Source organism: Oncorhynchus gorbuscha, linkage group LG20 (genome assembly GCF_021184085.1).
Source record: "Oncorhynchus gorbuscha isolate QuinsamMale2020 ecotype Even-year linkage group LG20, OgorEven_v1.0, whole genome shotgun sequence".
In the NCBI taxonomy this organism is placed as follows: domain Eukaryota; kingdom Metazoa; phylum Chordata; class Actinopteri; order Salmoniformes; family Salmonidae; genus Oncorhynchus; species Oncorhynchus gorbuscha.
Window position 1 is genome coordinate 23,262,968 of NC_060192.1, and position 72,089 is coordinate 23,335,056.

Below are 72,089 nucleotides of genomic sequence, written 5' to 3' on the forward strand. Positions count from 1 at the left end.
GTGACCGTAGCGTACGTCTAGGTATGTACGGCAGGATCAAATCAGAGAGATAGGTAGGAGCAAGCCCATGTAATGCCAATGTAGGGAGGCTAGCACTGGAGTAATATGATCACATTTTTTGGTTCTAGTCAGGATTCTAGCAGCCGTATTTAACACTAACTGAAGCTTATTTAGTGCTTTATCTGGGTGCCGGAAAGTAGAGCATTGCAGTAGTCCAACCTAGAAGTAACTAAAGGATGGATACATTTTTCTGCATCATTTTTGGACAGAAAGTTACTGATTTTTGCAATGTTACGTAGATGGAAAAAAGCTGTCATTGAAACAGTCTTGATATGTTCGTACAAAGAGAGATCAGGGTCCAGAGTAACGCAGAGGTCCTTCACAGTTTTATTTGAGACGACTGTACAACCATTAAGAGTAATTGTCAGATTCAACAGAAGATCTCTTTGTTTCTTGGGACCTAAAACAAGCATCTCTGTTTTGTCCGAGTTTAAAAGTAGAACGTTTGCAGCCATCCACTTCCTTATGTCTGAAACACAGGCTTCTAGCGAGGGCAATTTTGGGGCTTCACCATGTTTCATTGAAATGTACAGCTGTGTGTCATCCGCATAGCAGTGAAAGTTAACATTATGTTTTCGAATGACATCCCCAAGAGGTAAAATATATAGTGAAAACAATAGTGGTCCTAAAACAGAACCTTGAGGAACACCAACATTTACTGTTGATTTGTCAGAGAATAACCCATTCACAGAGACAAACTGATATCTTTTCGACAGATAAGATCTAAACCAGGCCAGAACTTGTCCGTGTAGACCAATTTGGGTTTCCAATCTCTCCAAAAGAATGTGGTGATCGATGGTATCAAAAGCAGCACTAAGGGCTAGGAGCACGAGGACAGATGCAGAGCCTCTGTCTGATGCCATTAAAAGGTAATTTACCACCTTCACAAGTGCAGTCGCAGTGCTATGATGGGGTCTAAAACCAGACTGAAGCATTTCGTATACATTGTTTGTCTTCAGGAAGGCAGTGAGTTGCTGCGCAACAGCATTTTCTAACATTTTTGAGAGGAATGGAAGATTCGATATAGGCTGATAGTTTTTTATATTTTCTGGGTCAAGGTTTGGCTTTTTGAAGAGAGGCTTTATTACTGCCACTTTTAGTGAGTTTGGTACACATCCGGTGGATAGAGAGCCGTTTATTATGTTCAGCATAGGAGGACCAAGCACAGGAAGCAGCTCTTTCAGTAGTTTAGTTGGAATATGGTCCAGTATGCAGCTTGAAGGTTTAGAGGCCATGATTATTTTCATCATTGTGTCAAGAGATATAGTACTATAACACTTGAGTGTCTCTCTTGATCCTAGGTCCTGGCAGAGTTGTGTAGATGCAGATTTAAAGAGGAGTCCGTAATTTGCTTTCTAATAATCATGATCTTTTCCACTGAGAAGTTCATCAATTTATTTCTGCTGAAGTGAAAGCCATCCTCACTTGGGGAATGTTGTTTTTTAGTTCGCTTTCGAACATTATCAAAAATACATTTAGGATTGTTCTTATTTTCCTCAATTATGTTGGAAAAATAGGATGATCGAGCAGCAGTAAGGGCTCTTCGATACTGCACAATATTGTCTTTCCAAGCTAGTCAGAAGTCTTCCAGTTTGGTGTGGTGCCATTTCCGTTCCAATTTTCTGGAAGCTTGCTTCAGAGCTCGGGTATTTTCTGTGTACCAGGGAGCTAGTATCTTATGAGAAATGTTTTTAGTTTTTACGGGTGCAACTACATCTAGTGTATTGCGCACGGTTAAATTGAGTTCCTCAGTTAGGTGGTTAACTGATTTTTGTCCTCTGACGTCCTTGGGTAGGCAGAGGGAGTCTGGAAGGGCATCAAGGAATCTTTGTGTTGTCTGTGAATTTATAGCACGTCTTTTGATGCTCCTTGGTTGCGGTCTGAGCAGTTTATTTGTTGCAATTGCAAACGTAATAAAATGGTAGTCCGATAGTCCAGGATAATGAGGAAAAACATTAAGATCCACAACATTTATTCCATGGGACAAAACTAGGTCCAGAGTATGACTGTGACAGTGAGTAGGTCCAGAGACATGCTGGACAAACCCCACTGAGTTGATGATTGCTCCGAAAGCCTTTTGGAGTGGGTCTGTGGACTTTTCCATGTGAATATTAAAGTCAACAAAAATTAGAATATTTTCTGCTATGACTACAAGGTCTGATTCAGGGAACTCAATGTGGAACGCTGTATATGGCCCAGGAGGCCTGTAAAACAGTAGCTATAAAAAGTGATTGAGTAGGCTGCATAGATTTCATGACTAGAAGCTCAAAAGACGAAAACACCATTTTTTTTGTAATTTGACATTTGCTCTCGTAAATGTTAGCAACACCTCCGCCTTTGCGGGATGCACGGGGGATATGGTCACTAGTGTAACCAGGAGGTGAGGCCTCATTTAACACAGTAAATTCATCAGGCTTAAGCCATGTTTCAGTCAGGCCAATCTCATCAAGATTATGATCAGTGATTAGTTCATTGACTATAATTGCCTTTGAAGTAAGGGATCTAACATTAAGTAGCCCTATTTTGAGATGTGAGGTATCACGATCTCGTTCAATAATGACAGGAATGGAGGAGGTCTTTATCCTAGTGAGATTGCTAAGTGGGTTGTCCCTCTGTTTGTATCTGACAGGAATGCTGTCAGGCCAGTCTGGCTAAGTCATTCTGCATATGTCAATGTTGGTCATGGTGTTTGTAACTTAAAGGTCCTATGGAGCCTTTTCTATCCGAATATCAAATCATTTCTGGGTAACACTTAAGTACCTTAGTGTGATTGTTTTCCATTAAATTTGTAAAACATTTTGTGAAAAAACGTGTTCTTAGCAAAGAGCAATTTCTCGCACAATAATTTAGCTAGGACTCTCTGGGAGTTTAGTTTTTAGGATCCCCATTCACTACTGCACATGCAGCAGCTACTCTTTCTGGACTGAAAACTGAAAACAAACTGTTATTGGCTGAAAAGTTACTGAAAACTACCTGTTATTGGCAGAGAGGGTTGGAACGTTCTTTTTTATTGGTCTATAAACTAAATTACTGCCTGGTCACCAGGCAGGCCAAAACTCCAAAACAGGCAGCAATTTCAGGCAGTCTTTTCAAACAGCTCTTACATTAAAAGGGCATTACCATAATCTTCACAATTTTACAGTATTATTTCAAACTCATAGTGTGAAAATATATACAAGTCATGCTTTTGACTGTACTGGGCATTTAAATGGTTCAAGAGCAGTGGTGAATGTAAAATGTACCATTATTGCCTATGGAACATTTATGCAAATGCAAAATGGTTATAATTCTAAAAGTAATAATGAACTAGTAAAGAGCAACAAGAATCCAAATGTTTATTTGTGACTAAGACTTGAAGCAACATTGAAAACCACCAAAGTATTTTTTATTAAAATTGAATTTTCACATTTCAAAAAAGTATGCTTTTCTGTGTCTTTGCTACTTGCTAGTTAGGTCTGCTTTACTGTTCTAAAATGCAACAAAACAATATTCCAATGCACATATAATGCACCAATGCACCATATAATGCAGCAGAGCATTACTTTTTTTGTTGCGGCATTTGAGAACAAAAACGCTGACTCAACTTGTTAGTAGAAAACAGCCTTGACTTTATATATGAGCCAAAGCACAGGTCATCTTCAACTGTACCAATTACATTGTAATTCATAAACATTTTAGGCCACAGGAAAACTATTTTTAGGAAAGTGATATACAATTACATATCAAATATCATGCGATGTGCAGGTTCCTTTTTTATTTAGAGTGATATTCAACAACATTTTGAAATACATTCTCTCTCCGGGTATGCAGTTAGTTTATGACATAGGCTGTAGAGGGGTGGTTTGGAGTATGGCGGTATGATAGACGATTGCATGTACTGTATGTAATGGTGCGAGTAGCTATATGATATGGCAACGTCAATAAATCCCACCTTCCTATCATAATGCTGATGCGCTATAGGTACACTATACATGAGGGTACAGAAATGTAAAAAACTTGAACATTTCTAAGCTGTTGTGTGCACAGGAGACTGCTGACGGGAGGATGGCTCATAATGATGGCTGGAATGGAATGGTAGCAAAACACGTGTTTGATGTGATTCATTTCCATCTATTCCATTCCACCCATTACTATGAGCCCCCACAACACACACACAAACAAATACAATAATATTTGTTTCAGGCTACTCAATAACAAAATTCATACTTACATTCAACTGTGTTAAACATTAACTTACACTACTCTCAGGCAAACATGCAAAGGATCATAAATCGGTTCAGGCATGAGCAGTAGACATGCTACTGCACAGAGTACTAACATTTCACTTCTTATGTTGCCATTCGCATTTGTATTTGAATTTATTATGGATCCCCATTAGATGCTGCCTAAGCAGCAGCTACTCTTCCTGGGGTACAGCAAAATTAAGGCGGTTTATACAATTTTAAAAACATTACAATACATTCACAGATTTCACAACACACTGTGTGCCCTCAGGCCCCTACTCCACCACTACCACATATCTACAGTACTAAATCCATGTGTATGTACGTAGAGTGCGCATGTTATCGTGTGTGTGTGTGTATGTATGTGTGTGTTGGTATATGTCTGTGCCAATGTTTGTGTTGCTTCACAGTCCCCGCTGTTCCATAAGGTGTTTTTGAATCTGTTTTTTAAAATCATATTTTACTTCTTGTGTCAGTTACTTGATGTGGAATAGAGTCCAATGTAGTCATGGCTCTATGTAGTACTGTGTGCCTCCCCATAGTCTGTTATGGACTTGGAGACTGTGAAGAGACCTCTTGTGGCATGTCTTGTGGGGGTGCATGGGTGTCCGAGCTGTGTGCCAGTAGTGTAGACAGACAGTTCGGTGCGTTCAACATGTCAAAACTTCTCATAAATCAAAGTATGTAAGTGATATGTAAGTGATGAAGTCAATCTCTCCTTCGCTTTCCGTCAGGAGAGATTGACATGCATATTATTAATATTAGCTCTCTGTGTACATCCAAGGGCCAGCCGTGCTGCCCTGTTCTGAGCCAATTGCAATTTTTCTAAGTCCTATTTTGTGGCACTTGACCACACGACTGAACAGTAGTCAAGGTGCGACAAAACTAGGGCCTGTAGGACCTGCCTTGTTGATAGTGTTGTTAAGAAGGCGGAACATCGCTTTATTAAAGACAGACTTCTCCCCATCTTAGCTACTACTGTATCAATATGTTTTGACCATGACAGGTTACAATCTAGGGTTACTCCAAGCAGTTTAGTCATCTCAACTAGCTCAATTTCCACATTATTTATTACAAGATTTAGTTGCGGTTTAGGGTCAAGTGAGTGTTTTGCTCCAAATACAATGCTTTTATTTTTAGAAATATTTAGGGCTAACTTATTCCTTGCCACCCATTCTGAAACTAACTGCAGCTCTTTGTTAAGTGTCGCAATCATTTCAGTCGCTGTGGTAGCTGACGTGTATAGTGTTGAGTCGTCCGCATACATAAACACTCTGGCTTTACTCAAAGTCAGAGGCATGTCGTCAGTAAAAATGTTTATGTTTACTGTCCTCATTTTGACGTGTCATTAATCTTCTATTATCCAACGGCGAGGGGCAAGGTACGGAGGGGCTTGTAGGGTCTGCTATTGGAATCAAAGGTCATCTTGACATATATACTGTGTTCTCTGTCCAGTCCTAGACCTAGATTACATTCTCAAAGAGCTTTATGGAGGCCATTATATCTTCATCCTGGTGAGAGAAATGAAGAGTTAAGGAATTTGTTGTTTTGGACACAATGTCAATTGAACACTACTTATGGCAGTACTGTTCTTAGCTTTTCACATGTTGTGTGCTCTTCTGACATGTTGTGCAGGTTCTGTAAGACAAAACTGACAGAACTTGCTATCTACCAACTACAGGAATACCTGGAATGTTAGCCAGGCAGGTTAAAACCATGCAATAGCCAGCGGCTTGTCCTGGCATTTTTAATATCAGATACACATGTGTTTACCTTCTGACAGGTCTCTATGAACTCATCGATGGTCACCACTCCGTCTCTGTTCCGATCCATTTTCTGAAAAAGGTGGCCATTAAAGATCCTGTATGATTACATACCGTATACTACTAGCCTCCACAGTGACACAATGTGAAGCTTTAAGGTTGTGGAAATTCAAACCGACCAGAGTTCTCATCAAACAAAAACCAACAATAAAGCCTTAAGGACAGAAACAATGCAAAACAGAAGGACAGAAGGTGTTAAACAACATGTAAACTGTCAGACATGGGAGGGGGTTACATGCTGGGGGGTTTATGTACCTGAAAGAACTTGTCCACATGCTCAGATGGGTCATCATCTCGTACACTGGGAGAGGTATACCTGCCCATCATGTCATAGATGGATGTCATTATGGCCAACATCTCCTGTACACAGGTGCACACAATACACACATGACACACACATACACACACAAAAACACACACAGTTGCACGTACACACACACAGTCATGAGTCAGTGCTATGTCTTGCAGTGTTACGTCTAGCAGTAGAACTCTCTCTATGCAACAGACAGGAACGTTTGAAGGCAAGGCCTTCCACTGTACCTCCTTGGTGATGCAGCCATCCTTGTTAATATCATACAGATTGAAGGCCCACTGGAGCTTCTCTGTTTCTGAACCTCTGAGCAGTACAGATAGGCCAATCACAAAGTCCTGGAGGGGAGAGGAGGTTGAGCAGGTTATTGGGATGGCTAAGATTGATTGTTCAGGAAGGTTTTATGCGAGAGAAGAAATGACCTTACTTTCAAGGAGCTCTGCTTACCTCAAAACGGATAGAGCCATTTCTGTCCATGTCAAAAGCGTTGAACAGGAAATGTGCATATGTGGTGGCATCTGAGTAGTGATACCAATAATGTAGTTAACGTCAGGCAGGCGTACAGTAGATGACAGTTGGTTATTTATTCTCTTTTCACTTTCATCCATTTTGACGGTTGCTCAGGATGGAATGGGTAAGTCTTTAGGAGCATCTACAGGGCATTCGGAAAGAATTCAGAACCCTTGACTTTTTTCACATTTTGTTACGTTACAGCCTAATTCTAAAATTGATAAAATATTTTTTAACACCCCATAATGACAAAGCAAAAACACATTTTTAGATTTTTTCCCTAATTTATTCAAAATAAAAAACAGAAATGCCTTGTTTACATAAGCATTCAGATCCTTTGCTATGAGACTCGAAATTGACCTCAGATGCATCCTGTTTCCATTGATCATCCTTGACATGTTTCTACAACTTGACCACAGTCCACCTGTGGTAAATTCAATTGATTGGACATGATTTGGAAAGGCACACCTGTCTATATAAGGTCCCACAGTTGGTAGTGTATGTCAAAGTAAGAAACCAAGCCATGAGGTCGAAGGAATTGTCCGTAGACCACAGAGACAGGAATGTGTCGAGACACAGATCTGGGGAAGGGGACCAAAACATTTCTGCAGCATTGAAGGTCCTCAATACCACGGTGGCCTCCATCATTCTTAAATGGAAGACGTTTGGAACCATCAAGACACTTCCTAGACCTGGCCACCCGGCCAGACTGAGCAATCGGTGGACAAGGGCCTTGGTCAGGGAGGTGTCCAAGAACCCGAACTCTATCACTCTAACAGAGCTCCAGAGTTCCTTTGTGGAGATGGAAGAACCTTCCAGAAGGACAGCCATCTCTGCAGCACTCCACCAGGCCTTTATGGTAGAGTGGCCAAATGGAAAACACTCCTCAGTAAAAGGCACATGACAGCCTGCTTGGAGTTTGCCAAAAGGCACCTAAAGGACTCTCAGACCATGAGAAACAAGATTCACTGGTCTGATGAAACCAAGATTGAACTCTTTAGCCTGAATGCCAAGCGTCACACCTGGAGGAATCCTGGGACCATCCTTACAGTGAAGCATAGTGGTGGCAGCATCATGCTGTGGGGATGTTTTTCAGCGGCACCGACTGGGAGACTAGTCAGGATTGAGGGGAAGATGAATGGAGCTAAGTATATAGAGATCCTTGAACAAAACCTGCTCCAGAGCGCTCAGGACCTGAGACTGGGGCGAATGTTTACCTTCCAGCAGGACAACGACCCTAAGCACATAGCCAAAACAACACAGCCCGGACTTGAACCCGATCTAACATCTCTGGAGAGACCTGAAAATAGCTGTGTAGCAACACTCCCCATCCAACCTGAAAAAGCTTGAGAGGATCTGCAGAGAAGAGTGGGAAAAATTCCCCAAATACAGGTGTAACAAGCTTGTAGCATCATAGCCAAGACGACTCGAGGCTGCAATCGCTGTCAAAGGTGCTTCAACAAAGTACTGGGTCAATGGTCTTTATACTTATGTAAATGTGATATGTTTTTTTAATTTTGATACATTTCCCAAAATTTCTACAAACCTGCTTTTACTTCATCATTATGGGTTATTGTTTGTAGATTGATGACGGGAAAACATATCTAATACATTATAGAATAAGGCCATAAAGTAATCAAATGTGGAAAAAGTCAAGGGGTCTGAATACTTTCCAAATGCACTGTATATATCAATAGATGAGGTTCTGAGTTTTCAGAATCTTGCATCTACTGATCAAATTTTCATTCAAAAACAGTAAGACAATGCTCCATCAAATAACAGTCCATTGAAATAGCCAGCCTGTCCTCAAGGACATAATATAGTAAATGTAAATCTGTGACACTCAAATTAGTATGATATGTTACATTGGGTATTGTTACTTAAGCCAAAAATGAGGTTGGTCGGGGAGGATGGGTGGGCATATAATACAACACTCTAGCAACCCAAAGGCGTCACTGGCAACTTTAGCATTTTAGCTAAAAAGCAACTTTGCAACTACTTAGCATGTTAGCTAACATAACTATTAACCTTAACCTCTAACCCTAACACCTAGCCTAGCTAACTTTCTAGCCACCTTGCTAACATTAGCCACAACATGTCATACGTATTGCATATTGCATAACATATTGCACAAATTGCAGTTCATAACATATCATATGAATTGTAATTCGTAACATTTCATGTGAAATGGATAATGGACATCCACAAATGAATAGCATACAAAACATATCATACTCATTTGAGTGTCACAGATATACATTTGCTATGTGAGGTCTACCCCTGAGTCCAGGTTGAAATTGCTGATAACAGTAAGGGCAGTTAAAAGGGAGTCTCCCACCCATCGGTTATCAACCATGGTGCCTCCCTTGCATCTCTTGAGGGGAGAGAATCCTACCTCCCTGGGGGAAGAACTGTGAATAGATGGTCTTGAACGTCTCCTCATCCACCAGCCCGCTAGGACACTCCTGTTCAGAGAGACATGAACATATCTTGAATAAGTTTGTCTTCCTTAACTTGTGTGTATTGTACGCATTCATGTAGTTAAATATCTGTGCAAAGAGGTGTGTCTAACGGCTTGCAAATGGCTAATATGCAGGTAACTGCCAAAATAAAGGAAACACCAACATAAAGTGTCTTAATAGGGCGCTGGTCCACCATGAGCCAGAACAGCTTCAATGCCCCTTGACATAGATTCTTATTAGTGTCTGGAACGCTATTGGATGGATGTGACACCATTCTTCTGTGAGAAATGCCATCATTTGGTGTTTTGTTGATGGTGGTAGAAAACGCTGTCTCAGGCACCGCTCCAGAATCTCCAATAAGTGTTCAATGGGGTTTAAAACTGGCGACTGAGATGGCCATGGCATATGGTTTACATCATTTTCATGCTCATCAAATCATGCAGTAACCACTCGTGCACTATGGATGGGGGCATTGTTATCCTATGGAGGCATAGCCATGACTGCCAGAATAATGGCCAAAATAATGGCCTGCCCATCATTTTTATACAGGACCCTAAGCGTGATTGGATGTTAACTGCTCAATTAACTCAGGAACCACACCTGTGTGGAAGCACCTGCTTTCAATATATGTTGCATCCCTCCTTTACTCAAGTGTTTCCATTATTTTGGCAGTTACCTGTATGTCTAAAAGGCTTGAAGTGTGTGTACATATCTGTGTAAATGTATGTAGCTATGTAAGTATGTAAAACATATTGTGAGATGATATCTTTGCAGTCCTTCAAGTCCCTGACAATGTTGATTTAAGCACCCCACTCCCACTCGGCGCTCTAAGCCCAGCCAAGTCCCAGTCGCACATTTTTGAAGCCTCTGTAGAACGACTGCAGCTCTTTCCTGGTAAACTGGGTCTGGGCCTGGAGCTGTTCTAAGCCTTCGGGCTGGTGACGAACAGTAGAAAGCTCCAATTCACAGTCACTACTCTCTGTTTGAGAGAGGAGAGGGAGAGAGGGAGAGGAGGACAACCCAGGGAAAGGAAGGAAAGTCGGGAGAAGGGGTGAGGTGAAAGGGAGAGGAGAATGCGGATTCAGGGAGAGGCAAAAATAGGACAGAAATGGATGAGAAAGGTTGAAATTGGGAGAGGAAGATGTGAGGATAATCAAAAGAAGTTGGGAGAGACATTTGTGTGGTGGGTAACAGAAATGGGATTGGATGACAATGGAGCACAATAACATTTTTAAAAGCAAACAGATGGTGGATAATAAAGTAAGGATGATGAGGATGATGAGTGGAAGACACGCAACCCTCAGAGAGACAAAATATATATACATATACATATATAATGAGAGAGTGGGGCAGATTAAAACATACATAATCAAGACAAAGGAAATGAAGAATACATGGAGTTACTACTGTGTGTGTGCTCACCATCTATGATATACAAACAAACAAGGGAGAGGAAGAGATTGAAGTATAGGGAAGTGAGGAGGTGAGAAAGGGAGAAACACACAATCAGGTTAAGTCAGGTGGCCACAGTGTTGTCTTTTCTATTTCTATCTATCAGTAATAAGACATGAGACCTTCGTGTTTTGAGGCATTGTGCCTTGATATGCAGTGGAAGCCAGCTGTCTCTCATAAGTTGACAACAGTGAAATCATGTAGCGTCAACTATCAACAACACAGTACGAGTAGCTTATGTCTATTTGTGAGGAATATGATGGCCTTGATCAGAAAAGAGACTGGGGAGTCTGTTCCTGTTACTTACCATCTAATGACAAGGGCTCCCAGACACCAAACTGCTTGAACATGACAAAAAAAAGGCCAATGACTACAGTAATTGCAATCAATTCCATGCCATCCAGCACCATGGCTGACTGATTTGAGTAAGAACCTTTATATGGTTTCTATTGGCCAGCCCTGGACATATAGGATGTGTATTCCATAACTTTACAAATGTTTGCTGCTGTAAGTGTGTATTTAAAAAACATCCTATCAAAGAATTGAAGAAGATGCCTGAAAAATAGCTGCAAACACTGAAATCTATTGGTCACTCTTTTACTCCCCCCATCCTCCCACCCACAGACATTGTTAAAGCAGGTGAAATCTGCAAGTGACGATGCTCTTCATGGGTGAACAAGGTAAAGATCCCGTAACAGTCACTCTGTTTCAGCTGCCATTCATTTAACCCCTTGATCTCCAGCGAAGGCAAAAAGGTGAGTTTGTTGATAATATTTTGTCTTCCAAAAGTCCCTCTAAATCCAGGTCCAGTGCATGGTTTTGAGTAAAAAAAACAACAAAGGTATACTACTTAATTCCTCATCTCCCAAATCTCCTTTGTGAAGTATCCTCTGTAGTAAACATTCTGTCCCAGTTAAGGGCTGAACCCCCTGTGTCTCCCTTTTTGGGTAAGTCCGTCCCACAGGTCCATCAAGACAGGAATTCTCCCTCTAGTGCAGTCTCCGATTTGAGTGAGCGAGAAAGATGAGTGAGAGAGGGGGGAGGAGGGCAGCGAGTCCGGAGGGATGATGTGTGTTTTTTACTAATAGTTTCTGATTGACCGTCTGAGCATTTCCTTGTTTGCCCAGGCATTTTAAGGATGATGTAAAGCTGTAAACCAGGCATTGATCCACATCCGCTGATGGCTGGAATATGACCAGCAGCACTTAGAGTGAAGGAGTCTGCACTAGCCTGTGTGGCGCTGCCTGTGTCTACCTCCCATTGACACGTATAGCACAAAAAGGCAGACTCACATCAAACATAACACTGAAACCTCACATTGTGTTTCTAATTCAACAAACGAATATCAAGGGACTTTAAATTGGGGGAAGAGGGGCGGTAGACAGAGTGCCCTAAGGTTTTTCCCATCCTATTCCTCTTTAAGTCTCTGTCAAGTTTTAGCATCAATGCTCTCCATTAGTTTACACTCCACCAACACTTTCATGATATCAGCTGTGGTAGAGTGCATGACTGTGAGGGCGTAAGCAAGACAAAGAGAAGAGACGAAGATGGGTAGAGTTCATAACTGATGAGTGTGCACATCTTAATGGAGTGAGTTTAAGCAGGAGCTGAGAGAGAGGGCGGGGGGGGGGATAAATCAATCATTGAGATGCAAAATGCTGGTCTCAGGACTGGAATGGGAACAGGCCAGAAATGCATTTTACCAAAGAGAGAGAGAGATTTAGATGGAGTTAGTCACTTGACTCCCTCTTCTAAGTGCCCAGAGATGCTGCACATAAAGGTGCTGCACCTTGTGGATACTATAGGGAAAACACTTAAGCAGCACTGACCACTGCACTGGGAAGACAGTCTGAGGCCCCTCCCACAACTGAGCCTGTGTTCATCATTTCAAATCAAATCTAATTTTATTAGTCACATCCCCCGAATACAACAGTGAAATGCTTACATACGAGCCCCTAACCGACAGTGCAGTTTAAAAAGATACAGATAAGAGATAAAAGTAACAAGTAATTAAAGAGGAGCAGTAAAAAATAACATTATATACAGGGGGGCGCCGGTACAGAGTCAATGTGTGGGGGCACCGGTTAGTTGAGGTAGTATGTATATGGAGGTAGAGTTAATTAAAGTGACTATGCATAGATGACAACAGAGAGTGGCAGTGGTGTGGGGGGGGGGCAATGTGAATAGTCTGGGTAGTCATTTGACTAGATGTTCAGGAGTCCTATGGCTTGGGGGTAGAAGCTGATTAGAAGCCTTTTGGACTTAGACTTGGCGCTCCAGTACCGCTTACCGTTTGGTATTAGAGAGAACAGTCTTTGACAATTGTCAGGACCTTCCTCTGACACCGCCTGATATAGAGGTCCTGGATGGCAGGAAGCTTTGCCCCAGTGATGTACTGAGCCGTTCACACATACCAGGCAGTGATGCTCTCGATGGTGCATCTGTAAAACCTTTTGAGGATCTGAGGACCCATGCCAAATCTTTTCAGTCTCCTGAGGGGGAATAGATTTTGTCATGCCCGCTTCACGACTGTCATGTTGTGCTTGGACCATGTTAGTTTGTTGGTGATGTGGACACCAAGGAACTTGAAGCTCTCAACCTGCTCCACTGCAGCCCCTGTCGATGAGAATAGGGGCGTGCTATGTCCTCTTTTTCCTGTAGTCCATAATCATCTCCTTTGTCTTGATCATATTGAGGGAGAGGTTCTAGTCCTCTCACCACATGGCCAGGTCCCCTCCATATAGGCTGTCTCATTGTTGTCAGTGATCAGGCCTACTACGGTTGTGTCATCTGCAAATTTAATGATGGTGTTGGAGTCGTGCCTGGGCGTGCAGTCATGAGTGAACAGGGAGTTCAGGAGGGGACCGAGCACGCACCCCTAAGGGGCCCCTGTGTTGAGTATCAGCGTGGCAGATGTGTTGTTACCTACCCTTACCACCTGGGGGCAGCCCGTCAGGAAGTCCAGGATCCTGTTGCAGAGGGAGGTGTTTAGTCCCAGGGTCCTTAGCTTATTGATGAGCTTTGAGGGCACTATGGTGTTGAACGATGAGCTGTAGTCAATGAATAGCATTCTCACATAGGTGTTCATTCTGTCCAGGTGGGAAAGGGCAGTGTGGATTGCAATAGAGACTGCATCATCTGTGGATCTGTTGGGGCGGTATGCAAATTGGAGTGGGTCTAGGGTTTCTGGGATGATGGTATTGATGTGAGCCATGATCAGCCTTTCAAAGCACTTCATGGCTATAGACTTTGAGTGCTATGGGTCAGTAGTCATTATGGCAGGTTTCCTTAGTGTTCTTGTGCACAGGCACTATGGTGGTCTGCTTAAAACATGTTGGTATTACAGACTCGGACAGAGAGAGGTTGAAAATGTCAGTGAAAACACTTGGTCAGCGCATGCTCGCAGTACACGTCCTGGTAATCCGTCTGGCCCTGCGGCTTTGTGAACGTTGACCTGTATTAAGGTCTTACTCACATCGGCTGCGGAGAGCGTGATCACAGTCTTCCGGTACAGCTGGTGCTCTCATACATGTTTCAGTGTTATTTGCCTCAAAGCAAGCATAGAAGTAGTTTAGCTTGTCCGGTAAGCTCGTGTCACTGGGCAGCTCTCGGCTGTGCTTCCCTTTGTAGTCTGTAATGGTGTCCAGGCGCTGCCACATCCGACGAGCGTCAGAGCCGGTGTAGTATGACTCAATCTTAGTCCTGTATTGACGCTTTGTTTGATGGTTCGTCGGAGGGCATAGTGGGATTTCTTATAAGCTTCCGGGTTAGAATCCTGCTTCTTGAAGGCGGCAGCTCTAGCCTTTAGCTCAGTGAGGATGTTGCCTGTAATCCATGACTTCTGGTTGGGGTATCTACGTACGGTCACTGTGGGGACGACGTCATCGATGCAATTATTGATGAAGACAATGACAGATGTGATGTACTCCTCAATGCCATTGGAGGAATCCCGGAACATATTCCAGTCTGTGCTCGCAAAATAGTCCTGTAGCTTAGCATCTGCTTCATCTGACCACTTTTTTATTGATCTTGTCACTGGTGCTTCCTGCGTTCATTTTTGCTTGTAAGCAGAAATTAGGAGGATAGAATTATGGTCAGATTTGCCAAATGGAGGGCGAGTGCTTCTTTGCAAACACATACAAGTTGAAATACTAAGAGTAAAAAATGCCTTTTAGGAGAAGTTTCCTCACTGTCAACTCTATTTTCACAGGGAGCAAACCACTACTATCAGAATGATCACAGAACATATTTAGTCCACTGATTAAATTTGTATTTTTTTTAACCTTTATTTAAGAACAAATTCTTATTTTCAATGACGGCCTAGGAACAGTGGGTTAACTGCCTGTTCAGGGGCAGAACGACAGATTTGTACCTTGTCAGCTTGGGATTTGAACTCGCAACCTTTTGGTTACTTGTCCAACGCTCTAACCACTAGGGTACCCTGCCGCCCCAGATGTTTCTATAACCATGTGAACTGCCAGAACAGTACCAGGCAGACCCTTCTATCCATGCATATGGTATAAGGTTAGCTCATGTAATAGACCATTTAAAAAAACTGAGTGGCTGCGGTTATGGATTTTCTGAAATCCGACTTGCCTTGGCTATTCATATGGAGATTTCTGATGCGCAGGATTTTTCTTTTACGTAACTTCTGCTCAGTCTCCCACTGCCGCATCTCCCTCACATGGATTAAAGCAACACGGTGCGAAAGTAATGCTCATTTTCTCATGTAACACAGAAGCTAGAATGATGCACAGTCAGGTCAGTGCATTCCTAATGTGTAGGACGACCTCCCCGCGAAACAACAGCCCATTCCGACCATGTTTCACTGAGTTATCAACAAAAAGGGGGTTTGAGCTAAAACAGACCTGAAGTGTTTTTCGGTTGTAGAGTTGTGTTCAGTTGTTTAAGGTTCCAAACATGTCATTTTCTTATCCTATCTAGTTACTAAATGACAGCATAGGTTTCAAGTATCATGCTAGCTAGTCTTGGGTGTTAGCCTGGGTGAAATTACAGTAAAACAATGTAAACTGATGACCGGGAATAAAATCAAATAAACATTTATGCACAGGCCATTGTCTCCGCTAGTTCATATTGCTTTTATAATGTTAGCAATGTATCAACAAGTGACAATGTTTGAAAATTATATATGACGTCATTAGAATTATGCCTTAATCAATTGACTTGATGGATCAGCTTCTCACATAAAGCTTTTAAATACAGGTTAGTGGTTAAAAATATATTTATAATTCTGGAGGTCAAATACCTTATGTAAAGCCAAGGAAATTTGATAAGCATGATGAGTTTGCTGTTTGTGAAGAGAATAAAGCCGTTTATTTTCTTAAGACAAGAGGAGCGCGCGTGACAAGGACAGCTAGAGCGCACATAATTGGTCAACTAAGCATGAATAATCATTGAAAATGGTGAAAAACATCTCCTACTACATTCCAATTAAAGTGAGATAAGAACATGATGGTTAATGTAGCTATTATGTGATCCATTTTAGTCTGATTCATATTGTAAGGCAAAATATTGTGGTTGCGTAACATTACAATGTTGATGCATGGTTCATTTTCATACATTTCGAACCTATAGGATTAATTATTCAAATCGACACAAACATGAAATGATGGCTTATAGTACATTTGTTGAAAGTAACAAGCATTACAAACCAGAAACATGGCGATGAGACAAATATTGTGCACTTCTCGCCAGCTGTTTCTTCCATCCCAAGGCTGTGGTTATTCCTGACCCACCAGCAGGTACAAAAGTAATGTTGCGGTAGTTCTGTTCTCTGTCTATTTATTTTAAACTTATTTACCCTAGAAATTAAAGTACAATTCCTAATGGTAGAGGCAATATAATATATATAAGTTGTTTGTCATAAAATATTATGTATCTAGCTCTATCGATCTCTGAGTAATTAGGAACAAAACTAAAACAGTGTTACATTTGTCCTGCTTCTCTACACTAACGATATGGTCGACATATTCGAACTATAAATTCTATGCCTCAAGCACGATTTCATGTTATTTTTTCAGGAGGGGTGTTAGGCTACATGCAGCTATCATGTTGTACACAGAAGACATGATCGACATGTCCGTACCAACTTTGTTGTGTGTTGTAACAGTATTGCAAACATAAGCACAAAACAAAGGTAGTCTGTTTCAAGCAAGACAGAGACAGGCAGTCTCTCAAATTCATTGCAAACTTTGGCTAGGTCTTTTTTCCTCAACTCTCGCTAAAACATGGCATCATAACTACGAAGATTATCATCACAAATAGTAGGCAGTCTAAAGCAGTAGTTGACAAACGACATAAGGGTGCCGGGTCGGGATACACATGCTCAGCTGCCTATAACATTCGGCTGCACAGAGGTGGAACAGCTTGGTAGCCTACTCTTCCATACTTGCATGATCATTGAGAAGCGAAAAATCAGTTAGAAGGGATGGGATGGTGTTGGTTAACATATGAGGAGACATAGGCTACATCATCATGGTTCAGAGGAGGGTGAGTAAAGCCAGGAAGTAAAGGAAGTGGCAGTTTGAGCAGCAGCTACGTAGTGTGCGTAAAAAACACGACCTTGAAACAAAGACAGCAGTACAAAGTGCTGATCGATCTTACGTTAAAGACAGATGTTGATGGCATATCGGCATTAATAACATACTCTTCGGATCAAACATTAACAACTGTAATGAGAGCAGCATTAAGGCCAATAGTCCCAAACAATTACAGTACAGCTCTATGTCTCAATTTAATGTCAATTTTAGTGGCTTTATTGGCATAGGAAACATATGTTTACATTGATAAAGCAAGGGAAATAGATCATTAACAAAGGTGAAATAAACAAAAAAATTAACAGTAAACATTACACTCACAAAAGTTCCAAAAGAATAAAGACATTTCAAATGTCATATTATGTCTATACAGTGCCTTGCAAAATATTCATCCCCCTTGGTGCTTTTCCTATTTTGTTGCATTACAACCTGTAATTTAAATGGATTTTTATTTGGATTTCATGTAACAGACATACACAAAATAGCCAAAATTGGTGAAGTGAAATGAAAAAAAAACAACTTTAATAACCCCTTTGCTATGAAGCCCCTAAATAAGATCTGGTCCAACCAATTACTTTCAGAAGTCACATAATTAGTTAAATAAAGTCCACATGTGTGCAATCTAAGTGTCACATGATCTGTCACATGATCTCAGTATATATACACCTGTTCTGAAAGGCCCCAGCGTCTGCCACACCACTTAGCAAGGGGCACCACCAAGCAAGCGGCACCATGAAGAGCTCTCCAAACAGGTCAGGGACAAAGTTGTGGAGAAGTACAGATCAGGGTTGGGTTATAAAAAAATATCAGAAACTTTGAACATCCCACGGAGCACCATTAAATCCATTATTAAAACATTCAACAACAACAAACCTGCCAAGAGCGGGCCGCCCACCAAAACTCAAGGACCAGGCAAGGAGGGCATTAATCAGAGAGGATACAAAGAGACCAAATATAACCCTGAAGGAGCTGCAAAGCTCAGTGGAGATTGGAGTATCTGTCCATAGGACCACTTGAAGCCGTACACTCCAGAGCTGGACTTTACGGAAGAGTGGCCAGAAAAAAACCCTTGCTTAAAGAAAAAAATAAGGAAACACGTTTGGTGTTCGCCAAAAGGCTTGTGGGAGACTCCCCAAACATATGGAAGAAGGTACTCTGGTCAGATGAGACTAAAATTGAGCTTTTTGGCCAACAAGGAAAACATTATGTCTGGTGCAAGAGAACACCCCAAGAACACCATCCCCACAGTGAATCATGGTGGTGGCTGCATCATGCTGTGGGAATGTTTTTCATCGGCAGGGACTGGGAAACTGGTCAAATTGAAGGAATGATAGATTGCTCTAAATATAGGGAAATTCTGAGGGAAAGCTGTTTCAGTCTTCCTGAGATTTGAGACTGGGATGGAGGTACACTTTCCAGCAGGACAATGGCCCTAAGCATACTGCTAAATCAACACTTGAGTGGCTTAAGGGGAAACATTTAAATGTCTTGTAATGGCCTAGTCAAAGCCCAGACCTCAATCCAATTGAGAATCTGTGGTATGACTAAAAGATTGCTGTACACCAGCAGAACCCATCCAACTTGAAGGAGCTGGAGCAGTTTTGCCTTGAAGAATGGGCAAAAAATCCCAGTGGCTAGATGTGCCAAGCTTATTGAGACATACACCAAGAGACTTGCAGCTGTAATTGCTGCAAAAGGTGCGTCTACAAACTATTGACTTTTGCTAATTTTAACCACACACTTTCTGTTTGTGTACCTGGATTTTATATTGTTGTATGTTTTTCCCCCCAACACCACTTTCCATCAATTTGTATAGCAGGCCCTCATGCCAAATTGAGTCGAAAGAGTCGAAAGACTTTGCCTTTGTTTTGGTTTGTTTGTTTGTCAGTTAGGGTGTGTTGGGTGAATACGTGGCCTGTGATACGGTAATTTGGTAAAAAGCCAATTTGACATTTGCTCAGTACACTGCTTTTGCTAAAAAAATGTATCAGTCTGCTGTTAATGATCATGCAGAGGATTTGTCCAAGGTTGCTGTTGACGCAATTATGTAGTTACCAGAACCCACTGGATTCTCCAGTCTTTAATAGCTGATTCTAAGATTTGTATTTGATCATGTATATGTTTTTGCTGTTTGAATACGTTTCTCAATTTCTTTCTTGGGTTTTTTCATTCTTCATCAAACCATTTGTCAATTTTGTAAATTTTCTTAGGTTGTCTGCTTGAAATGATACTTTTTACGATTTCTACTGCCAAGTTTCACCTTCACTATTACAGTGAAACCCTTTGTCCAATAAATTGTCTTGAAGGCATTGAATTTGTTGTTGAGTAATTGTTTTTTGGTAGATTTCCACACTATTTTCCTTCGATCTATAGCATTTCTTAATATTATTCCGTTCCTTTGGCTTTGATGCCTCATGATTGAGCATAGCTCTGTTCAAGTAGAGTGTGATTTTGTTGTGATCAGATAGGGGTGTCAGTGGACAGACTGTGAATGCTCTAAGAGACTCTGAGTTGAGGTAGGTGTTTGTCCCCTTGCGTGCTGAGGGTGTCAGGTTCTTGTCCAGTTCTGGCATTTAGGTTGCCACAGACTAGTACATGTCCCTGGTCCTGGAAATTGTTGATCTCCCCCTCTAGGATGGAGAATCTGTCATTGTTAAAGTATGGGAATTATATTGGGGGGATATTGGTAGTACACACAAGGACATTTTTCTCTGTGATCATTTCTAACCAGATGTAAAATGTTCCTGTTTTGACTAATTTAACAGAGTCGGTTAGGTCTGCTTTCTACCAAATTAGCATACCTCCTGAGTCTCTACCCTGATTCACAGGATGACAATGTCTGGATATCCAATTTATTTGATGAAGTCTCTCTCTCTCTCTCAAACAATTCTGAATAGTTCTGAGACTACCAGAAAGAGTGAGTGTACCATCTGGTGTGCATAGAGAGAACTTCTACTATGTCATGTAATGAGTGATACTATCCAGCAGATGTAGATCCCTAGACATGGTTGTATTTGGGGTTCCTTACTGGAGTAGGATGAGTTGAGGCAGGGCAGAAGGGCGACGAAGGGGTTAATTTGGGGGCGGGATGGGGGTTTGGGGGTAGAGAATGGGTAAGGGTCTCTTAGCTCCGGTGAGTGCACGTGCAGATGTTAACCCCATTCTGCACGCACAGAAGGGCAATGTCAATCATTTAGATAGGTAGAGAAAATGAGGGCAAACGTGGTATAAGCAGCAACAGACACTCTACTATTCCCTCCATACTCAGCTCAGCAACAGAAACACTAACTTTTCCCTTCTCTGATGGGGGCTATTTGTAACCCTCCATACCTGCAGCTATCATGCTTTTAACCCATTTAAATCTGTTCAGGTGTTCTGGATAGAAAAGTGAAAAAAATAATTGGAATTCATATTCTTTCTTCAACAGCCTTCAACAGCCCCTATTTATTTAACAATATTTTACATAGCCTTGGATGTCTCTCTATTTGCATGTGTTGTACTTGGTAAGGGTATGGAAATGATTTGAAACTAAATAATCCACCAAGGCTTTGAATCGAAAATCATCGATAATCAAATAAGATCAATTGACAAAATGACTGGCTATAGTCTCTGTCAGGAGGCAGCTCTTCTCTATCTGCTGAGAGATGACAGGTATATTACTGTTAACACTGGCATTTTTATTTCAGTAATATTTTTAAGCTTCCTACACTGAACAAAAAATATAAACGCAACATGCTATAATTTCAAAGATTTTACCGAGTTACAGCTCATATAAGGGAATCAGTCAACTGAAATAAATACATTAGGTCACAAAGGTAGGGGCGTGGATCAGAAAACCAGTCAGTATTTGGTGTGACCACCATTTGTCCTCATGAAGCGCGACACATCTCCTTTGCATAGAGTTGATCAGGCTGTTGATTGTGGCCTGCGGAATGTTGTCCAAGTCCTCTTCAATGCCTCTGCAATGTTGTTGGGTGTTGGCCTGTACTGGAACACGCTGACGTACAGGTCGATCCAGAGCTCAATTGGTGGCATGTATGGTGAGTATGCAGGCCATGGAAGAACTGGGACATTTTCAGTTACCAGAAATTGTATACAGATCCTTGTGACATGGGGCCGTGCATTATCATTCTGAAATACGAGGTGGTGGTGGCAGATGAATGGCACGACAATAGGCCTCAAGTTCTCATCACGGTATCTCTGTACATTCAAACTGCCATTGGGTTCGTTGTTCGTAGCTTATACCTGCCCATACCATAACCCCACAGCCACCATGGGGCACTCTGTTCACACTGTTGACATCAGCAAACAGCTCGCCCACACAACGCCATCTGCCCAATATAGTTGAAACCGGGTTTCATCCGTGAAGAGCACACTTTTCCAGTATGCCATTGGTGAGCATTTGCCCACTGAAGTCGGTTTCGATGCCAAACTGCAGTCAGGTCAAGACCCTGAGGTGGACGACGAGCATGCAGATGAGCTTCCCTGAGATGGTTTCTAACAGTTTGGGCAGAAATTCTTTGGTTGTGCAAACCTACAGTTTCATCAGATGTCTGGATGGCTGGTCTAAGACGATCCTGCAGGTTAAGAAGCCGGATGTGGAGGCCCTGGGCTGGCGTGGTTACACGTGGTCAAAGGTTGTGAAGCCTGTTGGACGTACTGTCAAATCTCTAAAATGACATTATGGTTAAAGAAATTAACATTCAATTCTCTGGCAACAGTTCTGGTGGACATATCTGCAGTCAGAATGCCAATTATACGCTCCCTCAAAACTTGAGATATCTGTGGCATTAACGTTGTGTGACAAAACTGCACATTTTGGAGAGGCCTTTTATTGTCTCCAGCACAAGGTGCACCTGTGTAATTATCATGCTGTTTAATCAGCTTCTTGATATGCCACACCTGTCAGGTGGATAGATTATCTTGGCAAAGGATAAATGCTCACTAACAGGGATGTAAACAAATTTGTGCCAAAATGTTTTGAGAAATAAGCTTTTTGTGCATCTGGAACATTTCTGGGATCTTTTATTTAAGCTCATGAAACATAGGATCAACACTTTACATGTTGTGTTTATATTTTTGTCAAGTATAAATGCCTCCTAAAACCATTTATAAGAATTGAGAGAAAAATAAATAGTCAACAATAAAACATTTAGCCCTACAGCAATCAGTTTACTGTGACTGTGGAGAGATTTATTGATAGATTGAGTGGCTGGTATACTGAAGTGACACAGAGAGGAGAGGCTAGCACAGCAGAAGTCGAGAGAGAGAGAGAGAGTTTTAAATATAGTCCAATAAGATAGGGTAGATGCATCAGAAATAATGTAATCAGTTGTATAGGCCAGGGGATTGAAAGACTGCATCCCCTCCCCCTCTACTCCGCCTTCATCTTCACTCCACCCCAGCTATCCCAAACAGGGTAGGACACATACAACACTGTGGCTGGGATGACTGAGCCTCATATGAGTTACAGTCGTTAGTTGGGTAGTTAGTTCTGCTCTGTCCCATACCTACCTGGCCCCTGTGCTCGTGTTGTGTTGTCGATGATCCATTTGACGAGACAGCACTTCATCAGAGATTTACGACTGATCCGCGGCTTCTGCCATTTCCCTCTGTCCTCCCTCTGTCCTCCCGGGCTGGGCTCTGTTCCGTTGGCATCAGGCAGGAGGCCACTGTCCATTCCCTTCCCATCAGCCTGGGGTACAGAGAACTGGGTTAACAGGTGACAGAGAAAAGGGGAAGGACACTACAGAAAGGACTGTTAGTACAGACCGAAAAGAGATGTTAGTATACTTCAGAGAGGGTTGTTGGTACAGAAGGGTTAGTGAATACACAGAGGATACATTATGGGCTGGACAGAGAGGGAGGAAGAGAACACGATTTCAAAATAGAAACACAATTGTGCAAAGAACCCCACAAGGCTTAAAATCAGCCATTCCTAAGCAGACTTAAGTTGTCAATTCCTTCAACTTGCCACCTATGCATTACCTAGCAACAACGTCACGTTAGAAGAAAGAGTGATAAAACAAGGGAGGCAGGAGGCTGGTAATACAGGGTTGTTGTGACTGAAGATAAGATGAGGATGGGTTGTAAGGATTAAGAAAATAATAGAGAAGGAAAGAGGTAGCATCAACCCCGTCTGAATGGAGGAAAACCTACTATGTATTCAGTAGTACATTTGGTTCCTTGAAAGTTGTGAAAACGTGTTTTTTTGGTTTCACATTGGTTGTAGTAACGACGCCATACATTTCCTGACTGGTAAAAGTGAACGTTTTTTAAAATCTGTTTTGAATTTCTCCTGTTCTGTTTATTTTTTAGGTTTCAGGGAGGTTCTGAGAACATTTAACTCTGTTTCCTTGAACGTTTTCCTGGGAGGTTTAATTAACTGGAAATTCACTGAAATTAACGGAAATGATCTGAGAACGGAAATTCTCTATTAACACCTCACGGCACAACGACAATCCCCTATTTGCCCTAAAAAGTTTTTGTGTATGCATTGATATGTAGGCTACATGTGCCTTTTACATTTTTTATGTAGTTCTTGAGCTGTTGTTGAGCTGTTTTTGTCTATTGATTTTTATTTTAAAATTTTTAATTTCACCTTTATTTAACCAGGTAGGCTAGTTGAGAACAAGTTCTCATTTGCAACTGCGACCTGGCCAAGATAAAGCATAGCAGTGTGAACAGACAACACAGAGTTACACATGGAGTAAACAATTAACAAGTCAATAACACAGTAGAAAAAAAGGGGAGTCTATATACAATGTGTGCAAAAGACATGAGGATGTAGGCGAGTAATTACAATTTTGCAGATTAACACTGGAGTGATAAATGATCAGATGGTCATGTACAGGTAGAGATATTGGTGTGCAAAAGAGCAGAAAGGTAAGTAAATACATAAAAACAGTATGGGGATGAGGTAGGTGAAAATGGGTGGGCTATTTACCAATAGACTATGTACAGCTGCAGCGATCGGTTATCTGCTCAGATAGCTGATGTTTGAAGTTGGTGAGGGAGATAAAAGTCTCCAACTTCAGCGATTTTTGCAATTTGTTCCAGTCACAGGCAGCAGAGTACTGGAACGAAAGGTGGCCAAATGAGGTGTTGGCTTTAGGGATGATCAGTGAGATACACCTGCTGGAGCGTGTGCTACGGATGGGTGTTGCCATCGTGACCAGTGAACTGAGATAAGGCGGAGCTTTACCTAGCATGGACTTGTAGATGACCTGGAGCCAGTGGGTCTGGCGACGAATATGTAGCGAGGGCCAGCCGACTAGAGCATACAAGTCGCAGTGGTGGATGGTATAAGGTGCTTTAGTGACAAAACGGATGGCACTGTGATAAACTGCATCCAGTTTGCTGAGTAGAGTGTTGGAAGCCATTTTGTAGATGACATCGCCGAAGTCGAGGATCGGTAGGATAGTCAGTTTTACTAGGGTAAGCTTGGCGGCGTGAGTGAAGGAGGCTTTGTTGCGGAATAGAAAGCCGACTCTTGATTTGATTTTCGTTTGGAGATGTTTGATATGAGTCTGGAAGGAGAGTTTGCATTCTAGCCCGCAGCAAGAGCAACATCATTGATATATACAGAGAAAAGAGTCGGCCCGAGAATTGAACCCTGTGGCACCCCCATAGAGACTGCCAGAGGACCGGACAGCATGCCTTCCGATTTGACACACTGAACTCTGTCTGCAAAGTAATTGGTGAACCAGGCAAGGCAGTCATCCGAAAAAACCGAGGCTACTGAGTCTGCCGATAAGAATATGGTGATTGACAGAGTCGAAAGCCTTGGCAAGGTCGATGAAGACGGCTGCACAGTACTGTCTTTTATCGATGGCGGTTATGATATCGTTTAGTACCTTGAGTGTGGCTGAGGTGCACCCGTGACCGGCTCGGAAACCAGATTGCACAGCAGAGAAGGTACGGTGGAATTCGAGATGGTCAGTGACCTGTTTTTTTGACTTGGCTTTCGAAGACCTTCGATAGGCAGGGCAGGATGGATATAATATAATAATATAATAATAATAATAATAATAATAATAATAATATAGGTCTGTAACAGTTTGGGTCCAGGATGTCTCCCCCTTTGAAGAGGGGGATGACTGCGGCAGCTTTCCAATCCTTGGGGATCTCAGACGATATGAAAGAGAGGTTGAACAGGCTGGTAATAGGGGTTGCGACAATGGCGGCGGATAGTTTCAGAAATAGAGGGTCCAGATTGTCAAGCCCAGTTGATTTGTACGGGTCCAGGTTTTGCAGCTCTTTCAGAACATCTGCTATCTGGATTTGGGTAAAGGAGAACCTGGAGAGGCTTGGGCGAGGAGCTGTTGGCCGAGGTTGGAGTAGCCAGGCAGAAGGCATGGCCAGCCGTTGAGAAATGCTTATTGAAGTTTTCGATAATCATGGATTTATCGGTGGTGACCGTGTTACCTATTCTCAGTGCAGTGGGCAGCTGGGAGGAGGTGCTCTTGTTCTCCATGGACTTCATAGTGTCCCAGAACTTTTGGAGTTGGAGCTACAGGATGCAAATTTCTGCCTGAAGAAGCTAGCCTTAGCTTTCCTGACTGACTGTGTGTACTGGTTCCTGACTTCCCTGAACAGTTGCATGTCGCGGGGACTATTCGATGCTATTGCAGTCCGCCACAGGATGTTTTTGTGCTGGTCGAGGGCAGTCAGGTCTGGAGTGAACCAAGTGCTGTATCTGTTCTTAGTTCTGCATTTTTTGAACGGAGCATGCTTATCTAAAAGGGTGAGGAAGTTACTTTTAAAGAATGACCAGGCATCCTCAACTGACGGGATGAGGTCAATGTCCTTCCAGGATACCCGGGCCAGGTTGATTAGAGAAGTGTTTTAGGGAGCATTTGACAGTGATGAGGGGTGGTCGTTTGACTGCGGCTCCGTAGCGGATACAGGCAATGAGGCAGTGATCGCTGAGATCCTGGTTGAAGACAGCGGAGGTGTATTTGGAGGGCCAGTTGGTCAGGATGACGTCTATGAGGGTGCCCTTGTTTACAGAGTTAGGGTTGTACCTGGTGGGTTCCTTGATGATTTGTGTGAGATTGAGGGCATCTATCTTAGATTGTAGGACTGCCGGGGTGTTAAGCATATCCCAGTTTAGGTCACCTAACAGAACAAACTCTGAAGCTAGATGGGGGGCGATCAATTCACAAATGGTGTCCAGGGCACAGCTGGGAGCTGAGGGGGGTTGGTAGCAGGCGGCAACAGTGAGAGACTTATTTCTGGAGAGAGTAATTTTCAAAATTAGTAGTTCGAACTGTTTGGGTATGGACCTGTAAAGTACAACATTACTTTGCAGGCTATCTCTGCAGTAGACGGCAACTCCTCCCCCTTTGGCAGTTCTATCTTGACGGAAGATGTTATAGTTGGGTATGGAAATCTCTGAATTTTTGGTGGCCTTCCTGAGCCAGGACTCAGACACGGCAAGGACATCAGGGTTAGCAGAGTGTGCTAAAGCAGTGAGTAAAACAAACTTAGGGAGGAGGCTTCTGATGTTGACATGCATGAAACCAAGGCTTTTTCGATCACAGAAGTCAACAAATGAGGGTGCCTCGGGACATGCAGGGCCTGGGTTTACCTCCACATCACCCGCGGAACAGAGAAGGAGTAGTATGAGGGTGCGGCTAAAGGCTATCAAAACTGGTTGCCTAGAGCGTTGGGGACAGAGAATAAGAGGAGCAGGTTTCTGGGCATGGTAGAATATATTCAGGGCATAATGCGCAGACAGGGGTATGGTTGGGTGCGGGTACAGCGGAGGTAAGCCCAGTGGGTGATGATGAGAGAGGTTGTATCTCTGGACATGCTGGTTGTAATGGGTGAGGTCACCGCATGTGTGGGAGGTGGGACAAAGGAGGTATGAAGAGTGGAACTAGGGGCTCCATTGTGAACTAAAACAATGATAACTAACCTGAACAACAGTATACAAGGCATATTGACATTTGAGAGAGACATACAGCAAGGCATACAGTAATCACAGGTGTTGAATTGGGAAAGCTAGCTAAAACAGTAGGTGAGACAACAACAGATGTTCTGTATTATGTCATATTTCATGCCAGGAATCATAGCTGCTGCTTTTGCAACAGCTAATGAGGATCCTAATAAAATACCAAATACCGATAAGTTATTTGGAGTTTTTTAATAGCTTCCTTAAAATGTTTACTGAACGTTTCAATAACACTGCTAGCTTATTTTGGGATAACTTTGTTTTAAGTCCAAGGACAGATAGGACACATGGAAATTAATTTCCTTCAGCATTAATCATTGTTTATTGTGACGAGCCATCAGTGAGTTTCAAACCTATAATCTTCTGTTCTCTATCCATGGAATTAGTCCACAGTGCCACAAGGATAGAGCTATGTGTGTGTGTGTGTGTGTGTGTGTGTGTGTGTGTGTGTGTGTGTGTGTGTGTGTGTGTGTGTGTGTGTGTGTGTGTGTGTGTGTGTGTGTGTGTGTGTGGCACGTGGTGTGGATTCTTGTTTTGTTACAGTGTTTGAAGAGAGAATGGAGCAAAATATCGAGGGAGATACCCAGCCCCCTCATCATCTCTTCCTCTCCTATTTGAATATGAAAGGAAGCCAAGGCACACAGAGCATTGAGAAATTCAGAAAACAGCATCAACATAAGATCAGCGTCAAGGTGGGATGAGTACTGGCCATGCGTTGAACACCCGGACATATAATTAAATGTATTTATAAAGCCCTTTTTACATCCGCAGATGTCACAAAGTGCTTATACAGAAACCCAGCCTAAGACCCCAAAAGAGCAAGCAATGCAGATGTAGAAGCATTGTGGCAAGGAACAACTCCCTACAAAGGTAGGAACCTAGGAAGAAAACTAGAGAGGAACTTGTCACATCTGCTCCCACTACGCCCTCTGGTGTCCATCCGGTGTTGTCCTAACCTTCAGTTCTCCCCCTGTATAGTCTCTCTCTCTCACTCTCTCTCTCCCTTGGTGTGATTGTGTGGATGGAGACCGATGTGCTGGAGTCAGAGCTAATCCCTACCAGCTGCATATTGTCCCATAAATCAAGACCTCTACATATACTCATTCCTGCCAACTCCACGCTGCCAAATTGTAATCTATTATCTGTTAGTTATGATTCTAGCCTTTTGTCTTTGCTCTAGATCCTGTTTGCTCTGCTGTGCATGTTTCCCTGCCTTACATCATTTTTGTCCTCTCCTTGCAGAACCGCTCTGTCTCTGTCTCCTGTCTCCTATTCCACATCTCACCACCAACCACCTTGTTCTGGATATTTCTCACCACCATTACCTTGGATTTCCCCCAGGACCTATTCCCCTGTTCCACGCTGCCAACTCCAACCTCACTCTACACTCCTGGTTATTGCAACTCATCTGAGCTGCTGTCAGTTTCCATATCATCGACTGTGCTCACTCACCTCTGGTTCTGGGCCATCCATGGTTAAAGCTACACATCCTACAGATTGACTGGTCTATCGGAAGGGTTACTACTTGGAGTACATTTTGCCATTCTAATTGTCTACATTCTGCCATATATCCTGCCTTTTCTGCACCCCAGTCCATTCCAGAACCCTCAGACCTGTCTTCTGTTCCTCCAGAATATCACGGTCTAGCTCCTGTATTCAGCAAGCACCACACCCCATCTCTGCCGCCTCATCGGCCTTACGACTGTGCTATCGAGTTTCAGCCTGGAGCTCCCCTCCCTAGTAGCAGGTTGTATAACCTCTCTCGCCCAAGCAAGAAGCCATGGAGGAATACATCCAGGACTCCCTGGTTGTCGGACATGTCAGGCCTTCTACCTCTCCAGTGGGAGCTGGATTTTTCTTTGTCAAGAAGGATGGGTCACTGAGGCCATGCATAGACTTCCATGGGTTGAATAGTATCACCATCAGGAATGAGTATCCCTTGCCACTTATTAGTTCTGCTTTTGCCCCCCTCCATGGTGCAACTGTATTTACTAAACTGGACCTCTGGAATGCCTACCACCTTGTCCTCATCAGAGAGGGAGACGAGTTGAAGACAGTATTCATCACACCACTTGGACATTTTGAGTACCTCGTAATGCCATTTGGCCTCACTAACACACCGGCTGTTTTTCAGGGCCTGGTGAATAATGTCCTGAGGGATGTCATTGGGCATTTTGTTTTTGTATATGTGGATGACATTATTATTTTTTCGAAGGACATTGCGGCTCACAAGCAACACGTCACCCAAGTTCTCCAAAGGCTATTGGAGAAAAAGCTATTTGTCAAGGCTGAGAAATGGGAGTTTCATGTTTCCTCTGTATCCTTCTTGGGTTACATTATTGCTCAAGGACAGCTCCGAATGGACTCTGCCAAGGTTAGGGCAGTCACAGAGTGGCTTGCGCCCATGAATCTGAAGCAGTTACAGCGTTTTCTGGGGTTTGCCAATTTATATAGATGATTCATCCGTGACTAGTCGTTTGGCAGCTCCTCTCACTCCTCTCACCTCAACCTACACTCCATTCCACAGGTCCCCTGAGGCAGAGGCAGCATTCCGGGGTACGCACCGCTTCACTTCTGCTCCTATCCTTACCCAGCCAGACCCAGAACTCCAGTTCGTCCTCGAGGTGGACGCTTCCGACACTGGGGTAGGGGCAGTCCTGTCTCAACTTTCTCCCGTGGATCAGAAGCTCCATCCTTGTCTCTTTCTGTCCCGCAAGTTCTCATCTCCAGAGAGAAATTTTGAAGTAGGCAACCGTGAACTCTTGGCTGTTAAGCTGGCTCTGGAGGAATGGCGTAACTGGATAGAGGGTTCAGCACATCCCTTCATTGTGTGGACGGATCGTAAGAATCTAGCCTACATTCAGACCGCCAAACGTCTCAACTCTCGGCAGGCCAGGTGGGCATAGCTTTTTGGTAGATTCAACTTCACACTCACTTATCGCTCCGGATCTAAGAATACCAAGCCTGATGCCCTCTCTCGTCAATTCACCACAGACAACAAAGGTGCTGAGCCTGAGACCATTATGCCATCCTCCTGCATTGTTGCTGCTGTCACCTGTGAGTTTAAGGCCCGTGTTCGTCAGGCTCAGCTAAACCAGCCTGATCCTGGAAACGGTCCTGGTAAGGCTCTGTTTGTGCCAGATTCAGTTCATTCTGATGTTCTTCAATGGGCCCATTCTACTCACCTCACCTGTCACCCTGGCATGAATCGGACAGTCACCTTCCTACGTCAGTGATTTTTGTGGCCCACCATGGAGAGAGACACTAGGGAATTCATCTCAGCCTACTCGATCTGTGCCCAGAATAAAACCTCCACCAAACCTACATCTGGTCTGCTTCATCTTCTTCCCATACCTAGTTGCCCCTGGTCACAAATAGTGTTGGACTTTGTCACTGGGCTTCCCCCATCTAATGGTAACTCAGTCACCCTCACTATTATTGACCGATTTTCTACAGCGGCTCACTTCATTCCCCTCTCTAAGCTTTCCGTCCTCCAGGGAGACTGTGGATCTGCTGGTATCCCATGTTTTGCGACTGCATGGCATCCCGAGTGACATTGTTTCTGACAGAGGTCCCCAGTTCACATCCCAGGTTTGGAGAGCCTTCTGCACAGGTCTGGGCATTAAGGTCAGCCTTTCGTATGGTTATCACCCCCAGACCAACGGTCAAACCGAGCAGGCCAAACAGGAGTTGGAAACTGCTATACGCTGTGTTACTTCAGCTAACCCTTCCTCCTGGAGTGCCCAGCTACCCTGGGTGGAATATACCCACAACACCCTCATCAACACCTCATCAGGTATGTCTCCTTTTGAGTGTGTTCTGGGTTACCAACCTCCCTTGTTCCCTGCACAGGAGGTTGAAGAAGCGGTGCCCTCAGTCCAGGACAACATGCGCTGTTGTCATCGCACTTGGAGGAGGGCCCGGAATGCTCTTCTTCGTGCCTCTGCCAGGACCCAATCCAAGGCTAATCGTTGTCGTGCTGTGGCTCCAGTCTACACTCCAGGCCAAAGGGTATGGCTTTCTTCGAAGGGCTTGCCTCTGAAAGTGGTTTCGAAAAAACTAGCTCCCCGACTCATTGGCCCCTTCGAGATTGATCATGTCATAAACCCTTCTGCTGTTCATCTAAAACTCCCGGACTCTCTCAAGATTCACTCCACCTTCCATGTTTCATTAATTAAATCATTCTGCTCCAGTCCCTTGTCCCCTCCTGCAGCTGCTCCTCCACCCACTCGTCTTATCGATGACCATCCTGCCTATACAGTCCGGTGGCTGTTGGAAGTGCGCCATCGGGGCCGCGGGTGGCAGTATCTGGTGGACTGGGAGGGATATTTGCCTGAGGAGCGTAGCTGGGTGCCGCATCTGTCAGGACCCGGTTACGAACCCGAGTCTCCGGTGTGAGAAACAGTCACCTAGTGTTTTAATAAAGTAAGAAATGAAAGTTCTTCAGGCAAAAATATAAATCCACAACGTCAAAAGTAATTCCAAGAGAACAAAGGTAATCCTCCAAGTCAAAAGGTAAATCCCCAAGGTGGTAGGTACAGCAGAAAAAGGCCTCAACAGCTAATCAAAAATAAATAAACAAGAACAAAAACAGAGTACCACAAGAGAGTCCAACTGGAGCAACAAATGTTCACAGCATCACTGGGGCTGGGTGCTAACATTCAAACACAGAGCAAAGAACTGAGGAAAACTAAGGGTTTAAATACAATCAAGGGAAATGAGGCACAGGTGCAAAAAATAACTGGGAACAAGGGGGTCAAAAAGCACAATGGGGACATCTAGTGGCCAAAACCGGAACAACCCTGGCCAAATCCTGACAGCGTCGTCATATTCTGGATCCCTCCCTCTTTACAGGATTTTTACACCAGACAAGCCGGGTCGTGCGCCAGGTAGCATTTGTAGAGGGGGGGGGGGGTGTACTGTCACATCTGCTTCCACAACGGCCTCTGGTGCCCCTCCGGTGTTGTCCTAACCTTCAGTTCTCTCTCTCTCTCTCTCTCTCTCTCTCTCTCTCTCTCTCTCTCTCTCTCTCTCTCTCTCTCTCTCTCTCTCTCTCTCTCTCTCTCTCTCTCTCTCTCTCTCTCTCTCTCTCTCTCTCTCTCTCTCTCGTTGTGGTTGGAGACAGGTGTGCTGGAGTTAGAGCTAATCCCTACCAGCTGCATATTGTCCCATAAATCAAGAACTCTACATATACTCATTCCTGCCATCTCCCTTACATCATTTTTGTCCTCCTTGCAGAACCACTCTGTCTCTGTCTCCTGTCTCCTGTTCCACATCTCACCACCAACCACCTTGCTCTGGATATTACTCACCACCATTACCTTGGATTCCCCTGTTCCACGTTGCCAACTCCAACCTCACTCTACACTCCTGGTTATTGCAACTCATCTGAGCTGCCCCGCTTCTGCACTCCCCATTTGCTGTGTTCAATAAACAGTTTGTGCATTCATTCCGGTTTCTTCTGCTGAGTGCGCTCTTGGGTTCCCCCCTTCGCTCATCATAACAGAACTAGGCTCTGAGGGGTGGGCAGTCCTCTTCTGAGAGAGAGAGAGGGTGGGGAGAGGGAGATAGAGGGTCAAAAACAACAGGTCTGGGACAAGAGAGAACTGGCATACTGGACACCCCAGCAGCCCCCGCAAACTCTGGGGGCCCATGCGCTGTCATCGATGTCTATTTTATTTTAGACAGTAACCCTCCAAAAAGTCATTCATAAACCTTTTTAATCTCCATATGTACTTGAAAGGTAAGTGCTTCGGGAATGTGACTGAAAAAGTGAAGAAAGAAATGTGCTGATTGAAAGTATAAGGGGACATGAGTGTACAAATGCTGTGGTCAAGTCTACGACGGTGCCAGTGCAATGACTTACAGGTGGTCAGGTGTTCAAAAGCACATAGCAGACCGGGAGCCTAATGATTCTTAGGTAATTCTTTATGAGTTTTAGTTGAGTAAACACAAAATTTACAGGGATGGTAAAAACAGCTTGATTGCCGTAGCAACATCAGGGAAACTGGGCAGAAGGGAGTTGTACTTCAAATACACCAGTTCTGCAACATCTTTAATTGAGCCTCTCATTCTCCTTTATTGCCAGTCGCAACATATTACGTAAAGAGATTAACTGAGAGTGAAATCAACAGTCCCTTATCTCTGGTATATTTTGGAATGCATCATTCAAGACTAGTTTAAATTGTGTGCAGCGCAATGGACATATATTGCACAATGTCTCAGGAAGGTCTGGGTTGGCAATATTCAGTATTGAAAACAGTTGGGTCCGCAACACGGACCTACAAAAAGACACCAGGGCATCTCTCAAGTTAGACTTGATTCGATTTTATTTACAGTAATTTACCTTGAATATTGCAGCCTGTTTGTGTAGGTTATTAGCCAGACAAAACTGCTGAGTTCAACAATAAATAGTGGCTGAATTTTTCCTCAAGCCGAATACTTATTCCTCAGTGTTAGGCTATTTGGTATGTCACTTTGTAAAAACTTTCTAAATTAACGGACTGGTTTTAAACACAACAACTTTCTATCCAAGCTGGGAAAGAGCATGAGGACAGTTCATGTCATGCAGGTTCAGGTAGCCTATACAGGACAGTTGTATATTCAACTAAAGCAATTGGTAGCTGATTAGTATGCTGTTGCATCGAATATTTATTTTACAATCTGCAATGTGTGCATTTCATTGCATACATTATTTCCACCAGCCAGCAGTCTAAAAATGGCAGCATTGTGACACTGTGTGTAGCTTCATGAAATTATTGTTAGGCTTAACATGAGAAAATTATGCCCAAATAGGCCTATACATGCCCTGGTACCACAGAAAGCCTATCAATGTTTCGATAGGCATGCAGTCGCAGAGACATGTTGCAATTGCAGCACCATGGATAGCGATCAGCAGTCAATACGTTTATTTTTTCCATATTGACGTTAAAATGTTAAAAACTAAAATGTTAAAAAATTCTTTGGGCTAGGCGTTCTGCCAGCGGGACACCTGCCGGCAACCTCCGGTGAAATTGGAAGGCGCGCAATTCAAATAAATAATCATGGGTATTATGGGTATTAAACATCTATGTACATACAAGTTCCTTATATCAGTTAAAAGCTTAAATTATTGATAATCTAACTGCATTATCCGATTTACAATAGGCTTTACAGCGAAAGCATGCCATGCGATTGTTTGAGGACGGCCCTCCACATCAAAATATTTTTCAACCAGCACAGGCTTCATAAAATCACAAATAGCGATTAAATACTCACTTACTTTTTGTAAATCTTCCTCTGATTTGCAATCCCAAGGGTCCCAGCTACAACATGCATGGTCGTTTTGTGAGATAAAATCCTTCTTTATATCCCAAAAGGTCAGTTTAGTTGGCACCATTGATTTGATTCCATTCAGCCACAAGAGCATTAGTGAGGTCAGTCACTGATGTTGGGCAATTAGGCCTGGCACGCAGTCGGCGTTCCAATTCATCCCATAGGTGTTTGATGGGGTTGAGGTGATGGTCTGTGCAGGCCAGTCAAGTTCTTAAACACCGATCTCGACAAATATTTTTCTGTATGGACCTCGCTTTGTGCACGGGGCATTGTCATGTTGAAACAGGAAACGGCCTTCCCCAAACTGTTGCAATAAAGTTGGAAGCACAGAATTGTGTAAAATGTCATTGTACTGTATGCTGTAGACTTAACATTTTCCTTCACTGGAACAAAGGGGCCTATCCCGAACCGTGAAAAACAGCCCCAGACCATTATTCCTCATCCACCAAACTTTACAGTCGAAATTATGCAATGGGGCAGGTAGAATTCTCCTTGCATCCTCCAAACCCAGATAGTGAAGTGTGATTCATCACTCCGGAGAACATGTTTCCACTATTTCCACTGAGTCAAATGGCAGCAAGCTTTATACCACTCCAGACGATGCTTGGCATTGCGCATGGTGAAGCTCGCGACAAACAGTTCTTGTGCTGATGTTGCTTCCAGAGCCAGTCTGGAACCGAGGACAGACAATTTTTTACGTGTTATGTGCTTCAGCACTCGGCGGTCACGTTCTGTGAACTTGCGTGCCCTACCACTTTGCGGCTGAGCCGTTGTTGTCCTAGACGTTTCCACTTCACAATAACAGAACATACAGTTGATTGGGGCAGCTCTAGCAGGGCAGAAATTTAGCGAACTTACTTGTTGGAAAGGTGGAATCCTATGACGATGCCACATTGGAAGTCATTGAGGTCTTCAGTAAGGCCATTCTACTGCCAATATTTTTCTATGGAGATTGCATGGCTGTGTGCTCGATTTTATACACTTCTCAGCAACGGGTGTGGGTGAAATAGCTGACACTACTAATTTGAAGGGGTGTCCACATACTTTGTATATATAGTGTACTTGAACAAGCAAATACACTCTCTTATAGAAATACTTCAAACTGCCTCCATAGTCCCTATACACCCCTCCAAGTTGTCTCTTCCTCTCTCTTCTCCCATTGGCATGATCGTTAAGTAACCCCGCATGCACTTCCTCAGATAAAACAGATTCCATGACAGGGGAGAAAGGGGTGTGGGGTGACCTCTCTTTTATTTGTTCAATGAACAATTCAATTTAAGTTACAGTGTGGTTACATTTCAATCTTATCAAATTGCCCTCTACGTTTGCAATCAAAATGTATGAAAGTCCCTGCTTGGATCTATAGACCCCAGGGTTTGGGGAAATAGTTTTTACATTACAAATGCCCATATTTCCAAACTCAAGCAATTGTAGCTATCCATTCTGGTACTGTGTTATTTCCTGAGAAAGGGACTGGCAGTTGAGAAGTTTTAGGGTACAGTGCTGCTGGGTGGTAAATCACATAGCCTCTAGGGTTCAATCATGCCTGTAATGCCTTGCTGCATGGAACAGCTGGGACTCAGCTGATTATTGTCACAGAGGGATGCACTGTATCACAGAACACTATTAGTATATTGTATCTCTGTGCACTGTATCGCACATGCACCGTGTCTCTCAGAGTCGAAATACATTACAGTACAGACTGAGACAACTACATTGAAAATGGTTATATTCTAAGGCTCGCTCATTGGTGTTGTTGGGCGGACGGTCCCAAGACATGAGTGAATGCCAAAAAATTGTTTACCATCGCTGTGTGTGTGTGTTGTATAAGGGGGTGGGGGGTGGGGAGGACTACTACCGCACTTTTTTTTCTTTCAAAACAAGAGAACATTTCAGCTCCATACTTGTACATATTTTCCAGTCCAACAAGTAACACATTGAGCTTTTCCAACGTGTCGTCTTAACCAACATCATTTTATGCCAAGTCTCAATGTACGACTCCAAACAGTGAGGCAACTGCAGAACACATGGTCAAATTCCAGCAATGAGTGATGCCTACATACTGCATCTGACAGAATGCTCAGCACTTCACTCAACTATTGCACTCATAAAAAGCTTTTTGCAGCTTCTAGACTTCTGTCTAGCACAATCTCTACAATGGGTTGAACAGTCTGTCACTTTATATATCAATATGGACACCATTAGTTGATTAAATACATTACATTATATCTGAATGCTTGCCTTTGGACAATGGCTTAACTTTAAAACATTTATAGTAATTGCCTGCCTGAAATTGATACACAAAATGTAGTAATACATGGTTACAACACAGTTAAAGGGGCAATCTGCAGTTAAATAAATTGTGATATTGTCACGTTCGTTATAAGGACCGGACCAAGGCGCAGCATGGTATGGGTACTTTCTTATTTATTTAAAGAATGAAACACTGAACGAACTAAAAAAATAACAAAACGAACCGTGAAGCTATACAAATGAGTGCTGACAGGCAACTACACATAGTCAAGATCCCACAAACAGCAAAGGGAAATGGCTACCTAGATATGATCCCCAATCAGAGACAACGATAAACAGCTGCCTCTGATTGGGAACCATATCAGGACATATCAGGACCATATCATAGACATACAAATCCCCTAGACCTACGAAAACCCTAGACATACAAAAAACCCAAGACAATACAAAAACTAGCGTACCCACCCTAGTCACGCCCTGACCTAACCAAAATATAAAGAAAACAGAGATATCTAAGGTCAGGGCGTGACAGATATGTACCCGTTGATTCTTGAAGAATGTAACTTATACATTTCTCATGATCTTAGTTCAACTGTTGTACCACATCAGAAGCCAAAATATAAGCTGGTTTTACTACAATGTTTGTAAACCAAGTAAATGTAAACAAATGCCATATAGCCTCAAAACACAGTTAAAATTATATTTTTGATATCATGGATGGTCAGTCCTTGCATCCAGAGACCTGTCTGTGAGAGTGGTTAAGTTTCTCCAGCCCCATCCCTCAGTTTGTTATCGAAATAGGCGGAGAGTATGCTTTAAAATGAATTAAACTGCTGATTACCGCTTTAAACTAAGACCTTGGCCATGACCCCACTCTCCAAGGGTGTTTCAGGGAGAGTTGGGATATGCAAAAAAACACAAATCCAATTCACACATGTACATGAGTGAAATAGGACAAATATAAGCACCCACCTAATTATTATTGTTATTATTGTTGTTGTTGCTAAGATAGTGACATACAATACTGTAGACAGTAAGAATTACTATCATTAAGTTTAGCCTAGCCATTGTCACAAAATGGCATAGAATAGAGGCATCGTCAGAGCAGGTACAATATCAGTGACACCAAGTAGCTGACATTACCTATTTTCCATGGCAGTTGGTTACTGTTTCATTTGATTGATTCAACAACACTCACATTAAAATAATAAAAAATATAATACCAATTGATTGGATGTATTTATTTGTCCACTGTATGACATGTTTTGCAATAACTCAATGATTATTTTCTGCCATAACCGTTATTCCACGAATGACGTGGGCATGGATTCAGCAGGTCTGCCTCGTACTGAACTCAAAACTCTGCAGCAATTTGTTTAGGCTATTCCAACAATTAAAAAACCCACAACAAATACAACAAAATATACATGCTATCTTTTCAATTTACCTGCATGGTGTTATTGTGTTGATGTCTTGCTCTTTACAGTAAACCACTCTGAGGCGTTCCTTTAGTCGCGCGCACTTTTTGTTCTGAGGATCTTGATGTAAGTGGTAACCTTGTGAGATATAAACTTGCGCATTTCAAAGCACCGGCGCACGAGAGAGAGAGAGAGAGAGAGAGAGAGAGAGAGAGAGAGAGAGAGAGAGAGAGAGAGAGAGAGAGAGAGAGAGAGAGAGAGAGAGAGAGAGAGAGAGAGAGAGAGAGAGAGAGAGAGAGAGAGAGAGAGAGAGAGAGAGAGAGAGAGAGAGAGAGAGAGAGAGAGAGAGAGAGAGAGAGAGAGAGAGAGAGAGAGAGAGAGAGAGAGAGAGAGAGAGAGAGAGAGAGAGAGAGAGACTGGCCCTCTCTGTAAGCCTTCTTAAAGTCACTGTCCGTGGTCCTGAAGTCACTGTGGGGTTTCTCTGGTCTAGATTCTTACCACGTGTGCAAGATGTCTTTCCTATCTAATATAAGACAGTCACAAACGGAACCTGGCCAACAATCTGTTCCCCATTGAAGTTGGTCACACACAGGGAGCTGGATTTGTAGGACTCAAGATAAAAGCCATATTGAGCTCATTGGGGATATCTTACTTAGAAGTTTTTTTCTGTAGGCTTTTGGACATTTTGCTGATCATGATGATAAGCAAAGAGGACAGATACATGTACATTGTAGTTTGTTATGCAGGCTAAACAACTAAATACATAGCCTTTAACAGATAAAACAATGATTTCATTGAATAAAATACTTTTTAGCTTGAGGTCCCTAAATATGTAAATTACTGTAGTTAGGCTATGTGCCATTGAGCACATGTACATTTCACACATCACCAGGGTTTAAGACTTGACAGCAGTACTGCGCTGATAACGGTGACTTTGCTCGAAAGTATTGCACAAGCCAAGCAGATGAAGAGGGGGTGAAGAGATGCATGAGTTCCCCACTCTCTGTTTGGAATTGTATTCAGCGGCTACTCGGGCTAGGTCGTAGCAGCACAATACATTTTTATATCAGTAGTGATAGAATGAACACAAGATCATTGTGTGGTAAGGTCATGGTAAAAATGTCCCTTGGGAATCTGTGATTGTATGTTTTACTGTATATTTATAGATTTTATAAAAGCATATGAAGTCCCAATTAGAAATGAATTAAAATGCAGATGGCATTGCAAGATATTTTATGGGAATTGTCATGGCACTATTGTTTACACAGTTCTGTCTCTAAAATGTGCCTTCGCTATTGTATTTTCACTAATTCAGCAGTGATCTGAGATCCTTTCCCATTCCTTTTCTATAGACAGCTGAATAACTTGAGATTGGCCCTCATTGACCTCTCATGCAGTTTCTCCTAACAGTCAATTAAGAGGTCAATTTACTCATGAACTCAATCAAGATAACAGAACTGTAACGGCATTCGTCTGTTGAAGGAAGAGAGTCGGACCGAAATGCAGCGTGTTGGTTCTCATGACTTTAATGAATGAATTGCGGTACATGAAATAACGTAATAAATACAAAAACAACAAACGGAACGTGAAACCTATTACAGCCTATCTGGTGAACACTACACAAAGACAGAAACAATCACCCATGAAATACAAAGCGAAACTGAGGCTACCTAAATACGGTTCTCAATCAGAGACAACGTGAATCACCTGACTCTGATTGAGAATCGCCTCAGGCAGCCAAGCCTATACAACACCCCTAATCAGCCGCGATCCAAAAACTCAAACCCCAATACGAAAAACACATATAAACCCATGTCACACCCTGGCCTACCCAAACATATAACAAAAACACAAAATACAATGACCAAGGCGTGACAAGAACTCACAACAATAATCATAGAGGTCTCTCCTGAGGAGTGCTTTATTACCGCTAGTGGCAAACAATTCTTCCAAGATTCTATTTGAATCTGAGGCAAACCTGTGGCAACCATATTTAATGCCACTATTGGCAAACGGTTTACCAGAAGTAATTTCTGTTGAACACATGAGTTCCAAGATCAGTAACAGTTGACAACCAATCGGGGGATTTGAAAAATCAGTTGGAAAATGGTAACCAAGCTATTTATCTAGCTACCTACCTAAGTTGTCCTGTGAGCGTCTAACTTTTTAATTCAAATGTAAAATTGTTCGATAATTGATGCCTAGTTAGCAATGTCATGTTTTAAGGCATAGAGTGAAACATTTTCAATCTGTCAGTGTCACTGACTGGCTAGCGCTGTGCTAGCAGGCTAGTGAATAGCTAACTAGCTAATGTTAGCTATCCTAATTTTGCACAATTAATGTGATAGTTGGCTAGCTAACTAATGATTTGCCTAAATATTTTTAGGTTAATACTAATATGCATGTCAATATGCTAATGGCACTGTTCTGTAGCATGTTAGCTAGCTAGCACAACAGCTAAGGTAGCAACAATATGAGCTGACTTGACATCAAAGCAAGACACTTTTACAGATGGATACCCTTCCCCTACCCAAGGTGCTGGAAGAGGCTGTTTTGGGAGGAGGATGCATCAACACCCCGAGAAAATGTTTGTGGCTGTCACGCCCTGACCATAGAGAGCCTTTTATTCTCTATGGTGCTTAGGTCGAGGTGTGACTAGGGTGGGTTATCTAGGTTATTGTATGTCTATGTTGGCCATTTCCCCCACTGTGTTTTGTGGGATCTTGTTTGTGTGTTGTGGCCTATGAGTTCTCCGTGACTTCACGTTTTGTTTGGCTCTTTATTTGTTTTTGTGAGTTTGAATTTCATTAAACATATGGAACTCTACATAGGCTGCGCCTTGGTCCGACATTCATTATAACGAACGTGAGAGTGGCGCACTCACTCAAAACCCGTTTTTTGAGTGATGAATTAGTGTATTGTCTTCAAGCTTGATAAAGTAAGCAAATTCATGTATTATTCTCATAAATGTAGCCCATACGTTCATTATCTGTAACAATTAGATACAAACTTGTAGGTAGTGCATCTTGATCATGTGTTGTTCCTTCTCTCTTTCTAGAAGCAATCAGTTACAAGGTAAAAATAATGATTGAGGCCTTCAGTCAAACTGAGGACAGAGAAATATGTGTGCACCAGGTCAAGGCATGGCTATAATTCATTTTTGGAAAATAATATGAATATCCATATTAGGCATAACTCAATTTCAATATTGTTTTTCTTCCACCCAAAACTTATACACCTGAAAAAAAAAATATATATATTGTATATTGTGGCTCTCCAGGAACAGTTGGCCACAGATTTAAAGTTAGATTTAGTAGGCCTACAGTAAGTCCCAGTTTATGCTAGCTACACTGCTTGTTTATATAGCATTTATACAAGGCAGAAACATTGTTTCCTTGCTGAAAAATATATAGAATGCCAGTTTCAGGGAGAAGTATAGCAACATCGAGGCAACTTATAACAACTTGTAACATCTGACTCCGTTTTTACAAAACGTCCATTAGCTGCTGAGTCTAACTTTTCAGTTATGGTTTTCAGTATCCCAATTTTGTTTTTATTTTGTGTTTTCTGAATTCAACCAGCTTTGGATGAAAGACCGCCATCTCCAATGTTCACTCAAAAAGGCAATAGTTCTGAACTGGGTGTGATGCATTTTTTGTTGTTTTTTAAACTTCCATTGGTTGAAAGCTATTACTCAGTTATCAGTAGGCTCGTATAAATTCTGTAGTTGCCCCTTTAAACATCCTAAGGTCAACATTCCCATAGTGTGCACATTTCTCTGTAAATGCTGTAGCTACATAAAAAGGTAGGGAAATATCCAGTCTTTGCTATTTTCTTCATTAGCGTACTGATGATTTCAGGTTGTATTGGATTTATTTGTATCTGTTAAGACATTGAATACATGTTGTTTATTATATTTAGTACATTTAGTATGTTTAGTATAGTTTTATCTGTGATAAGCAAGTTGTATGTGATTTGGTTTAAATAGATACAACATTTCAATGTTGTTAACACACAGTAACCAAAAACCAGATCTAATGTGCATATTCATACTGAGTTTGCAGCAAATTTGCAGCAAAGAGTAGAATGTTCGCCACAAGTTTCCCAGAATTGTTTGCCAAAAGTTCACAAGTCACTGTAAATTTGCTGCATGTTTGCCACAAAATTAATTTTCATGTGAAAATATGAGCTATTGTGGCAAATTGACTTAAAGGTTTCCCACAACAGTTTGCCAGAAGCCATTTTGGGGGGGTAAGGGTATTACAGTCGAAAATCAGTCAACTTTATAATGAACAAGACTCCAAGTCAGGGAGGGAAGAGAGAGATATAGTTTTCTTTAGGAGTTTGTTGCTGTGGAAACTGTTGCTAAGCAGTGTTTTAGACCATAAGGAGAGCGAAAGGTTAATCGGACACAAGGGGGAGGTGTAAAAAAGGAAGAGGAGAAAGATTTGAATAAAGAAAAAATAAATAGAGAGCATGCAGATAACAGCCTGAGTGAACACTCCATCTCAATGATGTCAAGGATTGATATGGATTTAGACAGAGATTCTAATTACCAATGCAAACATATTCTCTCAGCCATCTCAGCTATCCAAAAACGCATGTTCTCTAAGGGCAAGGGAAGTTATAAGCAGGTGTGGATGTCTGTGTCTTTTTCACTCAACCAGGGTAAAGTCTTCTCTAAGTCATTCAATAATAATACAGTAAGAAGTCATTCTGTTTTAAGAGCCAATAAATTAGTGTCACATAAAAATCTTGTGAGTCGTGTGAGTCATTTTGTTACACTACATGTATTCAATTCCACTGCAATTTATATTACAGGGGAAAAGCTTAAAAGGTTAAATATTTCCATGAGTCTGTCATTGTGTGCCTCTGGGTTTTCTGCCTATCGGTCTATCACATTCCTGTCGACACTAAGTCTATTTTTAGCCTAGCGACTAGCTCCAGCGAGCCCTTGGTGTCCCTGGTGGATTACATTCCAATGTTGAGTCTAATTGAGGATGTGTGTGTGTGTTTGCTTTTTCACCATATCTTCTCCAACAAAGGTTGCTGTGCATGCACTCATACACACAATAACCCATCTCTGTCTATGCCACGCTATTTCATCCACTACATCCATCCCTTTCTCCTCTCTATATTTTTATTCCTCAGCCTGTTTAACATTCACACTTCTTGCACTCCTTCTGTCATGTTTCTTATTCCCTCCCTTTAATCTCACTCCTATTCTCTGTCACAATTTCTTTGCTTTCTTTACATGCCACACACCTCCTCTCCGTCATCCCTCTCCTATGAACTGCCAGCCTGCAGATTGAATTCAGTCTCTCCTTTGACCCCCTCTTTTTTGCACCAACTCCCTTGCACTCGCGCACACATTTTTTTATATTTTTTAAATTGTACCTTTATTTAACCAGGCAAGTCAGTTAAGAACATATTCTTATTTTCAATGACGGCCTGGGAACAGTGGGTTAACTGCTTGTTCAGGGGCAGAACGACAGAGTTGTACCTTGTCAGCTCGGGGGTTTGAACTCGCAACCTTCCGGTTACTAGTCCATCCACATACTACACTGACACTCCAACACACACACACACACACACACACACACACACACACACACACACACACACACACACACACACACACACACACACACACACACACACACACACACACACACACACACACACACACACACACACACACACACACACACACACACACACACACACACACACACACACACACACACACACACACACACACACACACACACACACACACACACACACACTTCAGATACGCTGCTACTCTGTTTATGATATATCCTGATTGCCTAGTCACTTTTACCCCTACCTACATGTACCACACTCGGTATCTGTACTCCGTGTACATAGCCTCGTTATTATTATTTTATTGTGTTACTATTTCCTTTTTTTATTTAGCAAATGTTTCATACTTTTTAACTCTGCATTGTTGGGAAAGGGAACGTAAGAAAACATTTGACAGTAAAGCGTACACCTGTTGTATTCGTTGCTTGTGATTTTTTAAATATATTTTTTTACATTTATTTGATAACTAGACTGAAAAGGAAAAGGGAATGTGAAATATACTGTAGGTACCATAGGTACAGATTGGTCCAGAATTTTTGACACCCTTATAATTAATTATAATTATAATTATAATTAATTTTATACTAATACAATTGCTCAGAGAAATATATTTTGTTTTAGTCCCCTCTAGAGTCCAATTAGCATCATTAAAAAAATCCCCATAAAAATCTGTCTGTTTAAGCTACAGATATCTGTTTTTTGCATTGGGTGCATCTCAATACACCACATCCGCTGATGTCGCACTTCCGCATCTGCGGTGAAAGGTGACAGAGCTAGAGCGGTGTTTGTCAGACTATGAGACATTCCAAAAATCGGTCTTTTCACAAAATCGTCTGTAGCGTCCGAACGGTTTGGCATACAAACTACTATGACCCCCTTATGGAAACATAAGACTCTCCCGAACACAAACACATGTTCTACGTTTTGCTCTACCACAAGTGTTTTGGGACTTGTCTGAAGTCGGTACAGCTGATCTGACAACTTCTGTCTGTAGTATCCGAACAGTTTGGGCTACATGCTAATATGACCCCACTGTGGAAAGGTGGGATTTGATTTGATTTCATCTATTTGGACCCCATTAGCTGACTCCGTTTCCTTGACATTTGGGGACTGTGAAAAGACCCCTGGTGGCATGTCTGGTGGGGTAAGTGTGTGTCAGTGCTGTGTGTAAATTGACTATGCAAACAACTTGTAATTTCCAACACATCAATGTTTCTTATAAAAACAAGAAGTGACGCAGTCAGTCTTTCCTCAACTTTTAGGCAATAGAGACTGGAATGCATAGTATTAATATTAGCCCTCTGATTACAATGAAGAGCAAGACGTGCCACTCTGTTCTGGGCCAGCTGCAGCTTAACTAGATCTTTCTTTGCAGCACTTGACCATATGACTGGACAATAGTCACGATAAGACAAAACTAGAGCCTGCAGGACTTGCTTTGTGGAGTGAGTTCTCAAAAAAGCAGAGCATCTCTTTATTATGGACAGACCTCTCCCCATCTTTACAACCATTGAATCTATATGTTTAGACCATGACAGTTTATAGTCTACGGTAACATCAAGTAATTTAGTCTCCTCAATTTAGGGAATGATTTGTACCAAATACAATGCTCTTAGTTTTAGAGATGCTCCGGCCCAGTTTATTACTACTGTCCACCCATTACAAAACAGACTGTTTAAGGGTTTTAGTGACTTCATTAGCTGTGGTTGCTGAGTCTCTCACGAACATGTACATGTCGGCTGTTTTACTCCCACAAGACTCGTCTGAAGGTTCCCCGGTACCGGTGGAAAAAATTAATTGGAGTATATATGGAGACTGTTTAGTGCCAAAACGAAGAAATTAAATACATGTAAAAAATAAAATAAAAATAGTTTCCTGAGCTGGAATGGAATCAATGGAATGGTACCAAACACATCATACACATGGAAACAATGTGTTTGACTCCGTTCCATTGATTCCATTCCAGAAATTACAATGAGAACATCCTCCTATACGACTTCCCACAAGCCTCCTCTGTCCCAGACATGTCAGAAGTTCACATCATGCATTTGTGGGGACATACTATGTTAGACAATAAATTATCTGACAATCTCAAGAGAACATGCAAAAAGCTTGCTCTAAATACAAACTGCCTTGTGATGTGTACAGGTATGTGAGTATGTCAAAACAACATAGTCTAAAACTATGTACTTGCAAAATTGATAATAGATAATATTAAGAAAAGCTGTTTTTATAGCACCCACTGGGTGATGAATTAGCCATTTGATAAGGATAAACAAGATGTGGCAAACATACTGTATCCATCAAACAACTTAAATGTTTCTCGCATGGAAACACATTTGTATCACCAAAAAATATCATTAGTTATATTGCCTCAACCATAATACAGTATACAGCATTCCTACAGGATTTAACTGGCATCTGGAACATATTGGGACCTGCAGAACAGCCATACTTCTTTAACGGTAACAGTTCACTAGGGCGTCAGTGTTCTTCAGGGTTCAGTCCAACTGTTCTAATTCTTGCTTAGTCAGGTTGAGGATTCGGATGCACCCTCGACAATCACAAGTGCCAGTTAATACTTGATGTGGCCCATGTCTGCAATCCTATACTCCACCTCTGGAGGGAGAGACTAACCAGGTTGAGATGGTTTTACACATGTTGAACAAAGCCTCCATGTAGATCTGAGTCTTTAAGGCCAACAGTGATTATGGAAACCATGTTATTGCCACTTCATTCCATTCTGGAATATCTTTGAATATCTTTCCGCTTTGACTGTCAGGGAAAATGTTTATATGTGTGTGTGTGTGTGTGTGTACGTGTGAGCATGCAGTCAGTCCTCCAGGCCTCTCTCACTGCTTCATCTTCACTGCCCACGCTGTTGGTCTGGGACAGCTTGATGATGCCAGTGCCCAACTCCCCACTGGCTGAGAACTGGACCCCACCTTTTGCACAAGTGATCATGACAGCATCCCCGATCTGGGGCAGGTCTCTACAAATCCGGGAGAACTCACTGTACTCTTGCTCCTACAGAGAGAGTAGGATATCATTCAAGCTACCAAACCACCAGCTCCCCCCACTGTACATCAATGGAAATTTAAAAGGTCACATCTTAATTAGACTGACCTGATTGGGAGTAAAGAATAAAGAGTGCTCACTGGAATACGGAGCTGTTCCACATCCAAGTCCATCAACATAGTAAGATAGTTTCTCCTGATCTAACACAGAGACAGACAACATTACAGACAGGCCTACTTACTTCCAGACCCAAAAAACAATAAATATATAATTATCAATGTTGACTCATGAAAATTAATGCAAACTTTGTTCACCCAACTGGACAAGTTAACTCCCATAGCGACAGTACGATCACAACGTTACCAACCCAATCCATCGCTACACAGGTTGAGCTGCACAGGGGAAAAGTGATGAGTCCATACTCTGAAGTGAGATACCTGAGGATCTCATATTCCAGCAAGCTTCAGTGATAAGGTCTTTCAGTGAGTTGAAAACTTTATTTAGGATTAGACCTTGAGTCAATCATGCCTCAAACCTTTTTCTTTTGCTTATGTGTTTTCTTTGCTGATCTGGTAAGCAGTATTTGGGATCCGCTGATTGCTAGATAGCAGCTGCTACAGGTCGCAAGATGCGCAAGGGCCCCCTCCCACTATCCTTTTCTAATGTGCTGAGAAGGGTGTAATAGCGGCCCGCGATTCAGGGCGTTCCTGCATGTGGGCATCCTGCATCTGCTAATTTTTAGCTAGGACTCCGGTACACAGGAAGGAGGTGGGTGCACTCCATTACAGAAGCTGGCAGTAATGCACCATAAGGTTGGATGCCAACCAACGATAAAGAAGAGGCAGACACTGTTAATGACGGCAAGGGCAGGTGTTTGGCAGGTCGGAGCGAATGACACTATGTGCTAGCTAGCTAGGACACCGGTAGACAGTGTCTCTCATCACAGCCTGTCGGGCAGTGCTTTCCCACAGTTCTGTTATCGACGAGAGCAGGTATTAGTGAAGGAAACTCTGTGCTAGCTAGCTAACTCGGACTCCGGTACACATGTTGTCATGTTTTGTCATTTATTATCTTGTCTTGTCCCTGTGCTTCCCATTCTATTCGTTTCCCTCTGCTGGTCTTATTAGGTTCTTTCCCTCTTTCTATCCCTCTCTCTCCCCCTCCCTCTCTCACTCTCTCGCTCTCTCTTCTCTCTATCGTTCCGTTCCTGCTCCCAGCTGTTCCTATTCCCCTAATCAATCATTTAGTCTTCCCACACCTGTTCCCGATCCTTTCCCCTGATTAGAGTCCCTATTTCTTCCTTTGTGTTCCGTTCCTGTCCTGTCGGTTCCTTGTTTAGAATTCACCGTGCTGTGATTGTGTATCGCCCTGTCGTGTCGTGTTTTCCTCAGATGCTGCGTGGTGAGCAGGTGTCTGAGTCTGTCTGGTTCGAGTGCCTTCCCGAGGCAACCTGCTGTTCACCTGCTGTTCAAGATCGAGTCTCCTGTTTGTCCTCGTCATTTCGAGTGATAGTTGTGTTTTTTTGTTTGTATTCACTTTACTGGATTAAAGACTCTGTTTTCGCCAAGTCGCTTTTGGGTCCTCTTTCACCTGCATGACAGAAGGAACCGACCAAGGAATGGACCCAGCGACTTCAGACGCTCGTTACACTGCCGTCGAGATCCAAGGAGCCATGCTCGGCAGACACGAGCAGGAATTGTCTGCTGCTCGCCATGCCGTGGAGAACCTGGCCGCTCAGGTTTCCGACCTCTCTGGACAGTTCCAGAGTCTACGTCTCGTGCCACCTGTTACTTCCTGGCCTGCCGAGCCTCCAGAACCTAGGGTTAATAACCCACCTTGCTACTCCGGGCAGCCCACTGAGTGCCGCTCCTTTCTCACGCAGTGTGAGATTGTGTTCTCTCTCCAACCCAACACATACTCTAGAGAGAGAGCTCGGGTTGCTTACGTCATTTCACTCCTTACTGGCCGGGCTCGAGAATGGGGCACAGCTATCTGGGAGGCAAGGGCTGATTGCTCTAACAAGTTCCAGAACTTTAAAGAGGAGATGATTCGGGTTTTTGACCGTTCAGTTTTTGGTAGGGAGGCTTCTAGGGCCCTGGCTTCCTTATGCCAAGGTGAACGGTCCATAACGGATTATTCTATTGAGTTTCGCACTCTTGCTGCCTCTAGTGAGTGGAACGAGCCGGCGCTGCTCGCTCGTTTTCTGGAGGGACTCCACGCAGTGGTTAAGGATGAGATTCTCTCCCGGGAGGTTCCTTCAGATGTGGACTCTTTGATTGCTCTCGCCATCCGCATAGAACGACGGGTAGATCTTCGTCACCGGGCTCGTGGAAGAGAGCTCGCATCAACGGTGTTTCCCTGCTCCGCATCGCAACCATCTCCCTCCTCTGGCTCAGAGACTGAGCCGATGCAGCTGGGAGGGATTCGCATCTCGACTAAGGAGAGGGAACGGAGGATCACCAACCGCCTGTGCCTCTATTGCGGAGTTGCTGGACATTTTGTTAATTCATGTCCAGTAAAGCCAGAGCTCATCTGTAAGCGGAGGGCTACAGGTGAGCGCAACTACTCAAGTCTCTCCATCAAAATCCTGTACTACTTTGTCGGTCCATCTACGCTGGACCGGTTCGGGTGCTACATGTAGTGCCTTGATAGACTCTGGGGCTGAGGGTTGTTTCATGGACGAAGCATGGGTTCGGAAACATGACATTCCTTTCAGAGAGTTAGAGAAGCCTACGCCCATGTTCGCCTTAGATGGTAGTCATCTTCCCAGTATCAGATTTGAGACACTACCTTTAACCCTCACAGTATCTGGTAACCACAGTGAGACTATTTCTTTTTTGATTTTCCGTTCACCGTTTACACCTGTTGTTTTGGGTCATCCCTGGCTAGTATGTCATAATCCTTCTATTAATTGGTCTAGTAATTCTATCCTATCCTGGAACGTTTCTTGTCATGTGAAGTGTTTAATGTCTGCCATCCCTCCCGTTTCTTCTGTCCCTACTTCTCAGGAGGAACCTGGCGATTTGACAGGAGTGCCGGAGGAATATCATGATCTGCGCACGGTCTTCAGTCGGTCCCGAGCCAACTCCCTTCCTCCTCACCGGTCGTATGATTGTAGTATTGATCTCCTTCCGGGGACCACTCCTCCTCGGGGTAGACTATACTCTCTGTCGGCTCCCGAACGTAAGGCTCTCGAGGATTATTTGTCTGTGTCTCTTGACGCCGGTACCATAGTGCCTTCTTCCTCTCCGGCCGGGGCGGGGTTCTTTTTGTTAAGAAGAAGGACGGTACTCTGCGCCCTGCGTGGATTATCGAGGGCTGAATGACAAACGGTTAAGAATCGTTATCCGCTTCCCTTATGTCATCAGCCTTCGAGATTCTGCAGGGAGCCAGGTGCTTTACTAAGTTGGACCTTCGTAACGCTTACCATCTCGTGCGCATCAGAGAGGGGGACGAGTGGAAAACGGCGTTTAACACTCCGTTAGGGCATTTTGAGTACCGGGTTCTGCCGTTCGGTCTCGCCAATGCGCCAGCTGGTTTTCAGGCATTAGTTAATGATGTTCTGAGAGACATGCTGAACATCTTTGTTTTTGTCTATCTTGACGATATCCTGATTTTTTCTCCGTCACTCGAGATTCATGTTCAGCACGTTCGACGTGTTCTACAGCGCCTTTTAGAGAATTGTCTCTACGTAAAGGCTGAGAAGTGCTCTTTTCATGTCTCCTCCGTTACTTTTCTCGGTTCCGTTATTTCCGCTGAAGGCATTCAGATGGATTCCGCTAAGGTCCAAGCTGTCAGTGATTGGCCCGTTCCAAGGTCACGTGTCGAGTTGCAGCGCTTTTTAGGTTTCGCTAATTTCTATCGGCGTTTCATTCGTAATTTCGGTCAAGTTGCTGCCCCTCTCACAGCTCTTACTTCTGTCAAGACGTGTTTTAAGTGGTCCGGTTCCGCCCAGGGAGCTTTTGATCTTCTAAAAGAACGTTTTACGTCCGCTCCTATCCTCGTTACTCCTGACGTCACTAGACAATTCATTGTCGAGGTTGACGCTTCAGAGGTAGGCGTGGGAGCCATTCTATCCCAGCGCTTCCAGTCTGACGATAAGGTTCATCCTTGCGCTTATTTTTCTCATCGCCTGTCGCCATCTGAGCGCAACTATGATGTGGGTAACCGTGAACTGCTCGCCATCCGCTTAGCCCTAGGCGAATGGCGACAGTGGTTGGAGGGGGCGACGTTCCTTTTGTCGTTTGGACAGACCATAAGAACCTTGAGTACATCCGTTCTGCCAAACGACTTAATGCCCGTCAAGCTCGTTGGGCGTTGTTTTTCGCTCGTTTCGAGTTTGTGATTTCTTACCGTCCGGGTAGCAAGAACACCAAGCCTGATGCCTTATCCCGTCTGTTTAGTTCTTCTGTGGCTTCTACTGATCCCGAGGGGATTCTTCCTTATGGGCGTGTTGTCGGGTTAACAGTCTGGGGAATTGAGAGACAGGTTAAGCAAGCACTCACGCACACTGCGTCGCCGCGCTTGTCCTAGTAACCTCCTTTTCGTTCCTGTTTCCACTCGTCTGGCTGTTCTTCAGTGGGCTCACTCTGCCAAGTTAGCTGGTCATCCCGGTGTTCGAGGCACTCTTGCGTCTATTCGCCAGCGCTTTTGGTGGCCGACTCAGGAGCGTGACACGCGCCGTTTCGTGGCTGCTTGTTCGGACTGCGCGCAGACTAAGTCGGGTAACTCTCCTCCTGCCGGTCGTCTCAGACCGCTCCCATTCCTTCTCGACCATGGTCTCACATCGCCTTAGACTTCATTACCGGTCTGCCTTTGTCTGCGGGGAAGACTGTGATTCTTACGGTTGTCGATAGGTTCTCTAAGGCGGCACATTTCATTCCCCTCGCTAAACTTCCTTCCGCTAAGGAGACGGCACAAATCATTATCGAGAATGTATTCAGAATTCATGGCCTCCCGTTAGACGCCGTTTCAGACAGAGGCCCGCAATTCACGTCACAGTTTTGGAGGGAGTTCTGTCGTTTGATTGGTGCGTCCGTCAGTCTCTCTTCCGGGTTTCATCCCCAGTCTAACGGTCAAGCAGAGAGGGCCAATCAGACGATTGGTCGCATACTACGCAGCCTTTCTTTCAGAAACCCTGCGTCTTGGGCAGAACAGCTCCCCTGGGCAGAATACGCTCACAATTCGCTTCCTTCGTCTGCTACCGGGTTATCTCCGTTTCAGAGTAGTCTGGGTTACCAGCCTCCTCTGTTCTCATCCCAGCTTGCCGAGTCCAGCGTTCCCTCCGCTCAAGCGTTTGTCCAACGTTGTGAGCGCACCTGGAGGAGGGTGAGGTCTGCACTTTGCCGTTACAGGGCACAGACTGTGAGAGCCGCCAATAAACGCAGGATTAAGAGTCCAAGGTATTGTTGCGGCCAGAGAGTGTGGCTTTCCACTCGCAACCTTCCTCTTACGACAGCTTCTCGTAAGTTGACTCCGCGGTTCATTGGTCCGTTCCGTGTTTCCCAGGTCGTCAATCCTGTCGCTGTGCGACTGCTTCTTCCGCGACATCTTCGTCGCGTCCATCCTGTCTTCCATGTCTCCTGTGTTAAGCCCTTTCTTCGCACCCCCCGTTCGTCTTCCCTCCCCCCTCCCGTCCTTGTCGAGAGCGCACCTATTTACAAGGTACATAAGATCATGGACATGCGTTCTCGGGACGGGGTCACCAATACTTAGTGGATTGGGAGGGTTACGGTCCTGAGGAGAGGAGTTGGGTTCCGTCTCGGGACGTGCTGGACCGTTCACTCATTGATGATTTCCTCCGTTGCCGCCAGGATTCCTCCTCGAGTGCGCCAGGAGGCGCTCGGTGAGTGGGGGTACTGTCATGTTTTGTCATTTATTATCTTGTCTTGTCCCTGTGCTTCCCATTCTATTCGTTTCCCTCTGCTGGTCTTATTAGGTTCTTTCCCTCTTTCTATCCCTCTCTCTCCCCCTCCCTCTCTCACTCTCTCGCTCTCTCTTCTCTCTATCGTTCCGTTCCTGCTCCCAGCTGTTCCTATTCCCCTAATCAATCATTTAGTCTTCCCACACCTGTTCCCGATCCTTTCCCCTGATTAGAGTCCCTATTTCTTCCTTTGTGTTCCGTTCCTGTCCTGTCGGTTCCTTGTTTAGAATTCACTGTGCTGTGATTGTGTATCGCCCTGTCGTGTCGTGTTTTCCTCAGATGCTGCGTGGTGAGCAGGTGTCTGAGTCTGTCTGGTTCGAGTGCCTTCCCGAGGCAACCTGCTGTTCACCTGCTGTTCAAGATCGAGTCTCCTGTTTGTCCTCGTCATTTCGAGTGATAGTTGTGTTTTTTTGTTTGTATTCACTTTACTGGATTAAAGACTCTGTTTTCGCCAAGTCGCTTTTGGGTCCTCTTTCACCTGCATGACACATGTGGCGGGGGCGACCACGGTAGCTAGCTAGCTAGGACACCGGTAGACAGTGTCCTTCACCACCCAAAAAATTCTGACAATAGATCTATTTAGCTTTTGATCAACATTTTAATCACATACACAATCAGGGGGAATCCAGAATATCAAAGGTGTCACACAAGCATGAAGATTGCTTGCTCGAGGAAGGAACTAATGGGATGCTCAAGGGAGAGCATTCCTGCAGGAACCAATGGGATACTCGAGGGAAGGCATTCCTGCAGGAACTAATGGAATACTCGAGGGGGGTAGTTCTTGCAGATGCAAGAATGTCCACATGTTGGAATGCCCTGACATTCGGTTCACAATCACACATTATTGTGTGCTCCTGCTGAGAATTAATACAATTTAGAGCGCGTTCCAGACCATATACAAAGCCGTCGTGATGCACAAATAAGTACATTTTGCATGATATGAGCTATTTGGGGTAAGAATTGTTTGCACTGTACTGGATAATTTTGTTGTCAGCAATAGTGAGGTATTTTGATGGAAACTAACATTTTGTAATACTTTAGTTGATCATAAATTATTAATTGAATCAAGCATATGCATATAATTGACAGTTTAGGATAGAAAACACTCTAAAGTTTCCAAAACTGTGAAAATATTGTCTGTGAGTATAACAGAACTGATATTGCAGGCGAAATCCTGAGAAAAATCCAATCCGGAAGTGACTCATCTTTTGAAAGCTCTGCGTTTCAATGCGTCCCTATTGAGCAGTGAATGGGCTATCAACCAGATTACTTTTTCTCCGTATTCCCCAAGGTGTCTACAGAATTGTGACATAGTTTTACGCATTTATGTTGAAGAATACCCGTAAGCGGCTACATTGCGCAAGTGGTCACCTGATGGCTCTCAGAGTGATTCTAGTGTAAAATACAGAGGTAGCCATTATTCCAATCGGTCCTACTGAAAAACCAATTGTCCCGTGGATATATTATCGAATCGATATTTGAAAAACACCTTGAGGATTGATTATAAACCACGTTTGCCATGTTTCTGTCGATACTATGGAGCTAATTTGGAATATTTTTCGGTGTTTTCGTGACTGCAATTTCCGGTCGATTTCTCAGCCAAACGTGAAGAACAAAGGGAGCTATTTCGCCTACAAAAATAATCTTCTTGGAAAAAAGGAACATTGGCTATCTAACTGGGAGTCTCGTGAGTGAAAACATCCGAAGCTCATCAAAGGTAAACGATTTAATTTGATTGCTTTTCTGATTTCCGTGACCAAGTTACCTGCTGCTAACTAGACAAAATGCTAAACTAGGCTATCGATAAACTTACACAAATGCTTGTCTAGCTTTGGCTGTAAAGAATATTTTGAAAATCTGAGATGACAGGGTGATTAACAAAAGGCTAAGATGTGTCTCAATATATTTCACTTGTGATTTTCATTAATAGGAATATTTTCTAGGAATATTTATGTCCGTTGCGTTATGCTAATTAGTGTCAGTCGATGGGGAGTTACTAGAGGTTAAAATCACTCAGTCTATTTATAAGAATTTGTAAGATTCTTATTTGAATAAAATAGACAGAGACCAGTCTTATCAAAATTAGATAATAGTATTTATTCTCAGAGCGCGCTGCCATAGAACCACGAACAACAGTTTATATACAAAATATGACGTCATTGAATATAGAAACTCCTCCTCTCGACCAAGACAAAGCAGGTTCAAAAGTTTATTCCAACCCACTAGCACACAATCGTGACACACACACTATATCAATATTAACTTCTGAAGTCACACCATTATCTATCATTACTTAGCAGACAGCTCCAGATACGGAAAACCTGGAGAGGCTCTCGCTGTCTTATTTAATCGCCACAGAGTTATAGCTGAGTGGGTTCAGACATAGGTTAATGAACCACTTTGCTTACTTCAAACACACCACACATAGCTCTCCAACTAAGTTGGAATGGTGTTTATTAGGTTTAATTACTCCTTGTTCATGCTACATAATCTCTTCCTTGTGAATTAACATTATTCATCGGATATTGTAAAACATGGTAGTGTTTAATTAGTTATAGTTCTATTTAAATGTAGATATTGTTAAAATTAAAATTCCTAACAATCCACCCTAAATGACAATGCAATTCATACTAACATTTCAAACACTATATGATATACAAGAATAAACCAAAACAATACATGTATTTATACTCGATCATCATCAATGACTGTTCTAGAATACATCAGAATCATAACGCTTCTTATCAGGATTTTTGTTACAATCTTCATTAAAGAAACCTTCTAAATTCCCTAAACATCCAATATGGTCTCGTCCAACATAGGCTGCTCATAATTAAAAGATCTGAATTCCTCCACTAGCTCTGGGCCCATGCATTCATCATTCCAGTCCTGGAAATGAGAACTTTCACACATGGAATCAAACCATATTCGCACAAAACTAACACAGTCACACAGGTGAAGGTAGACCATAACACAGTGATCATTACATTTTTCCATCTTCCAAACATACTGTCAAAACCAATTAGGCAGAGAAGTATCCACCCCTGAGTTCACTGCCAACTCGTGAGCTAGGGTGGTTAAACCAGCCAAGGTCTTGGTCATTGATCCATCCGGAGCTGGATCAAATTACTCCCACACACCCCCCCACCCTTTTCAGCCAGTAATATATCCAAGACTATTCCATTCTGCCAAGCCATTCATTACATCTCTGGTATAATTGATGAAGCGCTGTTGATTATAATAAATATAATTGATCCAGTCCACATTCTTATTGAGAGTGGACCACCAGAAAATATTTGACTCTAAATCTGCTAAGATCTGATTTCTTGCTTTGAACTCATCTGGCACCCCTGTGGAACCCAAATGTTATCAATATATACTCTATCATCAAAAGACCCAGACGGAGTATTTTCTTATTTTCTCCCATTTGGCCGACAACGTGTCATGGTGTTGAATGAGTGTGAAAGGCATTCCCAAATGTACTAGTGCACATAGTCCTATCCAATTAGTAGGTAAACTCGGGCCATAACGTCATTCTCCCACACAACCACCAGATGTCAGCCCTGGGCCTCCTTATCTTACTGAAATCCCCAGATCTCAACCAGTCTGCCAGATCACTCATAGTTTCATCAGTAATAACATTCTCTGTCCTATTGCAGGTACTGACTTCCCCTACGTATTTCCCATAAGTACTATACCGGGCCAAACAGTAATAGTGTCCTCTTGCCACTGTGAAGGGAGGAAGCCTAGATTTCAGAAGAACATGTGGATATAAATAGTGCAAATCCGTACTGTCATTATCTGGCATTCCTGCTTCCATGAATAGCTTTACCATACAGGCCCTTCCCCTAGGTGAATTAATTCCATTTAGTGGAAAAGGGATGGTTGTCAACTGAGGTTTAGCTGTGGCACAGGCATAGCATTCTTCTTTAGCTACTGATCTGGCCGTATATTAAATTCATTCTAACCAGAGGTTGGAATCTCTAAACCCAGTCTCTCTATCACTTCTTTAAAGTCTTTTGTCTGAACTATTTGTACCGGTCCTTGGCCCTGGATGATTACACTAGGAATACCAGTTGTGTTAGGGAGACTGATTGAACTCTGGCTGCCCATAGTATCCTTACCAGCTCTCACCTCTGTCACCTGGAATGGTACCATAGTATCCGTTAAAGACTGATTAAAACCAATATACCATAATCCAAGATTCTGGATCTTTACAGTTTTAATGGTAATTCGTACCTTTATACAATACCTCCCCTGCTCCAGAACACAGCCCGAAACTCCCACCTTTACTAAACTCCATCTGTTCCCATATTGAGTGTGTGGGTGTGCATAGCCACCCCTCTCAGTGTGAGCTATGACTTGATTCCATGAATTACACAGGAACTTGCACAGATGTCTTCCATAATGGCTGCTCTTAGTCCTAGACTGCCAAGGAGTCAGAGACCCCATTTGGTCTACATAGAACTCCACTGAGAAATCCTTCCCAATCTCACTCTCCCTTCCTTACTATTCAGTTCCAGTGACCTGCTAAGATGCTATGGTAATATCAAATTCCCCTCATCTAGCACATGAGTCAAGTTACCCTCTTAGGCCTTCTCAGGGTTCATGGTGTATCAGGAATATGGCTCCCACGATCAGACAGCTCAGGACGGCCAGCACACCTGTAAAGCCTCGCCCTTTCCCGGAAAACATATCAGCAGCCAGAGGCCACTTCCACTTCTATGAACAAACACAGGGATGAAATGACGGGGTTAGGGAGTTTTCGTTAGAGAGATGACCGCCGGATCCTGTTGATTCCAGTTCTCCTCTCCAACACTGTGATTGTTTGACAGTGTTAGTGTGTCCTACCCCTTTGCAGTGCGATATGAATCCAGGTAGCTCTTTCAGCTATTCTCACAGCAAAGGCTGTCCCCAGGAGTCCTTGGTATGGCCCCTCCCAATGGGGCTGCTTCCCATCTATTCTCCTCAGGGACTGGATTGAGTGGATCACCTTCTCCTGTAATTCACATGTACTGCATAAAATCTTGAACATACAGGTTTGGTTAACTTTTTATGGCTGCAGGGGCAGTATTGAGTAGCTTGGATGGAAAGGTGCCCATTGTAAACGGCTAGCTCCTCAGTCTCAGTTGCTAATATATGCATATTATTATTCGTATTGGATAGAAAACACTCTAAAGTTTCCAAAACTGTCAAAATATTGTCTGTGAGTATAACATAACTGATATTGCAGGCGAAACCCTGAGGAAAATCAAAACAGGAAGTGGCTTCTATTTTGAAAACTCCATGTTCCATAGCCTCCCTTTGCTGGATTTAAAGGGATATGAACCAGATTGCTTTTCCTATCGTTTCCTCAAGGTGTCAACAGTCTTCAGACATAGTTTCAGGCTTTTATTTTGAAAAATGAGCCAGAACGATAACATCGCGTCAAGTGGTCACATGAGTTTTGCTCGCGCAACAGAGTTTGGATAGGTATTGCTTTTCCCTCTCCTACTGTGAAAGACATTTGCGTTTGATATATTATCGATTATAGAAAACGTTTGACATGTTTCTGTGGACATCATGGAAACTATTTGGAATTTTTGTCTATGTTGTCGTGACCGTTCTTTCCTGTGGATTTCTGAACATAATGCGCCAAACAAACAGAGGTATTTTGGATATAAAAATCAGCTTTATGGAACAAAAGGAACATTTGTTGTGTAACTGGGAGTCTCGTGAGTGAACCAGCGACTCCTGTGGTGGGCTGGGCGCAGTGTGCGCTAACCAAGGTTGCCAGGTGCACGGTGTTTTGGTACGGCTGGCTTCCGGGTTGGCTTCCGGGTTGGATGAGCGCTGTGTTAAGAAGCAGTGCAACTTGGTTGGGTTGTGTATCGGAGGACGCATGACTTTCAACCTTCGTCTCTCCCGAGACCGTACGGGAGTTGTAGCGATGAGACAATATAGTAGCTACTAAAACAATCGGATACCACGAAATTGGGGAGAAAAAGGGGTAAAATTTTAAAAAGAAGAAAAAAAAGAAACCCCTTTTGCAATTATGTTAGCACAGCTGAAAACTGTTGTTGTGATTAAAGAATCAATAAAACTGTCCGTCTTTAGACTAGTTGAGTATCTGGAGCATCAGCATTTGTGCGTTCGATTACAGGCTCAAAATGGCTAAAAACAAAGACCTTTCTTCTGAAACTCGTCAGTCTATTCTTGTTCTGAGAAATGAAGGCTATTCCATGCGAGAAATTGCCAAGAAACTGAAGATCACGTACAACACTGTGTACTACTCCCTTCACAGAACAGCGCAAACTGTCTCTAGCCAGAATAGAAAGAGGAGTGGGAGGCCCTGGTGCACAACTGAGCAAGAGGACAAGTACATTAGAGTGTCTAGTTTGAGAAACAGATGCCTCACAAGTCCACAACTGACAGTTTCATTAAATAGTACCCGCAACACACCACTGGTTTTGTTTTATGTAATGATGATTGGACCCCAGGAAGAGTAGCTGAAACTTGACAGCAGCTAATGGGGATCTGGAATAAAATACAACCACAAATCATCAATGCAGGAACAATAAGTAGTGGAGAGCCTTGTTCTGGTTCAAATAGTATAAATAGGGCCCTCACCGAATCCAGGCATTAAAACGGAATACAACAATATTCAAAAATGTATTGACCTTAGTAGGGAATCAACTAAGTGTATTGAAAATGTATTATTAAGTTTATCAAGACATGAACAAAATGCATCAGTGATTCATATTTCCTGCATCTTTCTGAAGAGGCAACGGCAATGTCAATGTGTGTGTGCAGTGCACATCTACCACTTTGTGTAGCTGTTAGCTATCATGATAATGAAAACAGTCAGACGTAGAACATCATTTTTCTGTTTTAACAAAATACATAATTTGAAGAACAAACATTGTTGTGGCAATTCATATCTTGCAGTCAAACTGTAAATAAGACTTCAATGTGTATTTTAACTTAAATAAGACTTAAAAGATAAGAAAGGTTAAATGTTAAAAAAGGTTTAATGTTCTTTTACTTAGGAAATAGTCCTGATCATATAGGCCTATACCTAAACAATATCCAAATCAACTAACAATACACATAATTCATACATGTTCAGTCATTTAAATTGTAAAGTCATGTTTTTTTACACAATACAAATGTGTCCAATCTGGGAGGTAAACTCGATAAAGTATTTAATAATTTCGCTGTTTATTTCAGATGTAACCACCAAAATAGGATTTTGAATGGGATTCAATTGTTCGGACCCCTTTAAGGATAGTTAAACAAACTTTTTGCCCAGGCCCGCTTCACCAATACTATGCATGATGTGACTAGAGTGTGATCGACTGCAGACATTCTGTTCCAGTTTCCCTAAAATACAGTCAGCCCTTATCTTCAGACTATTGTACATTCCTGATCTTGTGTGCACCGTACCTAATGTTTGCCCTGTACTGGGCTGGCTAGCTTCTTGCTGTGGACTTAGTCTGTTCCTGCCTCGTGGCTCTCTGTTATCTGATTGGAGCTCTGATAGCACAGTGTAATCACATCAACTGCCAGCTCGCAGTCAGTCTACACTATGCCATTGTCATCCATCCTTAATGAGTATATTGGCTCAACAGGCACTGTGCATGCCATGTTTCATCTGTCTGTAATGGGAACACTAGCTACATTACCTGGGTTAGGGAGGTCAGATAGTGGGAACAACAGAACTCACTGTTACTGGTTGTGAAAAAAAGAGACTGTATCCATTTAGCTAATTAGATCATAATCCCACAAGAACATGAACATTTTCAGCAGTCTGGAAATGTTCAATACCTTGGTCAAGTCTAAGCTAATGTTAGAGCCCTCAATCTCACACAAATTATCAAGGAACCTACCAGGTACAACCCCAAATCTGTAAACACGGGCACCCTCATAGATATCCTCCTGACCAACCTGCACTCTAAATACACCTCTGCTGTCTTCAACCAGGATCTCAGCGATCCCTGCCTCATTGCCTGCGTCCGTTATGGGTCCATAGTCAACAATTGATATGGTAGGTGAAAATCCCCCCAAAACAACCAGACATTTATTTTTTGAGGTCACAGGCTCTTATAATGGAAAGCTATGGGTCCTATGCAATTTTAGCTCCCAGAATTCAATTCTTATTGATTCCACTAGATGTCAACAGTCTTTGTTTAAGGATTCAGGCTTGTTTCTTCCAAAACAAGGAAGAATTTGGAGTTTTGGTGCAAAGAGTCACAGTGGAAAATCAGTCTGTCGGCGCATGACGAAAAGGAGGCGCGCCTGTTAATTTAACTTTTCTATTGAACATACTTCTTTCCGTATGAAATATTATAGTTTATTTACATTTTAGGGTACCTGAGGATTAGATAGAAACTTAGTCTGACTGGTTTGAACAAAGTTTAGCGGTAGCTTTTTGGATTTCTTTGTCTGCATGTTGAACAAGTGGATTACTGAAATCGATGGCGCCAACTAAACTGACTTTTGGGATATAAAGAAGGATTTTATCTAACAAAATGACCATTCATGTTGTAGCTGGGACCCGTGTGATTGCAAACAGAGGAAGATTTTCAAAAATAAGGGATTTATTTAATCACTATTTGTGATTTTATGAAGCTTGTGCTGCTGGAAAAATATTTTGATGTGGGGCGCCGTCCTCAAACAATCGCATGGTATGCTTTCGCTGTATAGCCTATTATACATCGAACAATGCAGTTAGATTAACAAGAATTTAAGCTTTTCAACGATATAAGGCCCTTGTATGTTCGTAATTGTTTAATATTATGATTATTTATTTGAATTACGCGCCCTCCAATTTCATCGGATGTTGGGTCGTTAGCGGGACTCCAAGCTTTAAGAATTAAGAAATGTTCTAGTAACCTTCCAGAATAAACAACACCTCATTGTGCCAGTAGCAAGCACATTCATTAAAATGTCTCATTCACATGATGTGCAATGGTATTACCATCATGAAAGAAAACAAATATGAAATAAAGTGAAGGACAACATTTGATGATATTTCAACCATATTACACACCATTGGGTTATTGAGTTTAATTTTCTAGTCTAAGAAATACACTACATGACCAAAAGTATGTGGACACATGCTCGTCGAAAATCTCATTCCAAAATCATGGGCATTAATATAGAGTTAGTCCCCCCTTTGCTGCTATAACAGCCTTCACTCTTCTGGGAAGGCCTTCAACTAGATGTTGGAACATTACTGCGGGGACTTGCTTCCATTCAGTCACAAGCATTAGTGAGGTCAGGCAATGATGTTGTGCGATTAGGTCTGGCTCGCAGTTGGCATTCCAATTCATCCCAAAGGGGTTTGATAGGGTTGAGGTCAGGGCTCTGTGCAGACCAGTCAAGTTCTTACACACCGATCTCGACAAACCATTTCTGTATGGACCTCGCTTTGTGCACGGGGGCATTGCCATGCTGAAACAGGAAAGGGCAGAAACAGGAAAGGGCACAGAATCGTCTAGAATGTCATTGTATGCTGTAGCTTTACGATTTCCCTGGAACTAAAGGGCCTAGCTCGAACCATGAAAAACAGACCCAGACCATTATTCCTCCTCCACCAAACTTTACAGTTGGCACTATTCATTTGGGCAGGTAGCATTCTCCTGGCATCCGCCAAACCCAGATTTGTCCGTCAGACTTCCAGATGGTAAAGCGTGATTCATCACTCCAGAGAAAGCATGTTTACTGCTCCAGAGTCCAATGGCGGCAAAATGTACACCACTCTAGCCGACACTTGGCATTGCGCATGGTGATCTTAGGCTTGTGTGCGGCTGCTCGGGCATGGAAACCCATTTAATGAAGCTCCCAGCTTGTGTGGCCTACCACTTTGCAGCTGAGCCGTTGTTGCTCCTAGACGTTTCCAGTTCACAATAACAGCATTTATAGTTGTCCGGGGCAGCTCTAGCAGTGCAGAAATTTGAGCTGACTTGTTAGAAAGGTGGCATCCTAAGGTGGCATCCTAATCTACTCCAGAGTTAGCCTGCAAAGTTCTGTCATACTATCTAGGTCTATTCGAGTTCGTACTGTTAGGTGTCCTAAACTGGGATATGCTTAACACCCCGGCCGTCCGTAATTTCTAAGATAGATGCCCTCAATCTCATACAAATGATCAAAGAATCCACCAGGTACAACCCTAAATCCGTAAACATAGCAACCCTCATAGATATTATCATGACCAACTTGCCCTCCAAATACACCTCTGCTGTTTTCAATCAGGATCTCAGTGATCACTGCCTCATTGCCTGCATCCGTTATGGGTCCGCGGTCAAACGACCACCCCTCATCACTGTCAAATGCTCCCTAAAACACATCTGAGAACAGGCCTTTCTAATCGACCTGGCCCGGATATCCTGGAAGGATAGAGGATGTCTGGTTGTTCTTTAAAAGTAATTTCCTCACCATCTTAAATAAGCATTCCCCTTTCAAAAAATGTGGAACTAAGAACAGATATAGCCCTTGGTTCACTCCAGACCTGAATGCCCTCGACCAGTACAAAAACATCCTGTGGCGTACTGCACTAGCATCGATTAGTCCCCGCGATATGCAACTTTGTAGGGAAGTTAGTAACCAATACACACAGTCAGTTAGGAAAGCAAAGGCTAGCTGTTTCAAACTAACTCCAAAAAGTTCTGGGACACTGTAAAGTCCATGGAGAATTAGTGCACCTCATCCCAGCTGCACACTGCACTGAGGCTAGGAAACACTGTCACCACTGATAAATCCATGATAATTGAGAATTTCAATAAGCATTTCTCTACGGTTGGCCATGCTTTCCTCCTGGCTACCCCAACCCCGACCAACAGCTCCGCACCCCCCGCAGCTGCTTGCCCAAGCCTCCCCAGCTTCTCCTTCACCCAAATCCAGATAGCAGATGTTCTGAAAGAGCTGCAGAACCTGGACCCGTACAAATCAGCTGCGCTAGACAATCTGGACCCTCTCTTGCTAAAATTATCCACCACCATTTTTGCAACCCCTATTACTAGTCCGTTCAACCTCTCCTTCGTATCATCCGAGATTCCTAAATATTGGAAAGCTGCCACAGTCATTCCCCTCTTCAAAGGGGGTGACACTCTAGACCCAAACTGTTACAGACCTATATCCATCCTGCCCTGCCTTTCCGAAGTCTTCGAAAGCTAACTTAACAAGCAGATCACTGACCATTTTGAATCCCACCGTACCTTCTCCCCGCTGTGCAATCCTGTTTCCGAGCTGGTCACAAGTGCACCTCAGCCATGCTCAAGGTACTAAACGATATCATAACCGCCATCTATAAAAGACAGTACTATGTGGCCGTCTTCAGCGACCTGGCCAAGGCTTTCGACTCTGTCAATCACCGCATTCTTATCGGCAGACTCGACAGCCTTGGTTTCTCTGACTGTCTCGCCTGGTTCACCAACTACTTATCAGATAGAGTTCAGTGTGTCAAATCGGAGGACCTGTGCGGACCTCTGGCAGTCTCCATGGGGGTACCACAGGGTTAAATTCTCGGGCCGACTCTTTTCTCTGGAAATATCAATGATGTCGCTCTTGCTGCGGGTGATTCCTACATCCACCTCTACGCAGACAACACCATTATATATACATCTGGCCCTTCTTTGGACACTGTGTTAACAAATCTCCAAACGAGCTTCAACGCCATACAACACTCCTTCCATGGCCTCCAACTGCTCTTAAACGCTAGTATAACTAAATGCATGCTCTTCAACCGATCGCTGCCCGCACCTGCCCGCCCGACAAGCATCGCTACTCTGGACGGTTCTGACTTAGAATATGTGGACAACTACAAATACCTAGGTGTCTGGCTAGACTGTAAACTCTCTTTCCAGACTCACATTAAGCATCTCCAATCCAAAATGAAATCTAGAATTGGCTTTCTATTTTGCAACAAAGCCTCCTTCACTCACGCTGCCAAACATATCCTCGTAAAACTGACTATCCTACCGATCCTCGACTTTGGCGATATCATTTACAAAATAACCTCCAACACTCTACTCAGCAAATTGGATGCAGTCTATCACAGTGCCATCCATTTTGTCACCAAAGGCCCATATATCACCCACCACTGCAACCTGTATACTCTCGGCGGCTGGCCCTTGCTACATATTCGTCGCCAGACCCACTGGCTCCAGGTCGTCTATAAGTCTTTGCTAGGTAAAGCTCTGCCTTATCTCAGCTCACTGGTCACCAAAACAACATCCACCCGTAGCTCATGCTCCAGCAGGTATGTCTCACTGGTCATCCCCAAAGCCAACAGCTACTTGGCTGCCTTTCCTTTCAGTTCTCTGCTGCCAAAGACTGGAACGAATTGCAAAAATCGCTGAAGTTGGAGACTTATATCTCCCTCACTAACTTTAAGCATCAGCTATCTGATCGCTTCAGCTGTACACAGCCAATCTGTAAATTGTGCATCCACTACCTCATCCCCATTTCTGCTCTTTTGCACCCCAGTATCTCTACTTGGTCTCTATGATATTATTGCGTAATGCGATAATTTTCTTATGGGTCAATGCAATGGCTGCTATGTCATCCAACACAGCCTCTAGCTCGTACTATTTAACATCAGCCTATTAAAGCACCATTGATTTGTGTTAAAATATAATCTCCACAGAGCCCATTATAGCATAGCCTAATGGCCATTGTTTCATTCTTTGTTATCAGGGCTGCTTCAAAGAGGTAATCTGCTGCGGAACGGTGAAAACAGAAATGGCTAAAAAATATCCTCCACTGCATCGGCAATACAGCATCCCCCCGAAGTGTAACCCCTTCAGAAGCACTCATTAACCTGATCGATACTGACAGCTGAATTGACAGGACCCTGTCATTATACCAAGTCCTCAACAAGCTTGTGTCGTGTCTTTGGCATCATTTAAGTGAAGACTTTTATTTTATCAAATCAATTCTCTGTAATTATTATTACATGATTAAACTAATCATGTAAATGTAATTAACTAGGAAGTTGGGCAACCAAGGAAAATCTTCAGATTACAAAGTTAGAATTTTCCTAATATAACCCTTCAGATATTTTAATATCTGATCAATTAGTCTTCAAATTAATGAATTATTCTTAACCTGACGTTAGTCTCATTCCAAACGTCATAACGTTGTAAATTGTTGGTCATCTGCACAAACCCAGCCTTTACTATGACTCATCCATACATCAATTGTCTTAATCATTTATTTACTAACTAACTAAATAATCACATAAATGCATAAACAAACAGTAGATATGGTTACCACTGGTGTCCCCCAGGGCTCTGTTCTAGGCCCTCTCCTATTCTCGCTATACACCAAGTCACTTGGCTCTGTCATAACCTCACATGGTCTCTCCTATCATTGCTATGCAGACGACACACAATTAATCTTCTCCTTTCCCCCTTCTGATGACCAGGTGGCGAATCGCATCTCTGCATGTCTGGCAGACATATCAGTGTGGATGACGGATCACCACCTCAAGCTGAACTTCGGCAAGACGGAGCTGCTCTTCCTCCCGGGGAAGGACTGCCCGTTCCATGATCTCGCCATCACGGTTGACAACTCCATTGTGTCCTCCTCCCAGAGCGCTAAGAACCTTGGCGTGATCCTGGACAACAAACTGTCGTTCTCAACTAACATCAAGGCGGTGGCCCGTTCCTGTAGGTTCATGCTCTACAACATCCGCAGAGTACGACCCTGCCTCACACAGGAAGCGGCGCAGGTCCTAATCCAGGCACTTGTCATCTCCCGTCTGGATTACTGCAACTCGCTGTTGGCTGGGCTCCCTGCCTGTGCCATTAAACCCCTACAACTCATCCAGAACGCCGCAGCCCGTCTAGTGTTCAACCTTCCCAAGTTCTCTCACGTCACCCCGCTCCTCCGCTCTCTCCACTGGCTTCCAGTTGAAGCTCGCATCCGCTACAAGACCATGGTGCTTGCCTACGGAGCTGTGAGGGGAACGGCACCTCAGTACCTCCAGGCTCTGATCAGGCCCTACACCCAAATAAGGGCACTGCGTTCATCCACCTCTGGCCTGCTCGCCTCCCTACCACTGAGGAAGTACAGTTCCCGCTCAGCTCAGTCAAAACTGTTCGCTGCTCTGGCTCCCCAATGGTGGAACAAACTCCCTCACGACGCCAGGACAGCGGAGTCAATCACCACCTTCCGGAGACACCTGAAACCCCACCTCTTTAAGGAATACCTAGGATAGGATAAAGTAATCCTTCTCACCCCCCCCTCCCCCCCCTTAAAATATTTAGATGCACTATTGTAAAGTGGTTGTTCCACTGGATGTCATAAGGTGAATGCACCAATTTGTAAGTCGCTCTGGATAAGAGCGTCTGCTAAATGACTTAAATGTAAAATGTAATGTAAATGGTTACAAGGAAATGATAGGGGAGTTTCCCTAGTGGGCTAAGCCAATATGACGGCTTGGTGGACAAAGGGAAGTGGGTGTGGACTGAGAAGGGCGGGAAAGACAAAATGGAGTCACTACACAGTTGATAATTATATTTATTGAAATGCTTATCCTTTGCACATGAACGGTCAGTAATTTGGGAATAATTGCAACCAATATATATTTACGCCCAGTGTCGTCGTGATCTCTGTTGGAATCGTGAGTCCTTCTGTTTGGAAAGCTAATCCGAGCATTTCTCTGCTTCCCTGAAGTCTTTGGTGGTTAGAATGGATACTTCAGAGTACCATTCAGAAATGTTCTTATAGAATAGGTGTTTCGGCGGTTGTCAGTCTTCACATCCCAGGTTGACATAATTTCTAGCTGCAGACTAGTAATTAGTATCTAAGATTTGCTCTTATTCTGTCGGGATCGATAGTCTCAGAGTTGAACCTTTTCCACCCGTGTGGCCAATGCTCCACGTGGTATGGTTAGGAATTCAACAACCATTACAACCTTAGCTTAAACTGAGGTTTTGGGGTATCTACTCAAACCTCTGCCCCCTTAGCTGACTGAGATATGCATGGTCTGAAGAGGATTTCTTCAGGTGTTTTTTTTATTTGTAACAGTAGAAAAGGGCTGTCCCATGAGCCAGATAATGGCTGTGCTCATGGGGGTGGGCCAATGACTTAGTTAATCTTTAAAGGGAATACAATTCTCACAACTTAATGGTTTATCATAGCATTACATAATTTCACAAATAGTTTAATCTTTACTCATTCATTTTATACAATAATTAGATGCAAACCTCATAACAGAGGCACCTGTATAAACAGAGTTATGGTAATGTGGCTGTATTGTCTTTCATGAGGTCACATACATGAAACGAAATGGACCAGGTCGTAGCTGGCTTCTCCACCGACTGTTTACACATCCTCCAAATCATGGATATTGTTCTGTTCTCAAGTTCTGTGATGTAGTAGAAGTTCCTTTGTTCTACTGTGAAACTCTCTCTCTCTATACTGCATGGCTAGGAGGAGATAGTCTCCTCCAGGAATTTACGACCTGAGATAACAGAACCTGGGTGTAGGAGAGAGAGAGTGGGATGCCATGATCTATACCCAGAAAGAGACACTTCTTGACACTTGATAAGAAGAGCGTTGAGGCTTGGATTCTATCAGTAGCTCTGTCCGTAGTCCTGCCTGCAGGAGCAGAGAAGCTGCCAGTAGCAGTGGACTGATGCGAAGGCAGGCTGGTCCTAGGAATCTAGCGGAGGGGGTGGGACACCATGATTTACACGGCTCTCCGTTGGCTGTTTCTAGTGTCCTTCATCGTGCTGACCATCTGCGGTAACATGCTGGTGTGTTTGGCCGTGGGGCTCAGCCGCCGCCTGTGTCGCATTTCTAACGGCTTTCTTCTGCTAGCCGTGACGGATCTGTTACTGGGTCTGCTGGTGCTGATCCTCTCTGCCACCCTGGAGCTGCTGAGTGGACACTGGCTCCTAGGAGGCATCCTTTGTAACATCTACATCTCTCTGGATGTGATGCTCTGTACAGCCTCCACCCTGACCCTGCTGGCCATCAGTGTGGACCGTTACCTGGCCATCTCAACTCCGATATGCGGCCCCCGCAGGGTCACCCCTCCCCAGGTAGCTCAGGCCATCACTGTCATCTGAGTCACTTCCCCACTTCCTTCCTCCCCATCCACCTGGGCTGGAACACGGGTGACTTCAGAATGCAGAACCTGAACTGGGTCGAGGTGGAGGGACGCACCTGTCGCTTTGAGTGGCACAACAACTACGTGCTTCTGTCTACCTCCCACTACTGGTCATGTACGATACGTACCACTGAATCTTTTGGATAGCACGTGAACAGGTTAGTGTTTTATTTCTTATCCATACTTGTTGTGCAGTAGTACCATTACCAGTGGTAGAAGTGATACTAGTAATTATGTCTGGAGCATCAATAGTAGTACTGGAAGAATTAGTCGTAGATCTTAGAGTTGCATCCATTTATTAATGTAATCCGCTCAGTCGTCCATCTGCTGACCTGTTTCTCAAACCTGTCTTCATCCTTCCATTCGGGTACGGCGTATCCGAGCTGCCACTGCTTCAATCGCACGCACGCACAGCATCAGCGGCGGCCACAGCACAAGGCCACAGTGACACGAGCAGCAGTTCTGGGGCCCTTAGTTATCTGCTGCTTATACCTCACTATTGTACCTTTACCTGCATGGGCATCGGGGCAAAGACTAACCCCCCTGCTACTGCCCTCTCTGTGGTGCTGTTGCTGGGCTACTTTAACTCCGCTGTCAATCCCATCCTGTACCCAGCCCTGAACAGGAACTTCCGCAGGGCCTATGAGGAGCTGCTGTGCTGCATGGGGCTAGCGTGGAGACACACGTCCACAACTATCTTTGTGTCCCTGCAGAAACGAGTGCCATCTTTCTAATGCACACAGAGATACTCATCTGACCAATGGCCACAGAGACACTGTCACGCCCTGACCATAGAGAGCTGTTTATTCTCTGTGTTGGTTGGGGCGTGATCGTGACTAGGGTGGGTCATCTAGGTGATTAATGGTTTATGTTGGCCTGGTATGGTCCCCAATCAGAGACAGCTGTTTATCGTTGTCTCTGATTGGGGATCATATTTAGGTAGCCATTTTCTCCATTGTGATTTGTGGGATCTTGTCTACAGTTTGTTGCCTGTGTGCACACCAGTAGCGTCACGGTTCGTTTGTGCTTTATTATTTTGTTCAGTGAGTTTCAGTTAATTAAAATATGTGGAACTCTATGCACGCTGCTGCGCCTTGGTCCAATCATTATAACGATCGTGACAGACGCCCTCCTCAAGGACAATCAGCCAGAGGGGAAGAGCCTCACACTGCAGGAGAGAAACAGCAGCACCATCGCTGACCAGACCAGGTAAAACACATAGTACTGGAAATTACACAGTAGTAACATACTGGATCGGGACCAGGTAACACATACAGGACACATCATAAAGGTATATGTCAGACAATACAGAGTATGTTCTTATTATGTCACCAACAAGAGGCCCTCTCTCTCCGTTTCATGTCCTAACTCACCTTCTACTACCTGGACACAGATGAGCCAGACAGACACATAACACAGGTGAGAAGAACAGACAGTGCAGATCAGTCACACTCATGTATACAGAGGTTAAAAAAAAGTAACATAGAAAACATCTCCACTGGACGAAGGTGAAAGTGTCCAGGCCGATCATTTCCCCAGCTAACTGATAGATCTGTAAAGGTTTCTAGAGGGTGGTGCTATTCTCTCTGCTGCACACCCACTGGTGGTGAATCAGTGACTACCCTGGCTGGATTAACTTGGTGAATCAGTGACTACCCTAGCTGCATTAATTTGGTGAATCAGTGACTACCCCGGCTGGATTAATTTGGTGAATCAGTGACTACCCCGGCTGGATTAATTTGGTGAATCAGTGACTACCCTGGCTGGATTAATTTGGTGAATCAGTGACTACCCTGGCTGGATTAATTTGGTGAATCAGTGACTACCCTGGCTGGATTAACTTGGTGAATCAGTGACTACCCTGGCTGGATTAATTTGGTGAATCAGTGACTACCCTGGCTGGATTAATTTGGTGAATCAGTGACTACCCTGGCTGGATTAATTTGGTGAATCAGTGACTACCCTGCCTGGATTAATTTGGTGAATCAGTGACTACCCTGGCTGGATTAATTTGGTGAATCAGTGACTACCCTGGCTGGATTAACTTGGTGAATCAGTGACTACCCTGGCCGGATTAATTTGGTGAATCAGTGACTACCCTGGCTGGAGTTACTTGGTGAATCAGTGACTACCCCGGCTGGATTTACTTGAATGTGTGTGTTCATCCCTAATAGGTGCAGCATGTCCACTCAGGGCTATGTTGGATGGATTCTAGGAGGTTGGCCGAGGGGAAAGAAGGACATCTAGAAGTGTCATCCAGGGATCCTGTAAATAATGTACTCCTGCGTCAACAGCCAGGCTGGAGAGTTCCACTGGGAATAGGTTCCCTCACATCAGTGGTTCCCAAACCCTTTAGTGTCGTGGCATCTTCCTGTCACTGCCAACAGCTCTATCCAAAACCCGGCATAAATAACTGACCCACTATTTGGAATGTACTGGCTCACATCAACCCAACCACCCCCACATTCACGTGTTGCCGAGATACACTCAGCCGTTCTGCCGTAATGTAGAATGTGACATTCGCACTATGACACTTTGTTTGGCTGTTTATCAGAACGTGGAGTCATTTCCTGATGGCTTTTGTCCACTGGATTTGTAGACTGCTTTGTTTCTGTCATGTGACCTCCTTGTAGATCAAATAGTGAATAATATAAATGAAATTGTTAAAGAAGTCCCCACACAAAACTCTAAAACAGATATTTGCACTCCGTACGTTGTAAGCAGGGGTGTAAAGTACAATTTAAGTAGTTTTTTTGGGTATCTGTACTTTACTTCACCATTTATATTTTTGACTACTTTTACTTCACTACATTCCTGAAGACAAATATTGTACTTTACTCCATACATTTGCCTTGACACCCAAAAGTACTCGTTACATTTTGAATACTTAGCAGGGCAGGAAAATAGTAAAATTCACAAACATCCCTGGTCATCCTTACTGCCTCTAAATGATGTCTGAGTGTGCCCCTGGCTTTTATGTCAATTTAAAAAAACAATAAAATGGTGCCATCTGGTTTGCTTAATATAAGGAATTTGAAATTATTTATACTTTTACTCAAGTAGTATTTTACCGGGTGGCTAATTCTATTATGGTATCTT

General features: G+C 43.3%; 1 protein-coding gene and 2 pseudogenes across 4 annotated transcripts; 1 reads left to right on the plus strand and 2 right to left on the minus strand.

Moving 5' to 3' along the window:
* Positions 1-4,698: 4,698 nt before the first annotated feature.
* Positions 4,699-31,970, minus strand: LOC124007512 (calsenilin-like). Of its 4 annotated transcripts, none has more exons than XM_046318147.1 (9): positions 31,188-31,970; positions 22,912-23,092; positions 10,243-10,367; positions 9,322-9,391; positions 6,864-6,934; positions 6,647-6,754; positions 6,362-6,466; positions 6,057-6,119; positions 4,699-5,794 (listed from the first exon to the last, which is right to left on the minus strand). In XM_046318147.1, the coding sequence occupies exons 2-9, from the start codon at positions 23,075-23,077 to the stop codon at positions 5,747-5,749; spliced, it is 756 nt and encodes a 251-aa protein (XP_046174103.1). In that variant the 5' UTR covers positions 23,078-23,092; positions 31,188-31,970; the 3' UTR covers positions 4,699-5,746. The 4 variants fall into 4 exon arrangements, with proteins under 4 accessions (XP_046174103.1, XP_046174104.1, XP_046174105.1 ...); XM_046318148.1 differs by lacking the exons at positions 22,912-23,092; positions 31,188-31,970 and adding exons at positions 10,811-10,813; positions 11,148-12,089; XM_046318149.1 differs by lacking the exons at positions 22,912-23,092; positions 31,188-31,970 and adding an exon at positions 11,148-12,089.
* Positions 31,971-46,522: 14,552 nt separating this feature from the next.
* LOC124006856 lies at positions 46,523-57,046 on the minus strand (annotated as a pseudogene).
* An 11,516-nt stretch (positions 57,047-68,562) lies between these two features.
* Positions 68,563-69,724, plus strand: LOC124006858 (annotated as a pseudogene).
* The last annotated feature ends 2,365 nt before the right edge of the window (positions 69,725-72,089 follow it).

What these genes read in the sequence shown, in the direction of transcription:
- LOC124007512 (XM_046318146.1), bottom strand. Translation starts at nt 10,755, where the DNA reads ATGTATGTTTTAATCTGCCCCACTCTCTCATTATATATGTATATGTAT. An exon ending in TCTACAGAGGCTTCAAAAAT is followed by an intron (nt 9,392 to 10,242) that starts GTGCGACTGGGA and finishes CTCTCTGAACAG; the next exon opens with GAGTGTCCTAGCGGGCTGGT. An exon ending in ATGGCTGCATCACCAAGGAG is followed by an intron (nt 6,467 to 6,646) that starts GTACAGTGGAAG and finishes ACCTGTGTACAG; the next exon opens with GAGATGTTGGCCATAATGAC.